The sequence below is a fragment of the Amblyomma mixtum genome, chromosome 5, assembly GCF_055824585.1.
Source record: "Amblyomma mixtum isolate Tamu chromosome 5, ASM5582458v1, whole genome shotgun sequence".
NCBI lineage: Eukaryota > Metazoa > Arthropoda > Arachnida > Ixodida > Ixodidae > Amblyomma > Amblyomma mixtum.
Window position 1 is genome coordinate 71784242 of NC_143016.1, and position 52555 is coordinate 71836796.

The following is a 52555-nucleotide window of genomic DNA, read 5'->3' on the forward strand; positions in this document are numbered from 1 at the left end:
ATCAGGAAAAGGCGTTCGACTTCTTAGAGCACGAGTACATTTACGGGATGCTGGATGCTTTCGGCTTCCCACCTTCTTTCGTGCTTCTCATTAAAGAGATGTACAGAGATATTTCAAGCACTCTGTTCCTCGATGGCCGGGAAAGTACCGAATTTGATGTTCGCCGCGGCGTCCGTCAAGGTTGTCCGCTCTCCCCCCTTTTGCTTGTCTTAGCATTAGAGCCTTTCCTCTTGGCAGTCAATCGCTACTCCTTTATTAGAGGTCTGGCTTTGCCAGGCAGCGAAGCGGTACGCGTCACTGCTTATGCAGACGACATCACTCTGTACTTAGCTGATGAACGCAGCCTGCTTGAAACTTTAAATGTTTTCCGTGAGTACGCCTCCTTGTCTGGGGCTGCTCTTAATTACTCGAAGAGTTGTTACTTTTTTGTGGGGTCTACCCAGACTCGTATTACATCTTCAATACCTTTGCAGTGGTGCGCGCAGATGCGCATTTTAGGTGTGACCTACGACTGCGCTGGAATATGGAATGGTGTGTGGTCTTCGGTCGTCGAAGACATTACAGCTCGTCTGCGAAGGGCGCAGACATTCGATTTGCCTCTGCTTGAGAGGCGCTACCTGGTTCAGTCCGTCATGCTCGGTGCCTTCTGGTACCTCTGCTACACTGTTAAACCACCCCTCCGTGTCATAAGGCGAGTGCAGACTACAGTTTTTTCGTTCTTTTGGTCAGGCGGAACCGAGCTTGTGGCCCGTGCTGTTCTTGGACAACCACGGGAGAGAGGAGGGTTTGCCTTTCCAAATTTGTCCGTCACGTCCTCGCTGTTAGCGTTGAAGAGTATTTTGCGTATCCTGCTAGGAAAGGCGTCTCCGGCGCGAATCCTGGCTCGGTAATTTTTGGGCCCTTCTTTACGCTTTTTGGATCCGGCGGCCCCTGTTAATCATGGACCCCAGTCAGAGCAACCTACAGCTTTCTACGCTTCATCAGTGGCCTTTTACGGGCATGTTAGAGCAGTAGCACCTGCTGTCAACATCGTTGCAGACCGTGTGGTGGACATTATGGGCACGCTATTGTTACCTGTTGTGCCGGCGTCTCGCCGCTCACCTATGCGCCGGGTTCAGTGGGCGCGTTTAGCGTCGACACCTCTCCCAGATCATCTACGTGACTTTGTCTGGAAACTTGGCTGGGCAGTGCTCCCTACTTGTGATCGGTTAGAACGGTGGGGTGTGTTACGCTCCAGTACCTGTCCGAATTGCCCGCTCCCGGAATCTAATCGCCACGCTACAGTCACCTGTGTTGTAGCGCGTGTCTTTGGCGGGTTCATGCGGGATTTCGTGGGCAGGGCATTTCGTGCTTCGTCTCCCGCGGCCGCTTCCCCAGCGGCCGTTTTGCTCGCCTGTTAATAGTTGCAGGTCTTTTTAGTTTATGGCGCAGTCGATGCGCCGCGGTCGCTAGTGGCTTTCGACGCCGCGCTGTGTGGCCAATTCTCGGCCGTCTCCGACGGGAGCTGATCAGTTTTAAGCATGAAATGCTTTTAGCTCCCGTTGTCGGCAGTGTGGTGACGTCACGCCGAGACCGAGAGCCATCATCCGGGCACTGAAATCCACTCATGCGGGCACTGAAATCCACTCATCCGGGCATTGAAATCCACTCATCCGGGCATTGAAATCCACTCATCCGGGCACTGAATTCCAGTCATCCGGGCACTGAAATCCACTCATCCGGGGACTGAAATCCACTCATCCGGGCACTGAAATCCACTCATCCGGGCACTGAATTCCAGTCATCCGGGCTCTGAAACGAGAACATCCGGGCACCGTACGAGACTTAACGAGATTTAACGAGACTCTCTAAGCCCTCCTACGCGACCGGCATGCAAGCGGCGGTTGGTCTCCAAACGAGACAAAAAATAACTGCTGCCAGTGCCTTCTCAATGTTTATCAAGATATCAGTGGAGCTGTGGGTTTGATAATGCACGGAATTATAATTTCCGATTTCTAATAACGCGTGCAAAAAGCACATAAATGCCACGTTACACTTCGTTGTCATACGTGATCCGGGGGAGAAGCGCTGCGTTCAAAGGGCAAGGCATCGCGCCGAACGGGTGGTGGCGTTCCTCACTTCCATTACGGTGCGGTTCGGGTGTCCACCGAGATGGCAGAAAATTACTGCGCCATTTCCTTTCCTCAAAAAACCTTGCGTTCAAATGGCAAGGCATCGCGCTGAACGGGTGGTGGCGTTCCTCCCTTCCTGTACGGTGCGGTTCGGGTGTCCACCGAGATGACATTAGGCCCGTAAACATTTCATGCTTACTCTACTCTCGGTTACGGGAGAGGCAGAGAATTTTTTTTTGTCCGAGGAACTCTTTTTCTTGGGTGAGGAAGAGTTTCTCCGACAGTGATCATGCCCATTTATTTCTGTAAATGACGGTCGTATTGTCTTGGTTTTTAGGCCAAACTGGCGCTAAAGTATCCTTTTCAATGTTTCAAAGGTCCAGTTATTGCCTTTTCGCTCCTCTGACAATCGGTATACATGCATTCCTATTTTACATCGCCCATTCCTGTTAGTTACTTAGAAATGTTTATGGTACCTCTTTAATTGGCTCGCCTTACATGTGTCATGTGTTCTTGTAAATGTGAATGTATCTAGTAGCCTTGGCATTTGTACATATGTAAATAAATTTTTTTCTAAAAACATATACCCGACAAGATACGATCGTCGCAGCGGTCGCATTTCAGTGCAGATGAAAAAATAGAGGCTCGTATACTGTGCGATGACAGTGCACGTTAAAGAGCGCCAGGTGGCGGAACATATCTGCAACCCTGCGCTACGCCGTCCCTCATAGCCAGGGTCGCTTTTGGACGTTAATCAACGACACAAAGCGATAACAAACTGAAACAATTTATTCAAATTTCTTGAGAAATAATATTCTACCTTGTTCTTGGTGGCGTCGGTCGCATGTGGTGTTGGAATAAAGATAACCACATCTCGGTGTACACCTGAACCAGAGGGAAGGTGCATACCTGCCCTCTTAGAACAGTGGACAACTCAAATGTGCTTTAAGCTATGTGGCGGTAGTTAGAGGTTTGTTGCTGAACGAGACATTCCTTGCACCAAACTCAACGTGTCACACATTTCGCTACTCACTGGCGTCAAGTATTTTAAGTGCCATACTCTTTCACACACATCGCACATCTACCCAAACGGACCCACTGACGGAAAGAAGAGGACAACACATGCGTTATAGCATATGCTGTCCTCATCTTTCCCTCCTTGTATCTCAAGCGCTAAAATTTTTTCTTGAGCAACCAACTCGCTGAAACAGCTATCCTCATTTTGTAGACGTGCCCGCATACAAAGGTACGCGTTAAGTAAGAGGGAAAGGAGCAGTAAAGCTTTGCGGTGGGCGCACGGCTAGCGCGTGGCGATAACACTTTATCGCAAGGGTGCGACCGGAGATGTCTTCCGCGCAGCGCTCACAAGTGTGCTTCAGAGGGGAAAAAAATTCTCTGCCTCTCCCGTAACCGAGAGTAGAGTAAGCATGAAATGTTTACGGGCCTAATGTCATCTCGGTGGACACCCGAACCGCACCGTACAGGAAGGGAGGAACGCCACCACCCGTTCAGCGCGATGCCTTGCCATTTGAACGCAAGGTTTTTTGAGGAAAGGAAATGGTGGAGTAATTCTCTGCCATCTCGGTGGACACCCGAACCGCACCGTAAAGGAAGGGAGGAACGCCACCACCCGTTCGGCGCGATGCCTTGCCCTTTGAACGCAGCGCTTCTCCCCCGGGCCCCTGTCCGCCTGCGCGGCTTTGCTTCGATGCGCGAAGCCCCTAAGAGATCACGTACGACAACCAAGTGTATCGTGGCATTTATGTGCTTTTTGCACGCGTTATTAGAAATCGGAAATTATAATTCCGTGCATTATCAAACGCACAGCGACTGATATCTTGATAAACATTGAGAAGGCACTGGCAGTAGTTATTTTTTGTGACTCCTTTGGAGACCAACCGGCGCTTGCATGCCGGTCGCGTAGGAGGGCTTACAGAGTAACGAAATTCTCAAGTCTCGTACGGTGCCTGGATGTTCTCGTTTCAGAGCCCGCATGACTGGAATTCAGTGCCCGGATGACTGGAATTCAGTGCCCGGATGAGTGGATTTCAATGCCCGGATGAGTGGATTTCAATGCCCGGATTAGTGGATTTCATTGCCCGGATGAGTGGATCTCGGTCTCGGCGTGACGTCACCACACTGCCGACAACGGGGGCTAAAAGCATTTCATGCTTAAAAAAAATTCTCTGCCTCTCCCGTAACCGAGAGTAGAGTAAGCATGAAATGTTTACGGGCCTAATGTCATCTCGGTGGACACCCGAACCGCACCGTACAGGAAGGGAGGAACGCCACCACCCGTTCAGCGCGATGCCTTGTCATTTGAACGCAAGGTTTTTTGAGGAAAGGAAATGGTGGAGTAATTCTCTGCCATCTCGGTGGACACCCGAACCGCACCGTAAAGGAAGGGAGGAACGCCACCACCCGTTCAGCGCAATGCCTTGCCCTTTGAACGCAGCGCTTCTCCCCCGGGCCCCTGTCCGCCTGCGCGGCTTTGCTTCGATGCGCGAAGCCCCTAAGAGATCACGTACGACAACCAAGTGTATCGTGGCATTTATGTGCTTTTTGCCCGCGTTATTAGAAATCGGAAATTATAATTCCGTGCATTATCAAACGCACAGCGACTGATATCTTGATAAACATTGAGAAGGCACTGGCAGTAGTTATTTTTTGTGACTCCTTTGGAGACCAACCGGCGCTTGCATGCCGGTCGCGTAGGAGGGCTTACAGAGTCTCGTTAATTCTCGTTGTCTCGTACTGTGCCCGGATGTTCTCGTTTCAGAGCCCGGATGACTGGAATTCAGTGCCCGGATGACCGGAATTCAGTTCCCGGATGAGTGGATTTCAATGCCCGGATGAGTGGATTTTAATGCCCGGATGAGTGGATTTTAATGCCCGGATGAGTGGATTTTAATGCCCGGATGAGTGGATTTCAATGCCCGGATGAGTGGATTTCAATGCCCGGATGAGTGGATCTCGGTCTCGGCGTGACGTCACCACACTGCCGACAACGGGGGCTAAAAGCATTTCATGCTTAAAACGAAAGCATACGTGGTTGGGCTAGTCGATCAATGGTGGAAAATAAAAGGGGGTGCTGCGCACAAAAAGACACGGACAAGAAGGTATAACAGAAGGTAAGAAGAAGGTGTTACCTTCGTGCCCGTGTCTTTTTGTGCGCCGTCCCCCACATTTATTTACCATTGTTTGTGCTGAAGAAAATCACTGTATTCGATATATCCGGCTAAGCATGTGTGCTCCGTGGAAGAGAAATCCGGGTTTAGGCGCTAACGCACCGAGGCGCATAGTCACGCTGCAGTGCAAAAAGTGCTCTCGTCCAGTGTTATATCCGACACGTGCACAGGCGGTGCACACACTGTAAACACCTACAGTCTACGTCACCCTTCTGTAGAGCGCTAGAGCCCCCACGCAATAAAATCCAGAATTCGAAAATACCACCGGTTTCCGGACAGTGTTCGTGGTCACGCTGCTTGCATGTCTGTGTGGCTCTACTTCCGCGCAAGGGTTGCCTCTAAAAGCTAGGAGCTGCGATGAGATGTGGATTTTTATGCAGGGAACTGCGTCGCTCAAGCGGTCTACGAGCAAGTGACGCAGACTCTACATAGGCTGTAAATCAGCATATCCCTGCTGTCGCCAATAGTGCTTTTATTTGCCGGGAGGTATTGTTTTGTTCACAAACAGCTTCACGATACCGCTCAGGTTGATCAACCACTGAACAGTGCGACGACAGTTGATCTGTAGAAACCTTTAATTTCGTTATTTTTGAATCATTAGCTTACGCAGACGAGCGAATACATCGCGAGCATCAGAAGGGCACTCCCGCAAATCCCACTAACAATGAACAGTGTTTTAGCTCCCTCAGCCTCTTCTTCTCCGCAGCAGCGCCGTGTCCTGAAAAAGCTTTTTGTTGCTTATTTGTAGGACACTCGAAAATTTAGAAGCTTCAAAATGTTTTCTCTACCCACCAGCAGGAACAATGTGTCGTAAATATCCTTTTTCAATTTCTCCTCGTTCAACTTTTATTCCCCCCTCCCTCCTGACATGAAGTTTGCAACGCTGTTTACATGTTTGGCAGTTCATCAATATCATCCAAAAGAAAAGTACCAAACACCTGTATCTCACCGGTACTCACCCAAGGTGCATAAACATGGGCGCTGACGAAAAGAGTTCAACTTAAAGACAACGGACTGAGCCATGAAAAGAAAATGATCGGTGTAACGTTAAAAGACCGACAGAGGGAAGAGTAGGTGAGGGATCAAACACGGGTTAATGAAAACCTAGCCAAAATAAAGAAGGAATGGGTTTGGGCAGGGCATGTAATGCGAAGGCAAGATGACCCAAGATGACCCAAGGCAAGCGTAGCAGGGGGTGGCAGGAAGTAAGGTGGGCGGATGAGATTAAAGGGACACTGAGGAGAAATTGAAGTTGGCTTGTATCGAAAGAATACCAGCTGCTGATAACAAAAACGCCACTCATACTGACAACAAAACTCTTGTAACAAAGCTCTTGAGCAAGAACCAAAACATAGGTATCGCCGCCACAGGCCAAACTCGCAAGTACAAGCGTGATGACGTCTTAGGACAAAACAGTGTTGCTAGAACCCATGGTTCTAGCAACACTTGGACACGAGAAGCCACGAAACACATAGGCGCAGCCAATGCATGCGCAAATGTCCTTGACGTCGCCAGATGGCGCCACATACCCGGCAGCTACGCGCGCGCCTGCCGCATCGGGAGCAATCAGCGCCTGCTCACCGGCGATAGGCGGGCTCCCGGTATTCCACTAGCGGCAACAAGGTGCACGGTATGCTAAAGGTGCCTATTTGCGAGAACTTCGTTGACGACTTCGACAGCGGGATCCATCGTAACGCTGGCAAAACGCCGGTGCAAACGTAAACGAAGCGACGGTAGCGACGGCCGCAATAGCCTATAGATGCCTTCAACGTGCGGCCGGCGGTAGCTTTCTTTTCGGCTGCTGGTAGGCCGCACTGCTAGCCGCCAGAAATAACGGAGTCTGCGTTACGTCATGTGCACGTCATGTTTCCCGTCTCTTAGTCCTGTGTCGTGATAAGAGAATCCCAAGTTTGAATCAGAGCGGCGGGAAAAACTTCCTCGCCTTCGAATCCAAATTTCTTAGAAATAAATGCATCTTTCGCTGCCGGCTAAGTGGCAACAAAGCCATGAAATGCCGAACTATCGGATTTTGCTTAAAAAATTTAGGAGGCACTTTGACTGCCTACAGTGCGTAGAGGCGAAAGCGTTTTCCGCACCATTTGACTGCTTCTGTGGTACTGGTGGCGTCACATGTAATTGAGTGCTAATTACAAAGTGAGGACAAATCACTAATTAATGGTTAATTACTGATTTGTGCCTGAATAATAATTAACTGCTAATCAATGACGCTTAAGCTTCGCCTTTAGGAGTGGAACGCGACAGCGTCTTGCAACGCTTCCAGGAGTCCATAGAACGCCATCGCCTATTCGGTACTATGCCTCGCTCGTCGGTAAATTGGTTTTTGAGGAAAGGAAATGTATCTGTCTCTCATATCTCGATGGACACCTAAACCTCGCCGGAAGAGAAGGGAGGAGGATGGGAGTGAGCGAAGACACCGTATTCACTAGACGCACCTTTGTTCTTACCAAACCATCGAGCTGGCATGGCGGAGTGTTCAAGCACACTTCGTGCTATGTGTATATTAGTGGCTATGCTCCGACCCTTGATACCGCAAGTTTGATGACTCCCCACTAGCATGATTATGACGCCCTGAATTCGCTTTGCCAGAACCTTCATGAATATCTTATAATCTACGTTGGTGAGGCTTATCGGGCGATAAGACCCCACCAAAAGACGTTTTTCTGGCTCAGCAAACTTCGGTATGAGTACAGTGTGCGATGTTGTTAATGACAATGGCGTACGCTTTTTCTCGTACGCTTCGACAATAACTTTCAGCAGAATTAGGGCGATTTCTGACTTGAAATATTTGTAAAAGGCGGCTCCTAAACCATCAGGACCGGGTGCTTTACCCAATGGCAGTTGATCTATTGCCTCCTCTAGCTCTGTAACGGTTATTGGCTGTTCAAGACGAATTCTGACTTCATCGTCGAGCCTTGGCATAAACGGTAGGAAATCATTATAGAAACTGCCCTCCGCCCTTCGCGTGTGACCCAGCAAGTCACTGAAATGGTCACTAAATGATGCACTAGGTGACAGGGTGGCAATGATGCAGCTAGATCTCGCAAAGGCCTTTGACCGTGTATCTCATGAGGTTCTGTTCAGCTTGCTAGATCAGGCTAATGTGGGCTGTGTAATAACGGAGGGCATACGAATGGCGTACGCGAACTGCACAACGCGCGTCATTGTTAATGGGGAGCTGACTGAAAGCCTACACGTACGATCTTCAGTGAGGCAGGGATGTCCTTTGTCACCCCTCTTGTTCGCAATCTATCTTGAGCCCCTTTGTCTGGCTATACTAAACTCTGAGTGTATAACTGGCTTCAGGTTACTGTCAGCGCATGTTAAAATCTTAGCTTATGCTGACGACATCGCCGTGTTCTGCTCAAGTAAACAGAGTATCTGTGAAGCCACGGCTGTTGTTGAGAAGTTTTGCAAATGCACCGGGGCGCAAATAAATTGGGACAAGAGTTATGGATTCTGGCATGGTGACTGGGAGGAAACGCCAGACTATTACTCCCGACTTCGGTGGGCCACAACTCCGACGACGTATCTTGGAGTACCGCTGAACTCTTATAGCAACCCCGAACCATACTGGAATGAACAGGTGGCAATAGCAAAGGAAAAGGCCAGTGGATGGCAGGGGCGACCACTATCAATGTTCTCGCGCGCCACTGTGTGTAACCTGTTCCTCATCTCCAAGATATAGTATGTCATGAATGTGTTGAGCGCCTCGCGGATGAATATTCAAAGGATCCATCGGGTTTTTGCTGTATTTATTTGGGCGTCGACATGGGAAAGAACTAGTCGAACAAACTTATTCTTGTCTGTGAAGAGAGGAGGTCTCGGTCTTGTTCATTTATTTGTACGACAAATCGTGTCCCGCTTTATGTTTCTTCGCGACCAGAACGATATTTTTCTTCGCACAGTTATGCAAGTTCGTTTATGTTGATTGCTACCAGGAGTTGTAGTATGCTCTGTTGAAAACATGCGTGGTACAGTGAGAGGTTATCTGCGTGAAGTTGTGCTTGCGTACAGAATGTTACAAGTGCGATTTTCAATGCAGTACCTCTCCAATGTCACTAGAAAAAATCTGTATAAAGATTTAATTGAATCAATGCTCCCTGTACCCATTTAGCGATTGTCAAACTGCGGAGGCCCATGACCAGATGTGCTCAAAAGGGTTAAAAGAATGCCAGTTTACCCATCTTTGAAATTTTTCTTCTTCAAACTTCATACCGGAACTCTGTCGGTCAAAACATGGAAGCATGATAAAGGACTCTTTGTCCCCTGGTCAACCGATTGCTTTCTATGTAAAAAACCTGAAACAATAGATCACGTTTTTTTAGATTGTTGGGATGCGGTTTTTTTCTGGGATGTGCTTCAAAGAACATTAAAGAAAGATTTACCGCTACACCCGCATGGCATCAGGTTCTTACCGGTAGGAAAACAGGACATCCCTTATGACACTATTATGCTCCTTGGCCTCCATAGTTTATGGAAAACAAGGACACAATTCAACAATGCAGAAGTAGTTGTGAGATCTCCGCGCGAGCATTTCATTGAAAGTGTCATGCGTCTGAGGGAAGTGAATCAGGCACTGCCTGATCAGCCAACATGGTTAAATGTGTTGGATGACTTGGTTGAACTGAAAAAATTTTAACCTGCTGTGTCAGTGCAAGTGTTGCTGACAAGTTTTAATTCTTTGTACCAGTTGTGAAAATGCAATAAAGAAAAAAAAAGCTGGCATGGCGGAGTGGATAGCATGCTCGTCTCACACTCCGAAGACCGGGGTTCGATTCCCGAGCTCGACCAATTTCTGACTCGGTTTTATTTATTTATATGGCGTGACTAGAAATGTTAGATAGGCTAATTGAGTAATTAAGCAAGTAACTAAGCTCAGTCCCACTTACATGGAGCATCACTATACGATCCCTTCAATTGGTTGCCTGGTTACTAGCTGAAGTACAATTGGCCCCGTTTGAAATTCGCGCACTGTGACGTCATGACCGTTTCGACCAACTGAAAAGCGTGACATTTCTGTCGACAACTGCTGCTTACAACGATGAGACATTAAAGGCTTTCGCCTTAAAAAATATATTAATAGAGCTCTCCTCACTGTCCCCTTAAGAAGTTTGCCGGGATAGGGTGGTGGTGGTGGAAAACAATTATTTACAGATAAACTTCGGGAGGTGAGGTATGAGCTGACCCAAAGGGGGCCAGCCCTCACAAGTACTAGGTGGAGGTCCCTAGTTCGGGACCCCAGTGGCGTCGGCCGCTGCCCGGGCTCGCGCGACCAGGGCCCGTTGGGCCTGCAGGTCAGAGCAGCCGAGCAGGGTCGCCTCCCAGTCCTCCCGGGTTGGGTTGGGGTGAGGGGGGATAGCAGGGTTGGAGGGGCAGGCCCACACCATGTGGTAGATGTCCGAAGACTTCTCCGCACAGTGCGGACAGCTGCCAGAGAAAGAAGGGTCAAAGTGTTTTAGAGCTGCCGGGCACAGCAAAGTATTTGTATATAGGCGAAGCAGAAGCCGCTCCTCCGCCTTTGAGAGACCTTTACACGGGCGGGGATAAAGACTATGGCCAGATTGATGAAGTAAAGAAATGTCTTTAAACGAGTAAGCTGGAGAGAATTCGAGTTCCTGATCGTCGGGGTCGGAGGGGAATGTCCGGTGAGAGAGCGCGCGGGCGGCGGCGTCAGCTGCCTCATTTCCCTCAAGGCCCATGTGAGCAGGAGCCCAAACGATACGCCGGTGAGCGGGGTCCCCGGTATAGACGCTGTTTTGGAGAATGCGGTAGGCTAGATACGGTACCCAGCCCTGCTCGACGTTCCGACATGCCCCTCGCGAGTCGGAAATAATTGTTTTTGAATTGGAATGAGATGCAGCCAAAGCAATGGCGACCTCCTCCGCGTGTGTTATGTCACGGGCTCGGAAAGTAAGGCCGTTCACTGTTTTGGATTCGTGGACGACTGCGGCCGTGAACCATCCCCCATGGTGGGGGCCGGAGGCATCCACGTAGAATACGCCGGGTTTCGATCCATAGTGGCGGGCCAGGGCTTCCGCCCGCGCCAGGCGCCGGTCATTATGGTCCTCACGGTTCATGTTCGCGGGAAGAGGGCGCACGTGGAGGGCGCATCTCCACTGGGATGGAATACGTACGCGCTCTTCCATGAGAGTGGTGTGTTGGATGTGTAGTCGGGCAAGAAGGCGGCGACCCGACGATGTCTTCGAGAGACGTGTGTATTGGTTGGTCAAGTGAGCTTCCCGGAGCTCCCGAAATGTGTTCACCATGCCCAGCCCCAGGAGGCGTTTGTTGGAGGTGGTCACGGGGAGGTCCAGAGCCCGCTTAATAATTTTGCGGAGGATGACTTCGAGTGAATCCTCGTCTTGCTTCCGCAGGTGGAGGTATGGAGTCGAATATAGAATTCGACTGGTTACAAATGCATGCGCCAGCCGCAAGGCGTCCTTACATCGTAACCCCCCGCGCTTGTTAGAAACCCGGCGGACTAAGCGGCCCACCTGGTCCCCCACCTGACGGAGTTTGGCCAATGTTGTTTCTGACCATCTGTCTTGATTTATAAAGAGCCCCAGTACCCGGACTTCGATTTTTTCAGGGATTGGACCTGTCTCAAGAGACAATGAAATTTTGGCTGTGCACTTTGGTGAGGGGCGTATGTGCACAAATTCAGACTTTTGGGTGGAGCATTGGAGGCCGCAGCGGCGAGCATAACGGTCCACTATGGTCGCCGCCTCCTGCAGGTTGGCCTCAATGTCTCCAAGGCAACCCTGTGTGGCCCACAGGGTGATGTCATCGGCGTACAGCGCATGCTGTACACCGGTGACAGCGCCCAGCTGGGCCGGTAGGCGCATCATAGCCAGATTGAATAAAAGGGGAGAGAGCACCGCGCCCTGTGGTGTACCCCTGGTTCCTAAATGAAAAGGGCCATGTTCCTTATCCTGGATTCGAATGTAAGATTGTCTGTCTGTCAAAAATTGCCGAATGTATTGAAAGGCGTTTCTGCCGCAGTTAGTTTGAGAAAGGTGGTTGAGAATTATCTCGTGGGTAACGTTGTCGAATGCTCCCTTCAAATCCAAGGCGAGTACGACCTTGTCATTGTGAGCGCATTCGACGGGGTCAAGGACAGCCCGATTGAGTTGTAGCAGGACATCCTGTGCAGATCTCTGTGGGCGAAACCCGAACATGGTGTCCGCGAAAAGATGTTTGGATTCCATGAACTCGGACAGCCTGTCGCGTACCATCGTCTCCATGAGTTTGCCCACACAAGAAGTCAGAGAGATGGGGCGGAGGTTGTCCGTGTTGATGGCCTTTCCAGGTTTAGGAATGAAGGTGACCAGGGCGGTCTTCCAGTCGATGGGGAGTGGTACTTCCCCAAGCCAGATTGAGTTAATGTAATTCAGTAAAGACAAGTATGTCGGGTCGGGGAGGTTGGCTAACAATTTGACTGTAATTTTGTCCCGACCCGGAGCGGTGCCACGTTTCATTTTTGCCAGGGCCGCCCTCAGGTCATGGATCTGGAACGGTTGATCCAGCTCAACGTTCTCAGAACCTGCATGAGTACGCCGGCCCGCGGGGGTCCTGGGTGGTGCACAAGTACTGGTCCCGGAGCTTGTGCGCCAACTGAGTTGCGTTGCCCTGAAAGCTGTGTATGGCTCTTTGGAGGTGTTTTTGAGTTTCCGTGCGTGTTTGCGTGGGGTCAATTAGGGCGCGAAAAAGTCGCCACGTGTTCCGGCTGGACATTTGCCGCGCGGCCGTGTTGCATCGTGCCACCCAGTTGGAGTCGGCGAGTTGGGCCGCATACTCAGCCGCTCGTTGAGTGAGCCGGCCCCCTTAAGGACGTATCTGGTCGGGATAGGGTGGCCGCAGGTGGCACTTGATAGGGTTAATGGTAGTGAGAAGGGAGAGGCCCTGAAGGAAAAAAAAATTACGAGGAACTTTAGCGGCTAAAGTGGTGAAAGGCGAAAGCCTGAGTGCTGCATTCTGCTACGCGATTGTTCACTGCACATTTTGTTGGTGCATTAATTAACTGCGAATTAATGACGCTTAAGCTTCGCCTTTAGGAGTGGAACGCGACAGCGTGTTGTAGCGCTGCCACGTAGTCCAAGGAACGCCACCATCCGTTCGGCGCGATGCGTTGCCCTTTGAACGCAACGCTTTTTGAGGAAAGGTAATGCGGCTGTAATTCTCTGTCATCTCGGTGGACACCTGAGCCGCACCGTACAGGAAAGGAGGAAGTGTGAGTGAAAGAAGAAAGAGGGGCCGTAATGAAGAAATTGAAAATTGTATTTGAGGAAAGGAAATTACGCATTAACTGTCCCACATATCTCTGTAGGCACTAGTCGAAAATTGTATTTGAGGAAAGGAAGTTGCGCAGTAAATGTCACATATTTCGGTCGACACCCATCAAAATTCGCGCGCGGTGACGTCACGGCAAATTGGATCAATCTGAAACGCGGACAAATACGCCTTTCTCGTCGGTAAATTGGTTTTTGAGGAAAGGAAATTATCTGTCTATCATATCTCGGTGCACAAATAAACCTCGCCGTAACGGGAAGGGAGGAAGATGGGAGTGAACGAAGATACTGTATTCACTAGACGCACTTTTGTTCATTCCGAACCATCCAGCATGCATGGCGGAGTGGTAGCGTGCTCGACTCGCACTCCGGAGACCGGGGTTCGATTCCCAAGCTCGGCCAATTTCTTACTCGGTTTTATTTACTTATGTGGTCTGACTAGAGAGGTTAATTGGAGTAATTGGATAAGTAAGCAATTAACTAAACTCAAACTTACGTGGAGCAACACTATACGATCCCTTTAATTGGTTGCATGGTTAGTAGCCAAAGTACCATTGGCCCCGTTTGAAATTCGCGCACTGTGACGTTACGACCGTTTCGACCAACTGAAAAGCGTGACATCTCTGTCGACAGCTCCTGCTTACAACGATGAGGCATTAAAGGCTTCCGCCTTAAAACCAAGGAGCATGATACAAGAATACTGAGGTGTTGACACTGCGCCCGCTCTAGCGTCCAGATGATGTACGGCCGCAGCGGGGTGGGCCTTGCAGTTCGGCTGCAAGCCGACAGATGGCGCCGGTGTCAGCGGGCCCAGTCAGTTCTTTCGAAGCACGGGAAGCTAAGAGTAAAATACTATATGAAGAACGCCTGAGGAAAGTGGACGATAACACGTAGGCAGCTAAGGTATTGAAATATTTATACAGAAAGAGCGTTGACTCACAGTGGCGGAAAAGAACTAGAAAACTTACCAGTAAGTATGCCAGTCATGAGGACGGAGAAAGAAAGAGCATTAAACGACAAGTTAAAAACGTAGAAGTTAAAATTGGATTAACTCAATGGAAAAAAAACATAGCGTAGAACTATATCCATACTGGAAAAGACAGATCAGGAAACAATTTTTCTATGATAACTCAAGAGGCAGTGCCCTACTTTTTGAAGCTAGGTCAGGGTGTCTTAGAACGCGCAGCTACAAAAAGAAATTTAATGGAGAAGATGACACCTGTGCAGTGTGTGGTAGATCTGTGGAAACAATTGAACACCTCTTAATAAATGTGATGGTATCCATCCGGATGTCGATGGCGGCACAGTCACTCTTCCTGAGGCCCTAGGGTTTGAAGACAATAATGGTCATGTAAATAGATCTGCTGTGGAAGTTAGCAAAAAGCGATTGGAGGATTGGTGGCTGAAAAGCAGAGATGTGGCACCAGGTTAGAATTATAGGGAACCGTAGGTAAAGATGGTGGCGAATCTTAATGAGAATTGCCAACACAGTAAACAAAAAATAGTAAAGAAAGAAAAGCTGAGCATGGTGGCAATTGCCACCAACCCCGTTTCAAAGGGGCCGCTCCCATTCCATCTCACATCCCATCCCACATCCCGTCCCGTCCCATCCCATCCCCAATCCCATCCCATCCAGCCAATCCCATCCCATCCATTCCATCCATTCCTGTTCTTTTATTAGTGCATATATGGTTGTGTCTGTGCGGCATACAGAAAAGAAGTCAGGACCAAGTCTTTTTTGGCTAACGACATTAGAACTGCATTATCACCTTGCATTAGGCATTCCGCGCCATTTACAGAGGCAATTTTCAGGACCTCTCGGATATATCATACAGGTAAAAAAAACCATCCAAGACGATATGGAGGGAGAAGTCACAAATGTGTAGATTTTACTCTTGCAATAAAACCAACCACGCCGCAACACCAAGGCCCGTAAATGACAATTTTATTTCTCGTTGTGCTGCTCGCTGAAAAACATTAAAAAAATTAATTGCGAAATCTATAAACCAAATGAACGCCTGTAAAAGAACAAACAAGCGTCTATAGGTTCGTAATGCTTTCCTAAAGTATTACAACACAATAAAGAAGCAAATTAGCTATTATAAGAGGGAAATATATGTTTCAAAACGCTGTAATCTCAAAGGGGATGTCTATAAGCTTTCACTACAATACTGCAAGAACTAAATATCGTAAAACAAATCGATGATGTTGAATATGCAGGACGCGGTCCCTGATTTGTCGTTGGTGGGAGGCACATCAAGCGCCGGCCTGTTTTCTTCACTTATGCCGGAAGCTGCGAGAAGACGAGGTCATGATCGAGATGGTGTCAACCTGTGAGAACACAAACAGGGATGCACAGAGTTAATGGTTTCTTCTACAGAGGCAGAATAAATTTATTATTATTATCATTATTATTATGATTATTAAAAGCAACAATGAGTACCGTTGGTAGCCTAATATAGGTGATATTTTCCGAAAATAGAACCCCAGCGCTTACCAGTAGATAATGCATTATAGTAATCATGACCAATTTCTCAGGATACAGCGTTTCTTGAGGTCGTCTTGTGCAGCCGCAATAAAAGCTTTTACGCGTCTTATAGTAAGGTGAGTTGCGCTTATTCGATATACCGAGTGGGTTATGAGGGACGCCGTGGAAAAGGGCTCGTGGCTAGGTTCAGGGTTGGTATGAACTGATGTGCCCTAAAATCGCCGAACAGACAGTGATTTTCGGATTACGTTTGATTCAAAACTTGTTTCGGCCGCTTTCTTCAATATAGTGCAAAGCATATCATCTTTCACCAGCCCAGCTAACAGGCAAAGAAATTTAGATAATCATCGATGCTGAATGCACGTAATGACTTCGCTGTGCGTGTATATCGAGCGCAAGTTTTTTGTGTGTTCGGCTCCATTTTGTTACCATTCACATATTTCTGCTGCATAATTTTTAATTTTCTTTACCCATAAAGCAAGGTAAGTGCCAAATAAAAAAAAAGTTCAATTCGGAACAACAAGTGACAAAAGAGCATTCATCAGAGCAACACGAAGATCGGTGAGGTGGGAGGGAGTTACAGCGAATAACAGCACGAGGAAAATGGCATGGGGAAAAAAAACAGTGTATAAGCAGCGCGCCGTTAAAGTAGCCATATGAAAGAACAGTCCAGCTTTACGGGATCAATGTGCGAACGTGGATTAAATCGGCTAAGCGAAAACTAACTGCCACCTGCTTAAACTCGCGCCGATGTGTCTTGTTCGCCAGATGCATAACGCTCTTTTCACTGCATACGACCTGCTTTCATATAAGACACTGCAAGCCATATGCGGAAAAAAAGTGCTTGCTGACAAGGCTTTCAGTGTTATAGCAGAGAGAAAATTCCCGATTAATATATTCCAAAGAAACTTTAAGGCAAGCGGCAAGTCATGTGGAAAAAACAAGGCGGTTGTGTTTGTGTGTGTCACAGTCTAACATGGAAAGCAAATGCACGTAAGTAAAACACACTTCGACGTATGAGTTCAGGCTTTCGTGAAGCGGCCATTTGACTGTGTGGGCTATCGCCGAGATGAGTCCATGCCTTTCCTTTCGTGACTATTGTTCACCTCCTCCTCGTGCGTCCATTTTATAACTCAGGGTGCCTATCCGCAGGGAATTGCCGAAAGACTCACGAACCAGAGCAAAAAAAAAAAAATAAGGCCTTTTTTTTTATTCGAATTGTTTGCCAATAGGCATAATTAAAAAGGGAGGGAAAGTTATAAACTCAGCTACACCGTCTCTTGGGCCTTTGCCAATAGAGCTATCCGTCCTCTTTTTCGCGACACCGGTCACTGGCTCAGTGATGGAGAGCTGGGCATAAGAAGGAATGGGGACAGCACATATGCACTGCATACTGGTACCCCACAGCTAGATAGTCCAACAGCCAGTTATGGCTGGCGCCTCCTATGTCAATAAAATATGCATCACAATTCCATTCAGCAACAAAGCACATTCACCGAGAAATTTTTTAGACTTCGTTAATTTTGACTAGTAATTTTGGAGATCACTGAAAAACCGCTAAACATTTTTTGGACCATTCAATTATCCCGGCCATTTTTCATGTCCAACCAAGCCTGAAAAATCCATCCGCAGCTGTACTTGGTTGCTGGAATGCTGTTTGTGCTTGGGTTTTTTGTTGGGTATAACTCATAAAAAAGCCCCATTATGGCACCAGTTTACTGCCATCGACACCCAACAGCAGGGAATGAGCACAAACACGAGCAATCAAACTTTTAAAGCTGAAACTAGGTGGCTTAAAGCAAAGGGCCCTTTGTTTTAGGGTTAAACACGATTGTCTCACCAGCAGGAAGCTGAGGAATTTGTTGGCAGCGTTCTCGTAACAGCACAATATGCACCAGCTAAGCAGCAATGCACAGATTAGCGGCTTATTTTCGTTGCACTGATGGCCAGTGATGCCATAATTAGGGCACAGCTCATTGTGGCAAAGCCAACTTGAATATGAGGTCGGTCCATTGTAGGTATGATAATTGGCAGCTTTATCATTGAAATAGTAATGCTTCTCAATCCTGTCACTCCAGAAATGCCTTAACTTGAGCATAAATTTGAAATGCACTTTTCGGAAGCGATAGATGTGTTGAGGCAAGTTCGCAACATGAACCACAATGCATTTCTTTTGTGGTGGAATGAACGAACAAGGTGCAACGCGGCTGTTGGAGAAGAAAGCGCGGAAGCATCAGACTACCCAATACTTTCACTGGAAAAGAAGGTTTGCTTTGGTTTATGGGCTTTAACGTCCCAAACCGACTAAGGCTATGAGAGACGCCGTAGTGGAGGGCTCCAGAAATTTCGACCACCTGGGGTTGTTTAACGCGCACTGACATCGCACAATAAACGGGCCTCTAGAATTTCTCCTCGCAAAAAATTCAACTGCCGCGGCCGGGATCGAACCCGCGTCTTTCGGGCCAGCAGCCGAGCACCATAACCACTGAGCCACCGCGGCGTCATACACTTTGGCAATTACTAGACAAATAAAAGGAAATAAAGGAGGGGAGGGATGCCATTTGCGCGAATGCACAGCAGATATTTACAGCCAGTAGCATATCTCACCTTTCTGGCGGCTGCCTCGGCTCTCGCCTCTTTCGGCTCCCTCGACTTGGCTCCTCCTATCGGCATGGCCCTTTCCCGGTCTCATTCTCCGTGCGTCTCCTTGTCCGGAACTGCGCCGTGTCCGCACTGGGCTTCTTTTATCCATGAGTGATTCACAACGCATTTGGAAGGATTCCTTGCATGGAGAGATAAATTATGTAGCCAGATTTTAAGGTACGAATTAAAATGCGGATGTTACAGACTTCATCATTTCGAGGATGAACTGTACTAGCATGCAAGTAGAGGACCTGGGAATTTGAAAAAGTAAGCAACAGTTTGGTTGCAGACGCTGCTATGGGCCCAGGCTACCGCTCTCGCAGTGACGATGCAGAAACTTGGAATTCTCCACAGTCTAGAAAAACAGACAATGGCAAGACCAGGACACTTCGTGCTGAGGTGCTGACCTCTACAAAGTTGTGTCGTCTTCCTGTCAGTCCACATCTGTTTTTGTGCACCGTGGCGATTCCACTGACGTGGATATTGCCACGTATCATTGTAGTGTTTGTTCGTTCACGCTCAAGGCTACAGGAAAGGGTTGTTATCACTTTTGTTCGTGGCGCGAGAAGCGACCAGACTAATCTCGATTGATCGCAGCCATGAAGGGCTGCATCTAGGTTTTTCTAGATTACTGTAGATGATCTTGTCCTGTCATCTGGAAGTTTCCTTGCCGCCTTTAAATTGAGCGATGCCGCGAGCGGCGGACATTCGTAGTTCGACGACCGCCGAGCACGCCTGTTGCTTACGCCGCCGCCGAGTGATTCAGCTCTTTATTTGGGCTGACTTGCGCCCTCAAAAGAACTGAATCACTCGGCGGCGGCGTAAGCAACAGGCGTGCTCGGCGGTCGTCGAACTACGAATGTCCGCCGCTCGCGGCATCGCTCAATTTAAAGGCGGCAAGGAAACTTCCAGATAACAGGACAAGATCATCTACAGTAATCTAGAAAAACCTAGATGCAGCCCTTCATGGCTGCGATCAATCGAGATTAGTCTGGTCGCTTCTCGCGCCACGAACAAAAGTGATAACAACCCTTTCCTGTAGCCTTGAGCGTGAACGAACAAACACTACAATGATACGTGGCATTACCCCCCTTCCAAAGAAACATCGTCTCGATGCTTTAAAATGAAAATAAACACGGAGAATGAAACTTCGAGTCCTTCAGCGTTCATAATATGGCTTCAGGCGTACGACATGTACGACTTCCGGGCGTGGGCGGCGTCGCTGAGATGCTGTCGTGCCGTCGGGGATGACTTCATAGTCGAGGTCACCGATGCGACGGAGAACCCTGTACGGGCCAAAGTAGCGTCGCAGCAACTTTTCGCTCAATCCGCGGCGGCGAACTGGCGTCCATATCCAAACCCGATCACCTGGCTTGTAATGCGTGTCTCGTCGGCGCAGATTGTAGCGTCGGGCGTCGGTGTGCTGCTGGTCTTGAATGCGAAGCCGTGCAAGTCTTCGGGCTTCCTCGGCGCGATGAAGGTAGGCGGCGACGTCGAGGTTGTCTTCGTCGGAAACGTGCGGGAGCATTGCGTCGAGTGTTGTTGTGGGCTTCCTGCCGTATACCAGCTCGAATGGAGTAAACCTGGTTGTCTCCTGGGTGGCAGTATTATAGGCGAAGATCACGTAGGGCAGAATAGAGTCCCACGTCTTGTGTTCGGCGTCGATGAACATGGAGAGCATGTCTGCGATGGTCTTGTTCAGACGCTCTGTGAGTCCGTTGGTTTGCGGATGATAGGCAGTTGTCCTCCGATGACTTGTCTGGCTGTACTTTAAAATGGCTTGCGTCAGTTCCGCTGTAAATGCTGTTCCTCTGTCTGTGATGAGTACTTCGGGTGCGCCGTGTCGGAGGAGAATTTGTTCGACAAAAAATTTTGCAACTTCTGTTGCGGTACCACTAGGCAACGCTTTTGCTTCGGCGTAGCGGGTCATGTAGTCGGTGGCCACGATGATCCACTTGTTACCTGATGATGAAGTAGGAAAGGGGCCGAGTAGGTCCATCCCGATTTGCTGAAAGGGCTTAGTTGGCGGTGGTATGGGGTTCAGGAGTCCGGCTGGTCTAGTCGGAGGCGTTTTGCGTCGTTGACACTCACGGCACGTTTTCACGTAATGCGAAACGTCGGTAGCTAGCCGCGGCCAATAGTACTTCTCCTGGATGCGGTGCAACGTGCGAGCAATCCCGAGATGTCCTGCAGTCGGCTCATCATGACATGCCTGCATAATTTCTTGCCTGAGATTTTTGGGCACGACAAGAAGATGCACTGTCCTGTTGGGCGCGAAGTTCTTCTTCAGAAGGACATTATTGTGAAGGACGAAGGACGACAGTTGGCGCTTGAACCCTCGGGGAGGCGATGCGGTCTTGCCTTGCAGATAATCAACCAGGCTTTGCAACTCAGGATCCGAGCGCTGCTGCTGCGCGAAACTGCTCGCGCTTACCGGTCCTAAGAAAGCGTCGTCGTCTTCCTCTTCCGGTGCTGCGTCGACGGGGGCTCGCGACAAGCAGTCTGCGTCGGAATGCTTGCGGCCAGATTTGTAGACTACAGTTATGTCGAATTCTTGAAGGCGCAGGCTCCAACGAGCAAGGCGGCCGGAGGGATCTTTCAAATTGGCTAGCCAGCACAGAGCATGGTGATCGCTCACAACCTTGAATGGTCGTCCGTACAGGTAGGGGCGAAATTTCGACGTGGCCCAAATAATGGCGAGACATTCTTTCTCGGTGGTCGAGTAGTTGGCCTCGGCTTTCGACAGTGAACGGCTAGCGTACGCGATAACCTTCTCCTGTCTGCCATTTTTCTGAACAAGGACCGCTCCTAAGCCCACACTGCTTGCATCGGTATGAACTTCGGTTTCGGCGTTTTCATCAAAGTGCCCGAGCACAGGAGGGGACTGTAAGCGGCGCTTCAGTTCGTTGAAAGCTTCCACTTGCGGCCTTTCCCATTTAAAAGGCACGTCAGCCTTGGTAAGTTGGGTCAAAGGTTCAGCGATGCGCGAAAAGTTCTTGACGAATCGCCGGTAATAAGCGCATAATCCAAGGAATCTGCGTATAGCCTTCTTGTCATTAGGCTGTGGAAACTCTGCGATCGCAGCCGTCTTCTTGGGGTCTGGGCGAACTCCATCCTTGCTTACGACGTGACCAAGGAACAGCAGCTCCTCGTAAGCGAAGTGGCACTTCTCTCGTTTCAGTGTCAGGCCTGAAGACTTGATCGTTTCCAGCACTATCCGAAGCCTTCTGAGGTGGTCTTCAAAGCTTGAGGAGAAGACAACAACGTCATCTAAGTAGACTAGGCAAATCTGCCATTTCAAGCCTGCGAGCACCGTATCCATTACTCGCTGGAACGTCGCTGGGGCAGAGCAGAGGCCGAATGGCATCACCTTGAACTCGAAGAGTCCGTCTGGCGTGATGAACGCAGTCTTCTCGCGATCTCTTTCGTCGACTTCAATTTGCCAGTAGCCGCTCTTCAGGTCCATCGATGAGAAGTACTTAGCGTTGCACAGCCGGTCCAGTGTATCGTCGATGCGGGGGAGGGGGTAGACATCCTTCTTCGTAATGTTGTTCAGGCGGCGGTAATCGACGCAAAAGCGAAGGGTGCCGTCTTTCTTTTTCACTAGGACGACCGGTGCTGCCCAGGGGCTCCTCGATGGCTGGATGACGTCGTCACGAAGCATTTCCTCAACTTGCTTGCGGATAGCTTGGCGTTCTAACGGCGATACGCGGTAGGGGCTCTGCCGCAGTGGTCGTGCGTGTTCGTCTGTGACAATGCGGTGCTTGGCAAGCCGGGTTCGTCGCACATTCGATGCTGATGAGAAGCAATCGGTGTACCTTTGAAGAAGACTGCGTATTTGGTCTTGTCTGCTCCGGGGTAATGCTGGGTTGATGTCGAACGTGGGTTGATGGCCTTGTTCAGATAGTTCTGCAGGTTGGTCGGGTAGGGCAAATACGTCTCTGATGTCTGCCAGCTCGTCGAGGAAAGCGATCGTCGTACCTTTGTTTAGATGCCGGTATTCTTCGGTGAAGTTGGTTAGCAACACCTGGGCTCGGCCATTTCGGATTTCGGCGACTCCCCTCGCGACGCCCAATCCACGATCCAGGAGTAACTGGGTGTTCCCCTCGATAACACCTTCGGCATTTTCGATGTCTGCAGTACCTATGCCGACGAGAACACTTGATCGGGGCGGCACGCTCAATGCTTCATCGAGGACGTTTAAGGCAACGTGATGAGTCGCGCTCGTCGCAACAGGTATGGCTTTTTCCGTGGAAAGCTTGATCGACTTAGATCGAAGGTCGATGATCGCCCGATGTTCGTTCAGGAAGTCCATTCCCAAAATCACGTCTCTCGAGCATTGCTGTAGGATCAGGAAGGTTGTCGCATAGGTTCTCCCATTTACAGTAACTCTCGCGGTGCAGCGTCCTGACGGCGTAATCAGGTTGCCACCTGCGGTGCGGATCAGCGGGCCATCCCAGGTTGTTGTCACCTTCCTGAGTCGGACAGCGAGTGGGCCACTCATGACAGAGTAGTCAGCTCCCGTGTCCACCAAGGCAGTAACCGCGTGACCGTCGACCGTAACTTGAAGGTCACTTGTTCGCGTTCTGGTATTGTACGTTGTCTTCGGTGTCCGATCTCGGCTTCGTCGAGTAGTGAGGCTGCGGTGGGCGTACTGCGACGTTACTTCACTGGGCAGCGGTAAAAGCTTCAAGTCTGGCCGTGTCGTCGTCGGTGTCGTCGTCGTCGGTGTCGTCGTCGTCGGTGTCGTCGTCGTCGGCGTTGTCGTCGTCGGTGTTGTCGTCGTCGGTGTTGTCGTCGTCGGTGTTGTCGTCGTCGGTGTTGTCGTCGTCGGTGTTGTCGTCGTCGGTGTTGTCGTCGTCGGTGTTGTCGTCGTCGGTGTTGTCGTCGTCGGTGTTGTCGTTGTAGTTGAGGCATGGTCTTGAGTACTCGTCGATGGAGGATCTTTGTCATTGCGCTTAGAAGCAACCTCACCTCCAGAGGCTGCTTTATTTAGTTTAACCTTCGTGGGCTGGGGGAGCGTCCACGCACGGCGTAACCTCGGCTAGGAGAAACAAAGCGCGGGGACGATGGCGACGGGGAACGTGATAGGCGGCTCGGCGATGAGTATTCTTCCCGACGTAAAAACTCCTCGATTTCGGCTGGTCGCTGGCCGGGTCGGGGTCGTGGAGCGTCGTAAGAGAACCCTCGGATGCCCAGTCTTCTGTATGGGCAGTGCCGGAGGACGTGACCGGCTTCGCCACAGTGGAAGCATAGTGGGCGGCGCTGGTCGGGAGTTCTCCACTCATCGCATTTCCTCGGCTGCGCGCGTCGCTCGTAGGACGGGCGGGTTGCGGCGAGTGGGCGGCGGTCCAACGCAGCTGGCTGAGGGCGATAGGGGCTTGGGTCCCGTCGTCGAGGTGCAGGACGGCGCACAGCTGCGGCGTAAGTCATGGCTGGGGGCTGCAGAGGCTGCGTGGGTGTCGGCGTCACACCCAAGGCCTGTTGAACCTCGTCCCGGATGACGTCAGTGAGCGATGAAAGTTGCGGCTGCGTTCCCGTTGGCAGCAACCGTCGGAGCTCCTCTCGCACAACTTCACGTATAACCTCCCGCAGGTTATCATTGTTAGTGGTGTCCATGCAGCTTGCTGACAAAAAGCGCTGCTGGCGGTCATACTGGCGGGCTCGGGCGTCGAGAGTTTTCTCCATTGTGGATGCCTCTTCTACGAATTCAGCGACGGTTTTCGGTGGGTTGCGAACGAGGCCGGCAAATAGTTGCTCTTTAACTCCTCGCATAAGCAACTTCACCTTCTCTTCTTCCTTCAAGTTCATGTCGGCACGCCGGAAGAGACGCTTCATCTCCTCAGTATACACTGCAACGGTCTCGTTTGGGTGTTGTATGCGAGACTGTAGCAGCTGCTGGGCTCTCTCCTTTCGCACGACGTTTGTGAAGGTCTTCAGAAGCTGTTCCTTGAAGGTTTCCCAGTTGGCAAGGCTGGCTTCCTCATTCTCGAACCAGACTCTTGCTGGTCCCTCCAGGGCGAAGAAGACGTACCTAAATTTCATGGCGTCGTCCCAGTTGTTGAAGACAGCCACACGATCGAACTGCTCCAGCCATTCATCGGGGTCGGCGCCAGGCGAAGCGTCGAAGGTTGGTGGCACCCGGGGCTGCTGCAGAATGATTGGAGTGGTCGTCTGGGGCAAGGTCATGATGGACGTTGGTACTTGCTTCCGCTTCCGGGTAGGGTCCGGCAGGGTCCCGAACTCAGGTGCGTCCCCTTGCAGGCGTCGGCTTGCGCGGTGGACTGGACTCAGGTCCTGCGGTAGATGACTCAAAGGGTTGGCGTCTCGACTTGTAGGGGGTGTCCGGAACATGGGAGGCTACCCAGCACCTCCACCAGATGTCACGTTGTAGTGACGGCAGTCCAGCGGTCAGGAAGACACCAGAAATACTTGCAAACGAAGCTCTTTATTTGGGCTGACTTGCGCCCTCAAAAGAACTGAATCACTCGGCGGCGGCGTAAGCAACAGGCGTGCTCGGCGGTCGTCGAACTACGAATGTCCGCCGCTCGCGGCATCGCTCAATTTAAAGGCGGCAAGGAAACTTCCAGATAACAGGACAAGATCATCTACAGTAATCTAGAAAAACCTAGATGCAGCCCTTCATGGCTGCGATCAATCGAGATTAGTCTGGTCGCTTCTCGCGCCACGAACAAAAGTGATAACAACCCTTTCCTGTAGCCTTGAGCGTGAACGAACAAACACTACAATGATACGTGGCAATATAACTAGCCATGCAATTTGTCTATGCACATTCGTTCGTGATGCCACCCTTCTCAAATATGTTACCTCTTCTCTTCTGTGTAAGAAAAGATCCCGCCGCACAATGAATCAACTGCTGGTGACAAAAGGTGTGCGTAAGAACAAACAGAAAAAAAAGAAAGAAGGGTACCCAATTCAAGATCCGATAACTGCACAGCTTTTGAAGTCCGTAAAATAGGTATAATTTACAGTTACGTTAATGCCCAAAGAACAAAACTAAACAGCTTAAAATAATTCCCTAGATGACCCCCACAATCTAGTCCCCAGAGGTCAAGTCAGGCAAGCCAAAGACCTTCTTGGAATACTGGAATACAAAGACCTCTCAAGTATATCTCCAATTAACCCTGTCTTGTGCCAGCTGCGGTCGCCTTATCCCCCCCAAACTTCCTAAAGGCGCGTTCACACTTGCCCAAAAATCCGGCGAGCGAAGCGCATTCGCTCGCCGCAAAAACAAGGCACTGTTCTCACTGGTTCACGCGCGGGCGAGCCGGATTTGCCGCGCCGCTCCTGTTTCTCGCTTTTCCACACCGCGTCACTGCTAGCGGCATACACACATATTGTGAGAAAAGACTATAAATTTACGCTGTCTACATAACATAAGCGTATGCATGCTTTGTACGTTAAACTCAGGCGCATTCTCTCTTTTAGTTCAGCCATGGTGTGGTTTAAGCGAGTATAAGCAAATAAAACATCTCAGCAACGGCGTACCTCGTGCTCATGTGCCCGGTTGTTTCGCCCTAACTCCTGAAAACAGGCCGTTTCTAATTTGCGCCAACCCTACGCTTGTGTTCTTAGTGGCAGTGCGTCCATCTGACAGCCGTCATCGCAGGTCATTGCTCCCGTACCTGAGGCAGCGAAGAACTGGTGCGGGATGAAGAGTGCACCGAACACTCCACGCTAAGGAATGCACCGGCCGAGGTAGTGGCTGTCCGAGCACGTGTTGTGCCGTGCAGAGTTTCGGCCGGTTCGTCCCACACGTCAGCCATCGCCTGGTGGACACGGCGTCTGCGGGCACCGAGTGAGGACCGTGGCTGCTCTTCTCCGGGGTCCAGGGAGTACAGACGGTGGCACCAGTACCTGCGGCTGGTACCGAAGAGAGAGATAAATGAAATTTTTAATGAGGAAAAGGTGGAAGGTCAGCCGGTGGCAACATGGCCCTGGCCTGCTATTCCACACAGGGGAAAGGGAAGGGGAGGAAAAGGAAAGTGCGAATGAAGGTTGATGATGGCATAATACAATGAGTTTCACGGGTGATGTCGACACACACACACACACACACACACACACACACACACACACACACACACACACACACACACACACACACACACACACACACACACACACACACACACACACACACACACACACACACACACACACACACACACACACACACACACACACACACACACACACACACACACACACACACACACACACACACACACACACACACACACACACACACACACACACACACACACACACACACACACACACACACACACACACACACACACACACACACACACACACACACACACACACACACACACACACACACACACACACACACACACACACACACACACACACACACACACACACACACACACACACACACACACACACACACACACACACACACACACACACACACACACACACACACACACACACACACACACACACACACACACACACACACACACACACACACACACACACACACACACACACACACACACACACACACACACACACACACACACACACACACACACACACACACACACACACACACACACACACACACACACACACACACACACACACACACACACACACACACACACACACACACACACACACACACACACACACACACACACACACACACACACACACACACACACACACACACACACACACACACACACACACACACACACACACACACACACACACACACACACACACACACACACACACACACACACACACACACACACACACACACACTGGCTGGCACTCGCATCGTGGTGAGTAGACGCACATAAAACGGGTCTGCAACACAAACACCGACACATGTCGCTAACCATGTAGGTAGTGCACAGGCAGTCACAGACGGCTGTCCAGGCCTGTTTCACACAAAAAGTTGAGCACGGCCTTTGTCACACAGCACCAATCAGAACGTCTCGCCCTGGCGCCCAGAAGAGTTTCCTCAGAGAGAGGGCGAGGGTCCAGCTGTTTCACGGTGGCCTCCAATGTTTTTCTTGCAGCAGTATAGTTCGGGCACTCGCAAAGAAGGTGTCCAATTGTCTTTGGAGTGTGGCACGGTACGCAATTTGGTTTATTTTCGATGCCGATCTTGTGGAGATAGTGTTTGGTGTAGGCGACGCCAAGCCGTAACCGGTGGAGTAAAGTCCCATGACGTCGCACCACCTTACCGAAGGATAGCGTATGTGTATAGAGGAAGCTCCGCTGAGAGACTGCGAATGACAACGCTCGCCTGACCTTATCAAACCGATGTACTAGAGCTAACTCTTCACTTCTTTTTTAGGTCAACGGAGCCATACGTGTCTCATGCGTGTAAATATGCAGGTTGCTCAGTTTATACAAGTAAACAAAAACAGCGAATACTTTAACGCGTAGACTCTTCGTTTCTGTTTCCTCCTCGTCCTCGTATTTTTCTCCCTGCTTGAAGCTTCTCGTGACGTCACCGTCTCTGGAAAAGCTCTATGATTTATGGGGATTTTAACTTCCCAAAGCGACTCAGGCTGTGAGGGACGCCATAGTGAAGGGTTTCGGAATTTCGGCCGCCTGGGGTTCTTTAACCTGCACTGACATCGCACAGTACATCGGCTTCTCGGCCTCATGGCTAAGATCAAAGAGTAGTGTCTATAGAGAACAAGACCACCTGACTTCATGATTACTGAGGTTTGTGCTCCAAATATCAATCACCAGAGAAAAAGAAGAAGGAGTTTTTCCAAGCTTTAAGCATTTCGAAACCTGGTCTTCAACATTGATTGCGTGTGTCGTTGCAAAACTTGGGCAGTTCGAGCACTCACAATACTCAAAAGTAGGACAGACATCCATAGCTTAAATGGGCAGTGAAGAGGATTCTGATCTCGTATTTTTACCGCGGGAACTCGATCTGCAAGCTCCGAGCATAATAGAAAACTTCGAGTATTGTCCAGTAGGGCGAATTTCCCGATTAAATCGAATTAAACGTCCCGACTTCCACCTTTTTTAATTTTAACTCAGCTTCGAAAAAGAGGTCCAGTCAGCCAGCACGTGGAATGCTTTTCAGCCAGCCGCGTGGTGCCTTGCAGCTCTACCAACGGCAGAGTGATACGTACGTAGCGATCCTCGAAAGCAAAGTGTACCCGCGTACTTTTATTTCCACAAGTTTAATTTGCGGCTACGTAGCCTGGGACACACTATTTATTGGCCGAAAACTAGAAAGTTAAATGAAAGCGAAAGCGAAGCAACCACTCGACTGGTTGACAGGAACTCCAGTGTTGACTGACTACTCCCCTTTTCGAAAGAGATTTAAAAAAAAAAGGTGGCAACCGGTTCTTTTATTCGATTTCATAGGGAAATCGGCCGTACAGGACACTATTCCGAAGTTTCTAAGATTGCTCGTAGTTTGTAGATGGAGTTCTCTCGGTAAAAAGACGATATCAAGTTTCTCTTTAGTGCACCTTTAACTGCCTTACTTACTGGGTTAATGAACTTCGGGAACTTCGAGCACGGGAATCGAGCTGAAGCTCGATTCCCGTGCTCGATGGCATAAGCACCACATTTTATCTCAAACCCAGCAGTATAACACCTCGCCGCCAATAATGCTGTCCAAAAGGAGGAGGACAAGAATTCAATTTCTTTTTATTTCATTACATTAAGCACCTATAAGGGGTTTAACATAAGGGATGGCTAGATTTTAGAAAAAAGACAATAAGAGGAGTTTTTTTTACATTTTTAATGAAATGTAATGAGCAAGTGATGATAGCAACGTTTTTTGCTGTCCATTACGTGCGATGTCAGTGCACGTTAAAGAACCCCAGGTGGTCGAAATTTCCGGAGACCTCCACTACGGCGTCTCTCATAGCCTTACTCGCTTTGGGACGTTAAACACCATAAACCAAACCAAACCATTACAACTCGCAGCATTCAGAGCGAACCCGAACGCCAACATGTTGCTACAACGATAAATACGGTAGATCGGACATACAAGCTCTTTACGATGGCCGGTAAATCCAACTCCCTCTCAGCAGCCTCGCGGAAAGAACCCCAGGTGGTCGAAATTTCCGGAGCCCTTCACTACGGCGTCTCTCATAGCCTTAGTCGCTTTGGGACGTTAAACACCATAAACCAAACCAAACCATTACAACTCGCAGCATTCAGAGCGAACCCGAACCCCAACATGTTGCTACAACGATAAATACGGTAGATCGGACATACAAGCTCTTTACGATGGCCGGTAAATCCAACTGCCTCTCAGCAGCCTCGCGGAAAGAACCCCAGGTGGTCGAAATTTCCGGAGCCCTTCACTACGGCGTCTCTCATAGCCTTAGTCGCTTTGGGACGTTAAACACCATAAACCAAACCAAACCATTACAACTCGCAGCATTCAGAGCGAACCCGAACCCCAACATGTTGCTACAACGATAAATACGGTAGATCGGACATACAAGCTCTTTACGATGGCCGGTAAATCCAACTGCCTCTCAGCAGCCTCGCGGAAAGAACCCCAGGTGGTCGAAATTTCCGGAGCCCTTCACTACGGCGTCTCTCATAGCCTTAGTCGCTTTGGGACGTTAAACACCATAAACCAAACCAAACCATTACAACTCGCAGCATTCAGAGCGAACCCGAACCCCAACATGTTGCTACAACGATAAATACGGTAGATCGGACATACAAGCTCTTTACGATGGCCGGTATATCCAACTGCCTCTCAGCAGCCTCGCGGAAAGAACCCCAGGTGGTCGAAATTTCCGGAGCCCTTCACTACGGCGTCTCTCATAGCCTTAGTCGCTTTGGGACGTTAAACACCATAAACCAAACCAAACCATTACAACTCGCAGCATTCAGAGCGAACCCGAACCCCAACATGTTGCTACAACGATAAATACGGTAGATCGGACATACAAGCTCTTTACGATGGCCGGTAAATCCAACTGCCTCTCAGCAGCCTCGCGGAAAGAACCCCAGGTGGTCGAAATTTCCGGAGCCCTTCACTACGGCGTCTCTCATAGCCTCAGTCGCTTTGGGACGTTAAACACCATAAACCAAACCAAACCATTACAACTCGCAGCATTCAGAGCGAACCCGAACCCCAACATGTTGCTACAACGATAAATACGGTAGATCGGACATACAAGCTCTTTACGATGGCCGGTAAATCCAACTGCCTCTCAGCAGCCTCGCGGAAAGAACCCCAGGTGGTCGAAATTTCCGGAGCCCTTCACTACGGCGTCTCTCATAGCCTTAGTCGCTTTGGGACGTTAAACACCATAAACCAAACCAAACCATTACAACTCGCAGCATTCAGAGCGAACCCGAACCCCAACATGTTGCTACAACGATAAATACGGTAGATCGGACATACAAGCTCTTTACGATGGCCGGTAAATCCAACTGCCTCTCAGCAGCCTCGCGGAAAGAACCCCAGGTGGTCGAAATTTCCGGAGCCCTTCACTACGGCGTCTCTCATAGCCTTAGTCGCTTTGGGACGTTAAACACCATAAACCAAACCAAACCATTACAACTCGCAGCATTCAGAGCGAACCCGAACCCCAACATGTTGCTACAACGATAAATACGGTAGATCGGACATACAAGCTCTTTACGATGGCCGGTAAATCCAACTGCCTCTCAGCAGCCTCGCGGAAAGAACCCCAGGTGGTCGAAATTTCCGGAGCCCTTCACTACGGCGTCTCTCATAGCCTTAGTCGCTTTGGGACGTTAAACACCATAAACCAAACCAAACCATTACAACTCGCAGCATTCAGAGCGAACCCGAACCCCAACATGTTGCTACAACGATAAATACGGTAGATCGGACATACAAGCTCTTTACGATGGCCGGTAAATCCAACTGCCTCTCAGCAGCCTCGCGGAAAGAACCCCAGGTGGTCGAAATTTCCGGAGCCCTTCACTACGGCGTCTCTCATAGCCTCAGTCGCTTTGGGACGTTAAACACCATAAACCAAACCAAACCATTACAACTCGCAGCATTCAGAGCGAACCCGAACCCCAACATGTTGCTACAACGATAAATACGGTAGATCGGACATACAAGCTCTTTACGATGGCCGGTAAATCCAACTGCCTCTCAGCAGCCTCGCGGAAAGAACCCCAGGTGGTCGAAATTTCCGGAGCCCTTCACTACGGCGTCTCTCATAGCCTTAGTCGCTTTGGGACGTTAAACACCATAAACCAAACCAAACCATTACAACTCGCAGCATTCAGAGCGAACCCGAACCCCAACATGTTGCTACAACGATAAATACGGTAGATCGGACATACAAGCTCTTTACGATGGCCGGTAAATCCAACTGCCTCTCAGCAGCCTCGCGGAAAGAACCCCAGGTGGTCGAAATTTCCGGAGCCCTTCACTACGGCGTCTCTCATAGCCTCTGTCGCTTTGGGACGTTAAACCCCATAAACCAAACCAAACCATTTTTATAGGCTGTTTGCACCATCAGTATGATATGTAGTACTAATGACATTGGACCGGTGTCAGATGCAGTATTGCGTAGTTGTATCTAATCGTTTCAGCGTTCAGAAAAGGGCAGCGGTTAGAATTCGATATCAACTTGAGGTTAGTGCGTGCCATAATAGTGGGTTGCGTGTATTAAGGCGGCAGCCATTAATGCCTCATCATTGTAAGCAGAAGTTGTGGACAGAAATGTCACGCTTTTCAATTGGTCGAAACGGTCGTGACGTCACAGCGCGCGAATTTCAAACGGGGCCAATTGTACTTTGGCCAGTAACAATAAAACCAATTTCAGGCATGGTATAGTGACGTTCCAAGCAAGTGAGAATGAAATGAGTCAATTGCTTAATTACCCAATAAGCCTAATTAACCTTTCTAGTCAGGTCAGATAAATAAATAAAATCGAGTAGGAAACTGGTCGAGCTCGGGAACCGAACGCCGGTCCTCGGAGTGCGAGACGAGCACGCTAACACTCCACCATGCCAGATCGATGGTTTGGAATGAACAAAGGCACGACTGGTGAATACGGTGTCTTCGTTCACTCCCATTTTCCTCCCTTCCGGTTACGGCGAGGTTCAGGTGTCCACCGAGGTATGCGGGACTGATGCAATCCCTTTCCTCAAAAACCAATTTACCGACGAGCAAGGCCTAAAACAGAACGGGCGATGGCGTTCTGTGGACTACCTGGCAGCGTTGCAAGACACTGTCGCGTTCGACTCTTAGAGGCGGTGCTTAACGTCTTAACCACACATCACTGACACAAGCAGCAACACTGCGCTTATGGCTTTCGCCCCACCGCACTTTAGGTCAACAAAGTGCCCCCTGAATTTTTACGCGAGGGAAAAGAAACCTTTCTTTAACAGCCAAAGTAGAGGGAGGGGGGGGGGGGTACTTATTTTGCGAGTGCATTCATTACACGAATAAATACTGCACTGTATAGTATTGTGGTCCATAATACAATACGGTAACCCCAGTCAAAGCAACTTCTGAATGATGTAACAAATCTTGCCTGAGCAGAGCATAAATCACCAAAGGGTCTTACAATGTGTAGCCTGTAGAAGGTATTCTCAAAATGTGTCTTGGTCTATTCGCTGATTATCTGTCATTATTGTCAACCTGACTACGCCCACTACAATACAAAGGCCTCTCAAATATATCTTCAGTTAACACTGCCTTGTGCCAGCTGCGGTTTATTTTAGCGTTTTGAATATTAATTTTTACACCCAAAGTTTTGTACTGAGTATGTTCGTCATCGTTCATGCTTTTAAAATTGTCAATTGAATATCTTAGCAAGTCAATTCATCTATGAATAAAGGATTACTAAGGTATCGTCTATGAACTCTTATTCTGAGTTCATTGAGTTTTGGAGGCATTCTATGAATACCTTCGGTAAACACATGGCATTAAACAGATCGCGTCTCCAAGCCTGACATCTTTCTTTATTGGCAGTTATTTCATGTATAGGGATCTGTGGTGACTGTGCAGCCAATGTAGACACCTTCCACTATATTTGAGCATACCTTTTCTACACTCTGACTCTTCAATTGTGCACGGCTCCTCATAGTCGGTTCCTCAAATGCTCTCTTATAATCAATGAAGGCAATTTATAGGGGCTATTACAATGAAGCAGGCTTTGGGGAATGTTTTTTCAACAAGCTTTCCAAGCGAGGAGATCACGAATCAAGAAGCGCTTATGTTAGGTCAGACTACCCGTGCGCGACTGATGTGGAACTGGCCTCATTTATTTTTAGAGCGCAGCTCTTTGGCGTCCGTTCCTGGGTTTCGCGTCGGCGCCGGCGTCGGCCTCGTAACCAGCTCCGCCCCCACAATTGGTCGAAATGCTCGTGAAGTCACAGTGCGCGAATTTCAAATGGGGCCAATTGTACTTTGGCTAGTAACCATGCAACCAATCAAAGGGATCGTATAGTGATGCTGCAACTAAGTTGGACTGAGTTTAGTTAATTGCTTAATTAATCAATTAGCCTAATTAATATAGAGGAGAATGAAGATGTCAGAAGAAAAGAAAAGAAAGACGCGCGCCGCAGCGACAACAGCGTCCGCGGAAGGAGACGCTGCTGGAAAAAAACAGATAAGTACGAAGCCGCGTTCCCTCCACCACCACGCACTTCCCCACTCAGTAAGACGTTGCTCGTTTCATATACGTTGTGTCGAACATCCTAGACAGTTCCAACAATTGACAGGTTAATGACAGAACACGATGGATAGAAATACAATAATATAAATATGAAATAGCTTAATTAACCTTTCTAGTTAGACCGCATAAATCAATAAAACCGAGAACGAAATTGGTCGAGTTGGGGAATCGAACCAGGGTCTCCGGAGTGCGATACGAGCACGCTAGCCACTCCGTAATGCCAGCTGAATGGTTTGGAATGAACAAAGGCGCGTCTAGCTAATACGGCGTCTTCGTTCACTCCCATCTTCCCCCTTTCCCTTACGGCGAGGTGCAGGTGTCCACCCAGATATGCGAGAGAGATACATTTCCTTTCCTCAAAAAATAAATTTACCGTCCAGCAAGGCGTACAGCCGAATTGGCGATGGCGTTCTGTGGACTCCCTGGCAGCGTTGCAAGACGCTGTCGCGTTCCACTCTTACAGGCGAAGCTTAACATGTTAACCACACATCAGTAACACACGCAGACAGCCAATGGACGCGTCATTCGCTGGCAGCACTTGATTCATCATTCACAACCACATTCTTAACGTACGCTCCCTTGCCGCACATGCCAAGGACGTACACCACGATCACATTCTGCGCCATTCCTCTGTACTTTGCTTTGCTGAAACCTGGATGGATCCCGAAGAGCCTCTCGAAATCTTAGATTTCCTATACTGCTGTGGTGCTCGCAGAGACCACAACAGAGCGGCGGGAGTCGCTATCTACTTGCGCACAGGTCTCTCTCTCTGCAATACCAGTCGAAATGTTTGGCACGTCACATGAAGTTGGCGAACTGTGCGCCGCAAAGTTGCCCAACGGCTTGCTGGTAGTAGCTGCCTACTTCGCCCCTACCGCACTCACGAAAGACGTCGTGCACTTCCTGCAACTCGCATTAACCGTCCATCGATCCACACTGATGTTAGTAGTGGGGGACTTTAATGTTGACATAAAGACAAACAGCAATTTCCTAACACTTATGCGGGAGAACATCCCGTTCCTCTCGCTCGTAACGCGTCCCACGGCTGTGTCAACCTCGCGAGGCACTTGTATAGATCTCGTCTTTGAGAATCAAGCATTGGTGTACCAAGTCGAACATATATCAGTCTATTTCTCCGACCACAAAGCTTCCTTCATGACTGTCAAGAACTGTTAGTGGAATCTTTGTTAAAGGAATACGTGTGAAAAATAAAAAAAAAACTCTGATAGCGCATACATGTGTTGCTCGATTTCTTTGCCTCAATCTATCGAAAAGGTGAAACAGCTTATTTGCTGCGCTCAAATTTCGCATTAGGAAGTAACGTAATCGTCGGTAATTTTTTCATCGAATATCCTCCTATCAAGTTTTTTTTTTCATTTCGGCTGGTTTTCCTGCCGCTAAAACTGCTAGCGGCACCCACTTCAGTTTGTTCTAATTGAAAACCATGAAACACACATTTGAAATATTTTCGCCGCAGGGCCGCGATGGGTATGGTACTGAGGGCTGGAAATTGTGCCATTGAAGCGGAGAAGATTTAGAATACAAATGACAGGAGGCGGCACCGCCACTCACCAGCTTTGATCCTTTACGATGATCTCTGCAACTTTCGTGGTCTGATCTACAGACAGCAATAGACAAAAAAAGGAAGTGCGTTAGACAGTACAACAGTGAATACCGTAATGTCGAATAAGTTAGCGTGCTAAGCAGAGGACACAGCTGGACAAATTTCGGATGGTGTGTCTATATACTGCAATTTCTGAAACAATGGCGCTGTAGTTCTCCCTTAAATTACATGGCATATAATAAGTATTTTAACTTCCTGTAAGAACAGCACAAAGAAGTAATATCTTTTGGACCACGAAATTGTAAACGAGTTGCGCCAGGGCAGCCACAAAAATAATGTGCTTAAAGCAGAATTAAAGGAGCTGTGAGGATTGTTATAACGCTAACAATAGCATACGAAAAATGGATTTAGTGTAGAAGAAGTCAATTAGCAGAAAACACTTAATTATTCCCTAAAAAAGAACGCAGCGGAGTTGTGAATGTCTTTTAACACTTGTTGAAATCGATTATCTTTGTAGGTGCAGATTATACGAAAATTAGCTGCTGTTCCACTACTGCTGAACCCGGCCGCGGCGGTTGAATTTCTTTGGAGGAGAAATTCGAGGCCCGTGTACTGTGCGATGTCAGTGCACGTTGAGGAACCCCAGGTGGTCGAAATTTCCGGAGCCCTCCACTACGGCGTCTCTCATAGCCTCAGTTGCTTTGGGACGTTAAACCCCATAAACCAAACCAACCAAACTACTGCTGAACTACAAGCGGCTTGGCGTCTAACGCTCGGTGCGTTCCGGACACTGGATAGGCAGCGCACCCAACCTGACAGGTGGTAGTTAATGGTTTATCGCGGCAGTTTGCACACCAAATGAACGATGCGGCCTATTGCAAAAGTGCCGCGTGTCTGCCACAACGTAATCAGCGCTAACGCATGCAGCCTAAGTCACTAATCACCCCACGTACCTATTAGCGCGATTCAGGTGTCCATTGACCAAAGGAAATAGTTATGCGCACTTGATTTCCTAAAAATCATCGGAGTGTAAAACGGTGTCCACTCCAACTCCGATGAATGCAATGAACGCCGACGGCCTATGGCTTCAGTGCCGCTTTTGTGGCACAACGTTGTCAATGCCAACGCATGCAGCGCATATCTGTCACTGAAGACGCCGCCGCTGCCCAAGGGATAGCGGCCGCCGTTTAAGCGGGGGGTGACTTCGGGTGGCTCCTCTATATCCGCTGGAAATAAAGTTCCACCACCACCACCACTACCGTCGCGCAGCCTAAAGGAAGAATGACGTGTCCACAGTACGAAGAGGGCACTTATGCGCCTTTCCTTTGCTTTCCAAGCTCCCGCTCCACTGGTTCGTAGCTTAAAGTGACACTAAGGTGTCCACTGTCCTAGGGGGTCAGTTTGCCTCTTTGTTTTCGAAGTTTCAGGCCTTTTGAAGGCGAAAACTAGGCACATCGCAATCGAAGCATGAGGTCCCGTGGTGAAGCTTTCGATTCAAAAGTTCTAAATACATCGAGTATCTTGAGAGCTCCGGGAATAGGCAAGAGTTTCATGGCTCCCTGATAATGCCGCTAACGCATCTAAGGGGCAGAAAGTATACAAAGATAGGTCTTAATGTATATCTAACCAGTCTCCACTCTCCGCCCCCTACATTTAATACAATAAATATTTTCATAATCTTCCCGTAATCTGTGGAAAGGGACAAGCGCACGAATGACACACTTATTCACGGGTTAGCTTTGGGACGCGCGTTCTGCGCCAGCCGCCGTGGTGGGAGCACTATATTCTCATTCGTCGATGGCCATTTCACACTGCAACCGCATTACCTAGCGGGGGTAATTCAAACAGCCCACAACGATCTCAAAGTACAACACTGACGACGTTACTATACAATTCCTCAGTGGCCTAGAAGGTCGGGATGTCTTTAAACCACCATTACGTTCTGCACAATGTTCAATAAACAACAGCAACAGCGCTCTGAATTAAAATGGCAAGCCGGGACTCAAAACCCTTGCCCTTTGGGTTAAGAACCAGTCGCGCTGCTCTTTGACCACCGAGAAGTTCGGTTTGCGGGCGATAAATGTAGGCCTTCAGTGAGCGCCTCGCACCGTAGAGTACTCTGAAGAACGGGTTACATCATCTACTTAATTAAGGGGAAAAATTAAAGTCACCAATGCTTGTCGCCAATTGACAACGGCTATGCCTACGACCAACCGAAATCCCCTCGCCGCGTCATAGTGGCACCCTAGTGCCACTAGGACGTAGTGGCGCCCTAGTGCCAGTGTCAGTAAACCTTGCTAAAGCCTGCCCACGCAACTTTTGTCAGGGAACAAAAAGAGAGAAAAGGGTTGAAAAAAGTGAAGGCTGATGTGCTGGAAAGGTAGTTTATGATGGCTGGTTTTGAGGTCATATGCCTGCAGTCCGTCATGCCCATGCTCTCAACGACTAACGGTAGGCAGGATCTGATGTGCACGCGCCTCATTGCGGTGGTTTCTCCATTTCGCTTTGTGATAAGATGATGGTGGATGGTACACCACCATAACTGCAAGATAACTGCATTTCTGTTATCTTACTGGTTAGCTTTAGGATACGCGAACTCGTAAGGTCAGGATTATTTTTGCTGCCGCTAAATACCTGCCCTGTTCATATGAGCGGGGCTCCTTCTGACGACGTCACGTGTTCTCGCCATTGTTTGCAACATCAGGTTGTGCACTGTGTTGCTCACTGATTGGCTCACCAATATTTGCTGCACTGCTTGGATCCATGGCGGCTGGCCACGGATCGGTCAGTGGCCTGCGCGCTGCATTAGCCGCCAGCGGCGCGAACCAAGTCTCGGGAGGGATCCTGTCGTTGTAACCCCGAAGCCTCGGCGGTGATGTTACACCTCGGCAGTGCCTGTCCATCGGTGCTTGCTCGTGCTGAGTATCAGAATACACATACCATACTTTAGGCATTTTAAATACAGGCCGCCCTGAAAGCGGCGCTTGGGAATGAGAACTTTACAGAAGGTAGGCAAATAACAGCGACTGCCCTAAGCAATGTTAACCGCCAATGAACTTGTCCTACTAATTTCCTGTTATCTTTTTGCTGCCATATTTCTAAGGACATAAATATTTTGTTTGTGGAGCCTGCGTAATAAACAAAAACGCGAAACATGCACACGCGTATAATAAAAGTGACAATGAAGTGCGCCATTTGGACAACCGTTTTCCAGAATAAATAAAAACTTGTGATTAGGTGTGGATGCTTGCACGCTCCTTCACATTTGTTGTATTGCGGTGGACTGTTAAGTTTAATTTAGCTGGACTTCAATGAGGCAGCATTCAATGTTTGCTTTGATCGACATATCGTCCGCACAAGTAACGTTAATGAACTGAACGCTAGTGCGACGCGACACAATTATAGTTGTCCAAAGGGACCGTAAGGAAAAAAATTACCGATACCTAGACGATGCATGCCCAGCCTGGGTTGTGGCAACACAACGAATCCGTCGATGCGTTTGTCGTAATTTACGCATGATGTCTCATGCTTAGTCATTCACGTCCCACCCATCATGTGTGATCACGTGAGCTGACACTTGACACCAGAAGCCACCAAATGAGCCGATGAGCTCCTGATGCTGTCGAATAACTTAGGCTGTACACACCTGCACTGGCCTATTTTCTCGTCGATATCACCACATTTCCTCGCACAACCAAATAACCATGAATCCCTGGTAATGACAGTGAATTGCCTTTCTGTGTAAAAACGAGTCTCAAGCCAGCTTTGATCCAGTACATCTTAAACATCCTTGGCGTGGAGGAAGCCTTGAAAGAGCCGCAGAGTAACTTCCCAGAAATTTGTGCTCTATTTGCCTGCAATAACCGAAAGCTGGTGCGTGTTGTCGCATACCTGCGTAGTCGCTTCAGCGGCGCTGGACTGTGAGCAGGGAAAGAGCAGCGAGGCGTGACGGAGACTGCGTGGAGCCAGAGTGGTGGCCAACGTGGCCAGCGCGTTTTTTAACTCGCAAGTGTCCCCGTAGTCTGGTCGCCGTCGCGTGGCTCGCATCAGCTGTCGCATGGCTCGTGTGTATACAGTGGCGGCGCCCAAATGATCGCCTAAGATTATGCTTTAGTCCAGCTGCAAAAATAAAAATATTAATTGCCAGAAGAGCTTGGCGCTAAATTGAAAGTCTAGTAAGTGGAGAGAACGCGCTGAAATTGAAAATTGCTATTTGAGGAAAGGAAATGGCAGAGTAATCGTACTGCGCCGTAAAGGGAGGGAGGAAGGTGGGAGCTAAAAAAGATAGAGAGAAAGAGGTGCTGCGTTCGATGGCTCCGGAATTATTTCGACCACCTGGGGATCTTTAACGTGCGCTGACATCGCACAGCACACGGGGGCCGTTAGCGTTTCGCATCCATCGAAACACGGCCGCCGCGGACGCGTAAGAACCCGCGTCCGTACATGATCGTGGTGTCCATCCGTGGTCGCGGCGTCGGTCCATGCTCGCGGTGTCCGTCCTTGCCCTGGGACCGTGCGAACTGTGGCCTCACCTCCGAGCAGAGGCGCAACCTCCTCCGTAATTACCATTACTTAAATTCATTTTCTTTACTACGGCCCCCCTGTCTATACGGTGCGGTTCGTCAGTCCACCGCGACGGTTACTAGGCAACGGCTTTTGCAGCCTAACACAAAAGCGTGATTGAGGCGTCCAGCGACCCAGGGAGCCAGTTATGAGAGCTGCCTTTCCTTAAAATGGTTTGGTTTGGTTTGGTTTATGGGGTTTAACGTCCCAAAGCGACTAAGGCTATGAGAGACGCCGTAGTGGAGGGCTCCGGAAATTTCGACCACCTGGGGTTCTTTAACGTGCACTGACATCGTACAGTACACGGGCCTCGAATTTCTCCTCCAAAGAAATTCAGCCGCCGCGGCCGGGATCGATCCCGCGTCTTTCGAGTCAGCAGCCGAGCACCATAGCCACTGAGCCACCGCAGCGGCTTTTCCGAGTGTAAAACGCCAACGCCAGTGAACACAATGAACGCCGAACGCACAACGGCGACGCCAAACGCGCGCCAAAGAGCTGCGCTCTAAAACAGTACAATCGAAATGAAGACCACAGTCACCAAAGACAATAAAAACCTCACATGCGGGAAGCCCGCCAAGCGCCAAGCGGTTCGGGGAAGCGGTGGTGGGTTGACCACAAGGCTTTCGCCAAGCACACTTTAAAATTTCCAGTGTTTTCGGTAATTTTTTCGGCTCAGTAGCTGAGCGTTCTAACACTTTCCGATCTTAGGGGTAGCTACTTGTGCTCTCTAAATAGATACCAGAGGTGGGCTATGTAGACTGAATATGCTGTATATGAATCGAAAGAAAGAATGTTACGGGGACATTATGATATAGGTTTAGAAAATCCACCCTTTGAATCTGGCCGGATGTCAGCGAGGTGAGAAAGCTGTTCAGAGCATGAATCTAACATCTGAAGGACGATAAAAATCGAAAATTGGGGAGCACAAGAAATTGGAAAATAAGCTGATACATGTGAGAGCCAAAACGGGTGATAACATCTACACCTACTGCAACGCACGTGAGAGGCGATGGAGACTCCGGTAGAAGACAGCTGATGGGAGCGCCAGTCGTTACAACGTTGGCGACAGCCTTTCAATGAACCTGTACTGACCTGGAAGGATTGAAATCACTTTAGAGCTGAGCATCATGCAGTTAGTGTTGCGACTTAATGCAATAAATGCAACAAAAATGATCAGAAGCGTTTCCGAGACCACTACAAGAATTACAGCTGCTGAAAGGCTTCCATGCTTCCAAGCAAACTTTACGTTCGCACGTAATGCACTGATTTGAAGGTGATCGTTTAAGGCCAAGTTTAGCTGAGCTGAGGCGGTCCACGAAAACGTATTTTCAAACCCAACAAGGTGTGATAACACCCCAATGTGCCAGCGTTCTGCACTTACTACATCCTGCACCATGACTACGTCGGGAAAATAACCATCGCAACCAGGAAATCTGGAAACAATACCTTGGAACAGATCACCCTCGAATGAATTCGAACTGCTCGGTGGCCTACGCCTCACACCAGACAGAGAGTTGCCGGACGGCTCCAGAGGAATCGCATTTAGGGAACGCTGCGAAGTGCGTAATAAGGGTGCGAATAAAAAGACTCTTACTTGGCGTAGATCGTCGTGGACAGCTGCTGGAGCTCAAAAAAGGCCGGCTGCCGTGCACAAGAGGAACGCGCGAGGAACTTGGAGCCTGGGCGCGAGAAGAACGTGCTGCTCGAGCTGCCGGCGGATCAACTAGAGAGAAGAAAGGGCAGCAGGTCAAAAAAAGATAAATGCTGTGGACATCATCATCATCATCATCATCCCACGCACTTTTTCACATATCTATACTGCACATAATTTGCAAAAAAAAATTACACGAAATCACTTTAGAAATTTTAAATTGTGCTTGTCGAAACTTTGTGGCCAACCCAGCGCCGCTTCCCCGAACCGCCTGGCGCGTGGCGGGCTTCCCGCATGTGCGGTTTTTATTGTCTCTGGCGCCCGCTTCGCGGCGTCGCCGTCGCCGTTTCCCGTTCGATGTTCATTGCGTTCATTGACGTTGGCGTTGACGTTTTACACTCGGGTCATTTTAAGGAAAGGAAGCGCGCATAACTGGCTCCCTGGGTCAGTGGACGCCTGGATCAGGCTTTTGTGTTGTTGTTGCGGCCGCAAGAGCCGTTGCCTAGCAACCGTCGCGCAGGACACCCGAACCGCACCGTACAGGAAGGGAGGAAGTGGGAGAGAGTGAAGAAAGAGTAGGAGGGGCCGAAATGAAGAAAATGAAAGTTGTTCTTGAGGAAAAGAAATCACGCAGTAACTGTCTCGCATATCTCACTGGACACCCGTCATCTGTTTGTAGAGGAAGAAAGGAAGTGGGAGTGAAAGAAGCAACAGAAAGGGGGCCCCCGTAATGAATAAAATGAAATTGAGGAAAGATTACGGAGGAGGTTGAGCCGCTGCGCGGAGGAGAACCAACAGTTGGCGCGATTCCAGTGCAAGGACGGACGCCGCGAGCATGAACAGACGCCGCGAGCACGGTCGGACACCGCGAGCATGAGCCATTAAAGGCTTTCGCCTTAAAATCAAGTGTTGTGATAGTGAGAGGTGTTTCTTTTTTGTTCTTGCTGGCGTTTAGGACACTTTTCTTTCTTGAGTGGCAAGATCAAGAAAAGAAATAACAGGCTTTCCTGCAGCAGTAGTATAAATTGTAAACATTAATTATGCACACTAATAAGGGTTGAATGGTCTTGAAAGGTAGTTGGAGCCCTTAGTTCAGAGCCGCTGCGGTCGTCGCTGCCGCCCTGGCCTGACGAAACATCTGGCATTGTATCTGGAGGTTGGAGCTGGACTGAGAGCCATCCCACTGTTCCTTTGTTTTATATGTTTGGGGGTGAGGTAAAACTGATGCATTTCATAGAAAAGGGAACATAAGAAAAATTGCTGGCGGTTGACCATGGCTAAGCACGGAATATCTGAATACTGGTTTTCAGGAAAGGAAATGGCGCACTAACTGTCTCACGTTTCTTAATGGGCACCCGAACCGTGCACTACGGAAGGGATAAAGGAGGCAGTGAAAGAACAAAGGAAGAAAGAGCTGCCGTAGTGGAGGGCTCCGGAATAATTTCGACGACCTGGGGTTCTTTAACGTGCATTGACATCGCACAGCACACGGGCGCCTTTAGCGTTTCGCCTCCATCGAAATGCGGCATCCGCGGTCGGGTTCGAACCCGGGTACTGCTACGTAGACGTGCGCCTTAAACACACAGCCACCGCGTCTGGTCACGGAATATTGAGCGAAAGCAGGTTTTTGCAGGTGGACACTAATGCCACGCACAGTACACGACGGTGAGATTGAGGTGTCCACTGACGCAGGGAGCCAGTTGTGTGCCCCCTTGCGTGAAAAATTATCGGACTCTACAACGTTGTCAACGCTAACGCCAATGTTTTGTTTCGTTTTTTGAGGAAAGGACGTACGCAGTAATTGTCTCGCATATCTCGGTGGATTCCCGAATCGCGCCGTAGGGGAAGGGATGAAAGAGGCAACGAAAGAAGTGGTAATTAAAAATTGGTTTTTGAGGAAAGGAAATCGCGCAATATCTGTCTTGCATCGCGATGGGTGATTGAACCGCTCCTTAAGGCAAGGAATAAAGGAGGAAAATAGAGAAGATATGTCACATGGCTGACACACCACCATCGCTCCTCCACTTGAAAGTCAAATTTCGGGGCCGACATCCTTAGCTCGAATAAGCCAGTAATGCATTCGCTTTAAATGTATTTACCAGAATCCGATAGTCGAGTGGTCGCATTTCAGTGCAGATAAAATGTTAGAGGCTCGCATACTGTGCGATGTTTGCTCACGTTAAAGAGCGCCAGGAGGTGGAAGATATCCGGAGTCCTGCACTACGCCGTCCCTCATAGCCAGAGTCGCTTTGGGACGTTAATAAACCCCATAAAGCCATAACAAACCGAAACAATTTATTCAAATTTCTTGAGAAATAATATTCTTTATTCTTGGTGGCGTCCGTCGCATGTGGTGTTGGAATAAAGATGTTCACATCTCAATGTGCACCTGAACCAGAAGGAAGGCGCATAACTCTTGGACGAGTGGACACCTCAGCAGTGCTTTAATCTAAGTGGCAATAGTGGCAGGTTCGTTGCTTAACGAGACAGTTCTTGCCCGTCGTACAAACCCGCGTCACGGACCCACCTTCATCGCGCCACCCCGACGCAGCCAAACTCAACGTGTCACACACTTCGCTACTTACTGGCGTCAAGTCTTTCAAGTGCCATAGTCTATCACACACATCGCACACATACCCAAACGGACGGACTGACTGAACGAAGAGGACAACACATGCGTTATAGCATATGCTGTCCTCATCTGTAAATCCTTGTATCTCAAGCGCTAAATTTTTCTCTTGAGCAACCCACTCGCTGGAACAGCTATCCTGATTTTGTGGACCTGTCCGCATACAAGGGTACGCGTAAAGTAAGAGGGAAAGGAGCAGTAAAGCTTTGCGGTGGGCGCACGGCTAGCGCGTGGCGATAACACTTTATCGCAAGGGTGCGACCGGACATGCGTTTCGCGCAGTGCTAACAAGAGTGCTTCAGAGGGATAAAAAATGGCCTGGGTTAGCTTATGGTTAAGCCTAGGATGCGAAGCATAGTAGCCAAAAAAATAAACATTACCTGGCTATACCTGGTTAGCCATTCATAGACAAGACATTACCTGGCTATACTTGGTTAGCAATTTCATAGACAAGAACAACTCATGTGTTACTCTGCTTCTTCCTTTCTCGTTCTTCTTCCGTTCCCGTGGCTCTTTGTAACCTGCGCTTTGCGGTCTGGCGAGCCGCCCTCTCCCTGGCCGACATCTCGCTGCTCAACTGACTGTGTTGTTGTTGTAACTGAGAGAAGGAAGAAAAGGAAATTGCACAGGCCTGCCTACTGGCTCGAGCCAAGCCACCACCGTGCAGACAGAGGAGAGTTAAAAGATCAGAGGAAAGATAACAAGGAAAGAAAAATTCAGGGGGCACTTTGACTGTCTAAAGTGCGTAGAGGCGAAAGCGTTTTCCGCACCACTTTAAGTGCTTCTGTGGCACTGGTGGCGTCACATGTAATTGAGTACTAATTATTAAGTGATGACGAATCACTAATTAATGGTTAATTACTGATTAATGCCTGAATACTAATTAACTGCTAATTAAGCTTAAGCTTCGCCTTTAGGAGTGGAACGCGACAGCATGTTGTAGAGCTGCCAGGGAGTCCACGGAACGCCACCACCCGTTCGGCGCGATGCCTTGCCGTTTCAACGCAATGGTTTTTGAGGAAAGGAAATGGCGCACTAAATCTCTGTCATCTCGGTGGACACCTGAACCGCACCGTAGAGGAACGGAGGAAGTAGGAGTGAAAGAAGAAAGACGAAGATGGCCCGTAATGAAGAAAATGAAAATTGCATTTGAGGAAAGAAAATTACGCAGTAACTGTCTCACATATCTCGGTGGACACCCGTCAAAATTCAGGGGGGGGGGGGGGGGCACTTTTTTGGCCTAAAGTGTGGTCACTGATGTGTGGTTAAGACGTTAAGCTTCGCCTCTAAGAGTGGAACGCGAGAGCGTCTTGCAACGCTGCCAGGGAGTCCATAGAACGCCATCGCCCATTCGGTTCTACGCCTCGCTCGTCGGTAAATTGGTTTTTGAGGAAAGGAAATGTATTTCGCTCTCATATCTCGGTGGACACCTAAACCTCGCCGGAAGGGAAGGGAGGAGGATGGCTGTGAGCGAAGACACCGTATTCACTAGACGTGCCTTTTTGTTCATTCCAAACCATCGAGCTGGCATGGCGGAGTGGATAGCATGCTCGTCTCGCACTCCGAAGACCGGGGTTCGATTCCCGAGCTCGATCAATTTCTTACTAGGTTTTATTTATTTATATGGCCTGACTAGAGACGTTAATTAGGCTAATTGGGTAATTAAGCAATTAACTAAGCTCAGTCCCACTTACTTGGAGCATCACTATATGGGTCCTTCAATTGGTTGCATGGTTACTAGCCAAAGTACGATTGGCCCCGTTTGAAATTGGCGCACTGTGACGTCACGACCGTTTCGACCAGCTGAAAAGCGTGACATTCTCTGTCAACAACTGCTGCTTGCGTTCACTGGCAGGTGCAAACACTGTGGCGAGGTGGCTGACACCTACCACATGGTTTGGGCTTGCCAGCGCAACTCAGCTCTCTCCCCCCACCCCAATCTGAATTTCTCATATTCCGCAAAATCGGATCCCTTGCGCAACCCCCACCGGCCATCGAACTCAGTATTCGCGGAGTCCCCATTCCTCGAGTACCCAAAATTAAAATCTTGGGCCTAATTCTACAAGAACACGGCTTCAATGGTGACGTAATTCAGAAGCTTCAGGGAACCTCGCAGCAAATTATGCGACTCATTCGCCGCATTAGTAACCGCCACTCGGGATTGAGGGAAAGCAATACTCTCCGTTTAGTACAAGCTTTTGTGATCAGCCGCATCGCTTACGTATGCCCTTACCTACATCTCAAGTCAGCTGAAAAAGAGAAAGTGGAAGCCATAATCAGAAAATGCGTCAAACAGGCAGTTGGGCTACCCATGCACACAGCGACTGAGAAAGTCTTAGGTCTCGGTCTTCATAACACCCTAAGTGAGATTATTGAAGCGGTAACCGTCTCGCAGTACGAACGACTAACGGCCGCACCAACTGGCAGACACATTCTGTCCACACTCGGCATAACATACGAACGACAAGGCGGACCAACAACTGACCTTCCCAAGCATATACGCCAGCTTCTGGTCATTCCTCCACTACCTCGGAACATGCACCCCGATTTCCACGCTGAACGTCGTGCAGAGAGAGCCAAATCATTAGGCAAACGTTTCCTTAATGATACCTCTGTGGTATATATTGATGCAGCAGATTCTTGGGCTGACAACATGGTAGCTGTGGTTACCACGGAATGTGGTACATTCATAACTGGGGGCACTATACGCACTCAGCACACACATGTTGGTGAAGAAACAGCCATTGCTCTAGCCATTGCGGGATCCTCGGCAGAAACCATTGTCAGCGACTCAAAATTGGCAATACGTAACTACACGTTTGGAAGAATCTCTCCACAAGCAACACGGATTCTGCTAAATTATCAGCCCACGCGGCGCATTCGCCTAATCTGGACGCCTGCTCATGCCTCCCTTGCTGGTAATGAGGCGGCTCATAACCTAGCTCGAGAACTGTCCCGCCGAGCTGGGTCGTGCAGTCCACCCGCCCTATACTCCGGCAAGGACAGGTTGTTTTCTTACAGAGAAATCCTGCAGCACTACAGGCTTGCAAGACTCAGATTTCCCCCAGCAGATAAAACGCTTTCCAAGCAACAGGCCAAAGCCTGGCGTAAACTTCAAACTAAAACCTATCCAAATCCCCAATTGTGTAGCTTCTATTCGGATGGACTCTACTCAGACAAATGCAAAAATTGTGATGCCAAAGCCGATCTAAATCATATGATCTGGAACTGCCCGCAGTCCCTACCCGCGAGTCGCTTCATTACCGACTCTGATCATTGGGAGGCTCTATTGCTCAGCCCCGACCCGGGGACACAGATCAAGCTCCTCCAGCTGGCTGAAGACGCCGCCGCTGCCCAAGGGATAGCGGCCGCCGTTTAAGCGGGGGGTGACTTCGGGTCGCTCCTCTATATCCGCTGGAAATAAAGTTCCACCACCACCACCCTCACCCCAACCCTACCAGAGAGGAATGGGAGGCGGCCCTGCTTGGCTGCTCGGACCTTCAGGCCCAAAAGGCTTTGGTCAAGAGGGCTATATAAGCTGGCGGCTTCGACCAATGGGGTCCCGGAATAGGGACTCCACCCATTGCGGGGCTCTTTATGAAAGCCTCACCTCTTTTATTAAATAAAGGCTTTTAATCATTATCATCATTACAACGATGAGACATTAAAGGCTTTCGCCTCAAAAGACGCGCGTCGCAGCAACGACTGCGTCTGCCGGACCGGACGCTGCTCAAAAAACAGACAAGCGGCCGAAGCCGCGCTCGCCGAAGCTGTTGTTGTTGTGACTGCGAGAAGGATGAAAAGGAAATTGCACGGGCCTGCCTACTGGCTCAAGCCGAGCCACCACCGCTGCCTCGTGCAGATACAGGAGAGTCAAAACATCAGAGGAAAGAGAAAAAGGAAAGAAAAGACGCGCGTCGCAGCAACAACTGCGTTGTGGTTGTTGTTGTGACTGAAAGAAGGATGAAAAGGAAATTGCACGGGCCTGCTACTGGCTCTATCCGAGCCACCACCGCTGCCACGTGCAGACAGAGGAGAGTTAAAAGATCAGAGGAAAGAGAAAAAGGGAAGAAAAGACGCGCGTCGCAGCAACAACTGCGTCCGCCGGAGCGGACGCTGCTGAAAAAATCAGACAAGCGGACGAAGCCGCGCTCGCCGAAGCGAGATACGTCCGAAGCAACGAGTGCGTCGCCTTTTATACAATTGCGTGACGTCAGTATCTCCTAGCGGTAGGAGCGGGAGTTAGGCCCCCGGCGGAGGCTGTGCGTCCGCAAGCGGGCGCACGAGGCCCCAGCTTTCACAGCTGTTGTGACGTCATATCACGTGGTGCGCCGATGAAGGTCAAGTGGTAGCTACGCGGCCGTGCGCGGCGCAGCAAGGAAGAGCTCGGTTGTGCGGCTAGTATGCTTCGCATAAAAAAGCGAAAGCGTGCGTGGTTGGGCTTGTCGGTCAATCGTGGTAAATAAAAGGGGGTACTGCGCACAAAAAGACAGACAAAAAGGTAACCAAAGATAAGAAGAACGTGTTATCTTCTTGTACTTTCTTTTTGTGCGCCATCCCCCACTTTTACTTATCCTTGTTTGTGCTGAAGAAAATCACTGTATACGATATATCGGGCTAAGCAGGTGTGCTCCGTGCAACAGAAATTCGGGTTTAGGCGCTAACGCACCGAGGCACATAGTCACGCTGCAGTGCAAAAAGTGCTCTCGTCCGGTTTTATATCCGACACGTGCACAGGCGGTAAACACGCTGTGGGATGGATGGAAAAAACTTTATTGTCAATAAATTGGTGTTCGTGACCCTTACGGGTCACTGGGCGCCGTGGTCGATCCTTGGTCCAGGATGCCGCACTTGACTGCTGCGTTGCGCTTTGTCGTCCTCGCTGGCCAGCAAGTGCTCCCACTGCATCACACTCGGGTTTATTCTTGGCTCTAAGTCGGCCTTAGGGCAGGTCCATGTGATATGTTCTAGTGTAGGTTTACCCTGACACCACGGACATTCGTCTGCATATTGTGTAGGGAAAATCTTGTGTAGTTTGTGAAGGTGTGGGTAGGTACCGGTTTGTAGTCTGCGCCAGTCTACCGCCTCCTCTTTTGTGAGCCTTTTGTGTGGGGGTGGGTAGCGTTTCCGCTGACCCCTGTAATGATCGAGTATATCTGAGTACGTGGGGGTAACTGGGTCAAAGGTGCCTGTGATGCAAAGTGCTGAGTCTGCTCGGTTGACGTATCCTCGAGCTAACTCGTCTGCTGCCACGTTGCCCCTCATCCCCTCATGTCCCGGAACCCACACTATACTATGTTTAGTGTTTTTGTGTCTTCTCGTCGTGTGTAGAATATGATTGGCGATGCTGTCGATCCTGCCTCTTGTGTAGTTTCTACATGCTTGTTCCAGTAGACCTCGAACTGGAGACTGAACAGGAATACAGTATGGTCAAGGTCCTGCCGCTCAAGCGCCGCGACCCATCAATACATGTCCTTAACATTTACTGCCCCCCGCATAAGCCGCGCGTGACCTTCAACGAAATCTTCTACCGCGCGCTCAAATCGGCTGACAAGGAACCTCTAGTGATCGTTGGGGACTTCAATGCTCCCAGCCTACATTGGGGCTACCACTTTGAGAAGGCCAGAGGACGCAAGCTGGCGGAGCTCATCTCCACACTTCGTCTTACACTCCTCACGGATCCGTGTTGTCCCACACGTGTGGGCAACTCGGTTACGCGAGACACATGCCCTGACCTGACTCTCGTTACGAACACCAGAGACGCTACTTGGGAGAACCTGGGAGAGACTCTTGGTAGCGATCACTGCCTTCTCCGGGTTACTCTTCTGGCGAAGGCGGCTCGCAAAAAGTGGGGCCACACGAAATTGACCGATTGGCATAAGTTTCGAACAAAAGAGATACCTCCCGTGCTCTTTTCCGGCGGATATGCGGAGTGGGCAAAGCAATTAGACACAATACAAAGACAACACGTCACGACACTTCAGACCACTGAAGAGATCCCTGCAGTGGACAATCACCTCCTGCACTTGTGGGAGGCTCGCCGGAGTCTTACCAAACGGTGGAAGAAGCAAAAGCTGAATCGCAAACTTAAGGCTCGCATTGTCGACCTCACGGAGCAGGCTGCGGCGTATGCTGCCCAGCTCACCGATTCAAACTGGATAGAGAAGTGTAATTCGGCAGCGCGTCAGATGAGCTCGAGAGGAACATGGCGCTTCTTTCGCAGTCTCATCGACCCCACTCAAACGAGAGGGGAGACGCAAAGACAGCTCCGGCGGGCTTTGCACGGGTACCAAGGTACGACGGCTCAACTCGCGGACACCCTGTGCGACAGATATCTCTGCCGCATAGAGGACCCAGTTGGGCCCGAGTACGAGTACGCGGGAAAGCCGAATCCCGACATTGATGCCCCTTTTGAGTTACACGACCTTAAGGCGGCTTTAGCTAAAATGCGGCGAGGTACGGCTCCGGGTCGGGATCGCATAACAGTCAATCTGTTGGCCAACCTCCCAGATTCGGCCTACCTCCACCTGCTAGTGTACATTAACCAGATTTGGGACGGGCGTCCACTCCCTCCCGAATGGAAGACCTCCTTGGTCACTTTCATCCCTAAGCCAGGCAAGCCAGTGAATACCGACAACCTGAGGCCCATCTCACTAACCTCTTGTGTGGGCAAGCTTATGGAGACGATGGTTAGGGATCGCCTCTCTCCACACATAGAGACCAAGGGCCTCTTTGCAGACACTATGTTCGGGTTCCGACCGCATATGTCTGCGCAGGACGTCCTCCTCCAGTTACACCGCTACATAATACGACCCACTGCCATGCGCCACAACGACAAGGCCATCCTTGCCCTCGATCTTAAGGGGGCCTTTGACAACGTTCGTCATAGCAGCATCTTGGCTAACTTGAGTACCACTGATTGTGGGCGCAAGGCATTCACATATGTAAGAGACTTTCTCTCGAAGCGTCAGGCCTTCCTCAAGATTGAGGATGACGAATACGGACCATACACGATGGGTACACGGGGTACACCCCAAGGGGCGGTCTTGTCGCCACTTCTTTTCAACATTGCCATGATGCAGCTTCCCCACCAATTGGCCCGGGTGGAAGGCATTCATCACGCACTATACGCGGACGACATAACAATTTGGACTACCGAAGGGAGCCTTGGGGAAATGGAGGACCGCCTTCAGCGGGCCGCCACCATAACCGATAGCTACGCTATCGGCTGTGGTCTCCAATGTGCTCCCGCAAAATCGGAACTTCTGCACATCAGATCCGATCCTAAGGACAACACGAGTTTGCAAATCTCTCTGACGGGAGGCCCTATCAAAGAGGTCGGGGAGCTCCGCATACTAGGTCTGTTCATCCATAACAGGCTCAGCCCGGAATCCACTATTGCCAAACTCAAGCGCGTAGGCGAACAGGTCGGACGCATGATCCATCGCGTTTCTAACAAGCGCGGCGGGTTGCGAGGCAGGGACGCGCTTCGGCTCGCCCATGCCTTCGTGACCAGCAGGATCCTCTACTCCGCTCCCTACCTTCGCACTACGAAACAACACGAAATAAGAATCGACACCATCGTTAGAAAGGCTACAAAGCGAGCACTGGGCCTCCCAGTGGCCACCTCCAATGCTAAGTTGTCGGCGTTGGGGGTGATCAACTCCTACCAGGAGTTACGAGAGGCCCACCTCGTGAACCAATATACGCGACTCTCGCAGACGGC

The 52555-nt window shown here is 49.6% G+C and overlaps 1 protein-coding gene across 3 annotated transcripts; it reads right to left on the minus strand.

Moving 5' to 3' along the window:
• Window positions 1–22248: 22248 nt before the first annotated feature.
• Window positions 22249–42616, minus strand: LOC149342631 (uncharacterized). Of its 3 annotated transcripts, XM_089545049.1 has the most exons (6): window positions 42351–42616; window positions 42144–42272; window positions 38724–38904; window positions 35995–36040; window positions 26386–26623; window positions 22249–25036 (listed from the first exon to the last, which is right to left on the minus strand). In XM_089545049.1, exons 3-6 carry the CDS (start codon window positions 38887–38889, stop codon window positions 23732–23734), a joined length of 1755 nt encoding a protein of 584 aa, XP_089401175.1. In that variant the 5' UTR covers window positions 38890–38904; window positions 42144–42272; window positions 42351–42616; the 3' UTR covers window positions 22249–23731. The 3 variants fall into 3 exon arrangements, with proteins under 3 accessions (XP_089401175.1, XP_089401174.1, XP_089401176.1); XM_089545048.1 differs by lacking the exons at window positions 42144–42272; window positions 42351–42616 and adding an exon at window positions 39878–42121; XM_089545050.1 differs by lacking the exons at window positions 42144–42272; window positions 42351–42616 and adding an exon at window positions 39430–39869.
• Window positions 42617–52555: the final 9939 nt, after the last annotated feature.

Bases quoted from the DNA above. Each gene is read 5' to 3' on its own strand.
- LOC149342631 (XM_089545048.1), bottom strand. From the start codon at position 40,045: ATGCGACAGCTGATGCGAGCCACGCGACGGCGACCAGACTACGGGGAC. The intron at 36,041-38,723 runs GTGAGCCAATCA...TGCTGTCTGTAG, and splicing joins AAGCAGTGCAGCAAATATTG to ATCAGACCACGAAAGTTGCA. The intron at 26,624-35,994 runs GTGAGTGGCGGT...CTTCGGTACCAG, and splicing joins ATCGTAAAGGATCAAAGCTG to CCGCAGGTACTGGTGCCACC.